The 60,948-nt window shown below is 40.9% G+C and overlaps 3 protein-coding genes across 3 annotated transcripts; 1 reads left to right on the top strand and 2 right to left on the bottom strand.

Moving 5' to 3' along the window:
• Positions 1-227: 227 nt before the first annotated feature.
• POLRMT (RNA polymerase mitochondrial) lies at positions 228-14,361 on the bottom strand. Its single transcript, XM_053465240.1, has 21 exons — positions 14,198-14,361; positions 13,814-13,909; positions 12,378-12,952; positions 11,977-12,107; positions 10,625-10,808; positions 9,931-10,080; positions 9,591-9,758; positions 9,043-9,213; positions 8,620-8,859; positions 7,125-7,910; positions 6,891-7,013; positions 6,634-6,756; positions 6,230-6,409; positions 5,751-5,837; positions 5,554-5,667; positions 2,253-2,305; positions 1,954-2,052; positions 1,483-1,555; positions 773-858; positions 609-673; positions 228-518 (listed from the first exon to the last, which is right to left on the bottom strand). Exons 1-21 carry the CDS (start codon positions 14,295-14,297, stop codon positions 469-471), a joined length of 3,654 nt encoding a protein of 1,217 aa, XP_053321215.1. The 5' UTR covers positions 14,298-14,361; the 3' UTR covers positions 228-468.
• Positions 14,362-22,815: 8,454 nt separating this feature from the next.
• Positions 22,816-27,103, top strand: FGF22 (fibroblast growth factor 22). The gene is made up of 4 exons (XM_053468542.1): positions 22,816-22,830; positions 23,182-23,317; positions 25,952-26,055; positions 26,837-27,103. The coding sequence occupies exons 1-4, from the start codon at positions 22,816-22,818 to the stop codon at positions 27,026-27,028; spliced, it is 447 nt and encodes a 148-aa protein (XP_053324517.1). The 3' UTR covers positions 27,029-27,103.
• A 281-nt stretch (positions 27,104-27,384) lies between these two features.
• RNF126 (ring finger protein 126) lies at positions 27,385-38,657 on the bottom strand. The gene is made up of 9 exons (XM_053465262.1): positions 38,551-38,657; positions 33,376-33,431; positions 32,883-32,940; positions 32,541-32,788; positions 31,863-31,931; positions 31,456-31,525; positions 30,867-30,960; positions 29,318-29,433; positions 27,385-28,138 (listed from the first exon to the last, which is right to left on the bottom strand). The coding sequence occupies exons 1-9, from the start codon at positions 38,623-38,625 to the stop codon at positions 27,983-27,985; spliced, it is 942 nt and encodes a 313-aa protein (XP_053321237.1). The 5' UTR covers positions 38,626-38,657; the 3' UTR covers positions 27,385-27,982.
• Positions 38,658-60,948: the final 22,291 nt, after the last annotated feature.

The following is a 60,948-nucleotide window of genomic DNA, read 5'->3' as shown; positions in this document are numbered from 1 at the left end:
TACATGCTTATTCTGGCACACATTCACCAAAACATTAAAACAAAAGGTAAAGGGGGGGGGTCAGCTCCAGTGAGCTTCAGCTGCCCAACGTACTTGGCTGACAAAATCCCAACGTACAAAAAGTGACAAAATCATGTGAAGAGGACCCACGACCCTTAGGGTAATCAGGCCTCTTCAAAATGAAGTTCCACATTCCCTAGCCACAAACAGACAAAGGGCATCTATCATACAAAACAAGATTAAACCTCAGTTTTATTTACAACAATGTACATGTAAGCTTCCCTGTCTTAACACATGTGATAATGGAGTTTATAGTCAAGGGAAAACTTCCACAGGAAGGATAGACTGACACGGACTCCAAACACATAACTGCCCAGAACCATTGGGTATGTATCTCGCCAACACAGCAGTTTGGGGTTTTCAATATAGAGGGTCTTCTCAGCACCGAAACCTGATGGGATGTTTGGCTCAACTGAAGAAATACGTTGATTCTTTAACCTGCTCCAAGTCAAAGTCTCCTGCACGTATGGGTGAGACAAATATAAATGAAGTAAAGGTGCATCATTACTCTATATTTACACACAGCAGGGAGTCACCCATTTACTTACCGGTCTCTGGTACTTTGCTGAAATGAAGGCTCATCCTGAGGCAGTCTGAGAGCTTAGTCTCTGAACTGACAACAATAACAAAACAGTAATTAATAAAGTCCTTCCCCCATGCACTAATCACTACATACCCTATGCCTAACCCACATCTTCCCTCCAGTACTCACTCTTGGCAGTATTTCTGAAGTAAGAAGGTTGACAAATTTTGCAGTATCGGCTGACTGTGCAGAGCCACAAACTGCTCCCGGCAAACCTATAAAAAAAGCACATATATGCATACTATATATGTTATACTACTACCACCGTGTGTTGGATACCCCATGCACATTTATTGCCACTGCTGGAACCGTTGCCTGCAGAGACTGTACCAGTATGAAGCATTACTGAGAATTGTTACTGTCACCTGCGCTGCTGGTTGGACCAACACAAAGCTATATGGGACCATTGTCTATATTCCTCTACAAGACCATAACTGATACCTACTGGAGGAAACACCAATTTAGTAGCACTCGTGCAGGCAAAGATGTACTGGGGATTTTGGTATTACTGCTTTTAGCCTCAATTAGGTTTTGTATTCTAATTGCAAATGCAAGTAGAAGTGGCCTGGTGATTACATATCTGTACAACTATCTAGTTTTGAGTTTGGCAAGTTTAATTACAGTTGACAGAATTTTTTTTATGAAAATTGAAAACTGTCTGTCCTAGTTGCTCAACATATTTTGACAGGAGCGATTCTAAGGAACACTAAAGAAACCCGGCAATCTATATAGCGAGTGAGCAATGAAATATTACTTGCAGTTTTACAACAAAAAAAGTAAGCTAATTTTATCACAACATATGAGGGCGAAAACATAAGATAACAGGAATACTTTCCTACCTTGTTCATGATGTCAACAGAGTCTGCATGGGTCCAGAAGCAGTCGTGAACGGACACAAAAGTGAGACCATGGCTACAGGAAGTGAGAGAGAGTTGTAGTAGCGGTAATTAGCCAAACCTAGCAAAAATAGCTAACTCCCACAATTTCCACAACAAACTAACGAAACAATGTCGAACCTAGGGGTCCAATTTAGACTAAGCCATCATAAACAAACTTGTCTTTCAGGGTTAACGCACGTAATTTGGAAACACAGAAAAATTTCAGTAGACTCGGTCAGGCTGACATTGAGTGTCCTAATAATACAATATGCAGAGCTGCTAGCTTGGACCACCAACAGTGTGTTCTTTGAGAATACGAATAAAGCATAATACAGAGGTGGTTAAAAGATAACTTTAACAAGAAGGAAAAGCTGGTATTAACCCACCTCAAAAAAGGGATATAGCAGTTAAGTACTAAGGTTTGGAACTTACCTATAGCAGTGCAAAGCAGTGAGCATCATGTGTGTGGAATCCAGAGAATGGATAAAATTGGGAGGAAATGCATTTTTTTGCTTCAAGGTGTCTGGACGCCTGTGGCAAGAGGACAAGAGGTCAGTTGGGACAATCAAACACAGGTTGTTGCAATGTGACAGCAGGGCACATAATACATGGGGGATATGATTCTTAGGAGGAGGGGGGACACTTCACAAGCACAGGGTGAGGAGAGAGAGTTGGTAGGGGTAGATAGAGGAAAAACAGTGGGGAAAGCGGGCATACAACAGAACACTCACTCGTTGGCATCGTGACTGCTCTGCAAGTTGACTATCTGCAAATTACTGGAGAACTGCGGAAAGAAATTACTGGAGATGCATCACATGCAGAAGACAATGACGTACATGGAAATAGGTGGTAATGACTTACGAATTACTGCTTCGTATACAAGAAGATAATTGTTTTAAAGGTTTCACTTTGAGCTCCATTAGAATACACTAATATGGTCATTTACCAAGTCCACTCCCCTGGGTAACGTTATTTTTGTTTAAATGATTAACATGAGCAGAGGGAGTGGATGGTTTTCAGGTTTTCCCATGGCTGTAGCCTCTGAATCCAGATCCAAATTCCCAATTAACGATAACCAAATGCAACTTACAAGAAACGATTGTAGAGGTCTATTAAACACATTCATACACGTGAAATCATTAATAAAATGCAGGTGTGCTGAACGGATGAAAAACACTGATACTCCAGACATTCTGGCTAGCAGACGAAAGGAAATCAATTAGCTCCTAATTATTCAGATAAAGAGAGCCACGCAAAAAGCCACAGGCTAACCTCTCCGTTCTCCATATCTGCTTCACAAGAACCTGCTAACAAATCTCGCGGTGATAAGAGGTGGAAAATCATTTTTATTACCTCTACCAAAAGCAAGTAGAATGCCAAGAATGTCATTATTTTTAAGAGGATATGTCCCTTTGAGTGAAAGATAAAGCCATAATATCTTTGTAGGTTAAGAGGATTAACTTGTGTAATCTCTTTTGTGATGCTATTGCTTGTTCGATGTTGGATTACAAAAAAAAAAAACAAAAAAAAAAACCCCGCTCCAAAAATAAAAATGTAGAAGCCACACGAAAATAGCAAAAATAATCTGCAGGTGGATTTTGCCGTCTTTTTGTCAAAAAGCTAGACTTCAAATGATTTGTAAAGAAATAAAAGAAATGTTTCAGCGGATGTCAGGGGGAATTTTGGCTGATGGTAAAGGCAATGAAGAGGGGATTTATAAAAACATCTGGATCATTTGTGCTCTGTTGCTAGTAATTGGTTTCGTTGCCCTCTTTCTTTTTACAGATTATGTAGGATTACACAGATGAGACAATTTATGCAAAGCGCACCTGTGATTGAATGGCCGATCAGTTAACGGTGGAGATCCATTCTCCATAGCGTGATCCCCAAGGATCTAGCACTCATGAGTCACTGTGTATTGATTTTATAGTACGAGCATGCACACCAGAATGTTTGCTATACATAATTCAGAGCATTAACACAAAAAACAAAACTGCTGTTTTGTTGTACAGAATGCCATTTCCATAAAAAAGGTAAAATTCGCATTTAAAAGCTTCTTTCTTCAGCCATCATATGCATTATGCATGTAACAGCTGAGAGGTCCCATTAAACTATTATCATGCCCCCCATGCACGGGGGGTATTCTGCGTACATGCACTGAAAACGCTCCCACTCATTTTAATGGGGTCCTGCCACTCGTTCAGATCATAGAAGAAGAAGGGAGCTGTACTTCTGTGGCTGCAGCTTCTTCCTTAAGTACCGTATATCCCGGCATATAAAACGACTTTTTAACCCGTGAAAATCTTCTCTATAGTCGGGGGTCGTCTTATACGCCGGGTACTAAAACTTACCGAGCTGGACTGGAGAATCACAAATCTCTAGGGGGGGGGCGAGCGGAGAAGCCGCCTCCCCTGGGCCGGCCTTCAGGGCCGCGCCGAGGTAGGTGCAAGATCGTGATCTCCTCAACTAGCCCTGATCAGCGGGCGCCTGATGAGCAGGGCTGGTTGGGGAGATCACGACCTCCCACTAACTAGCCCAACATTAGGGAGCTCGAGGTCTGGCAGGGTTAGGATACAGATCCCCCGCAGCGGTGCAGGGGACCTGCATCCTACTCTCCGATACGCTCAGACAGCCTCCCCTGCCGGCACTTTCCACGGGGGGAGTGCCGGCACGGGACGTTGTCTAAGCGCATCGCACAGACGTTGACCGGCAGCGGCGATGCGCGTAAACCCCCGCTGCCGGCACGTCTGCTCGGTGTGCTTTAACAGTCTCCCTTGCCGGGACTCCCCCCGTGGGAGACGTGCCGGCAGTGGAGGTTGTTTATGCTCGCCGGTGAACGTCCGCGCGGTAAGCTTTAACAATCCTCCTTACCAGTGCAGAACTGTATACAACTTCCGGTGCTGGAAGTGCCAGCACCGGAAGTTGTATACCGTTCTGCGTAGAATAGATGTCCCCTGCCGGCCCCGCAAGACACCCGGGAGTCTGCACTGGTAAGTCTAGGGGAGGGGGGCACATCTCGGGGGGGGGACACAGAGTGGCAGCATATATCAGGGGGGACACAGAGTGGCAGCATATCTCGGGGAGACACAGAGTGGCAGTATATCTCGGGGGGGGACAGAGTGGCAGCATATGTCAGGGGGGACACAGAGTGGCAGCATATCTCGGGGGGGGGGACACAGAGTGGCAGTGTGTGTAAAGCTAAGCAATATAAGTCCATATAGTGTGATGGAATCCCCAATAGGTTTGCCTTAAATAGGTAGTTTTGAATGGTAGTCACTGGGTATGCACTGAATTCTTGCTTTGGGAATCTGATTGTGTATGCCTTTTATACTGTTGTAGACAGCGGCTAGAAAAATCATGTATTGGAATTTTTTTGGGTGGCTGTGTTCCAGATAAATACTATCCTCCTCGACAAGGACATAGTAGCCTTATCAGCCATAATATCTATCCAGGGCAATTTAAGGTATGAGCAGCACAACATCCTGTACTTTCTGTATAATCAAAGTAGGCCTTATACAGAGTATTATATGTTAATAAGTATGGTTTGCAATAAGAATTCTATTGACAATTAAATTTTTCTTCATATTTCACAAATGTTCGTGTCGTATAATCAGGGTCGGATTGTGGATCATTAGGTGGCCCTGGCACTTTAAGACAAGTGGCCGCCAAGCACAGAATGGGGTTGAAGTGTGTGAGCTGAGCACTCCACCTACAGACTTTTCTGGTCTTTTGTAGGTTTCTTCAGTGCAGGATAGGAACAGATCTAGCTCATCTATGTGAATATTGATCATCTAGCCAAGAATTGTATATGCTTATGTTTGGTGTAAAGCAACAAACACTGCCCACTATACAGAGGAGAGCAAACAAAATGAAAAACACTTATGCGAATATGGATACGTCCTACTTCGAGGTATTTACAAACACATATTTAGATATCTCTATATATAGACAGGCGACTACAGTAATAAGACTGCTTCCACAGATAAAAATCCTTAAAACCGACAGGCCCTATTTGTTCATAGCCCCACTCACCATAGTGTGCTTGCTGCGGTGGTATGGCTGTATAATGGGTAGTCCTAGAGGTGTTTTCCACTCCACAGTGTACCCAGCCTTAGAGATCATACGTGCGCTTTCAGTCAGCCAGAGCTGAGGACAGAGCAATCGGTCAGAGGTGGAGAACAAATTAAAGGAACTTCCAGTAGGTATTGTCGAATTTCAAATGGCCTTACCTGGATCTCTCTAGTACCGGAGAACATCTCCTTCAGGCTGCTGAATACTTGTTTGACCAGGTAGTGAGAGGCATCCCATATAAAATCCTAAATAAAAAGTAAAGAGAGGGAAAGGGAGGTTAGAAATGTAATCTAGAAGGAAAAAAACCCATATGGCTGTATGGAACAGAGGCATAGATGAGCATACGTGGTAGAAGTTTGGATATATTTCTTTCCCTGTCCCTGCATTTACACGATTCAATGTATGTACTCTCGGCATGTATGACAAGTTCTCGGTTTATCACTTGTTAAAATGTACAGATTAATTTCATAAGATTGACAAGTAAAGCATGGCTGGCCCATAGGACAGCACAGGGAATGGACGGTGCATGCAATCTGTATAACTTGCACTAGATATTTCAGACAGGAACCTGGGCCCTTTATTACATGTGTGTATATAATGTCACTGAAAACTAAACATGCCTAGATCATAAAATTACCTGTGGGAAGGACTCCATTTCCCTTAGCCTTTTCTCAATCTGAAGCCTGCCTCCATATCGTGTCACGCCATATACAACCGTCATTACCGTCTGTTTCACCAGCTTCCTCCCAATGAAACCATCAAGAACTTGAGCAATTTTCACTCCTCTTCGAGCATCTCTCTTTCTGAATTCTTCCACCTGGGGCAGAAGGCAACATTCACAAGCGATCCTGCTGATTTTCCTCCTCTGCGCTATGTTTAAATCCAACACAATACATTGACCAGACATGCACAGGTGGATCAATACATGTCTGACTTTAGTTCAACTGTACATATTACATGAATGCCTGGCTATCAACAAAGAAAGTTGCTTCGTAGATCTCACACCACCAAAAAATACATAAATAAATAACACCCTCTTACTTGCTGGGCAACTCCACTGTAAACATCCTGAGGTGTGTCACAGGGCATCAGATTCACTGACTTTGCCCCTATCTCATCTCTTCCCAGAGCAGCATAATGCTGGAGACCGTTACAGGAGCCATCCTAAGAGAGTGCAATCACAGAGAAAGTAACATTACACACTCTAGTTTTCTATAGCCTCACAGCTAGACCCAGAGTTTCACCACCTTAAAGCCTAGATTTTATGTAAATGGTCACTGTTTTCTTTGGGACTTTACCTGGTGCACTGGGAAGTGGGAGATATACTGGGAAGGGTCTGGGGAACGTAACGCATTTGCAATCTCCATGCAGCAAGCAAGGGCCTGCCAAGGTTCATCTGCTTCCATCCACCACTTCTTACCCTGTGAGCAAATAGTGGATAGGAAAAATGAAGATCGGTTCAACAATAAAAGCACGTTTAAAGAAAAAAAAAAACACCAAAATAAAAAGGCTAGATATTCACAAACACTTACTGTGAGCGGCCTTTCAGCAGAGTCCAGTATGTCTTCCATGATGCTCTCTGCATATTCCTTCCTTTCCTTTATTGAGTTTTTCTTTTTTAGGCCAGTAAGATTAATGAGATGGATCTTCAGCCAGTCCAACCCTTTCGGTCCTAACGGCCTCCCCTCGGCAAACAGCAGCAGTGCCCGCATCACATCACCACCCAGATGGTTAAAATATGGAGGACATGGATATGTGCGCCCTCTGAAGTCCATGTTGTGAGGAAACCAAAAGATCTTATCTCTAAGGTGATTAGCAATTGACAGCTTGTAGAGCGAGTCCATCCGCAGGCTGTACATCTCTGAAGTTTTCTTACGGCATTTGGCCAAATCTCTTTGATAAGACATCTTGTCCCAAGAGTTAATGTTCAAAGAGACATGCAAAGGCATCTGTGGCGCCTCAGATAACGGTGGGGGGATATCTAGTTTTTCATTACCTTTGTCATTAAAAATAGACACAATAATATCCAGTAGCGGCTGATTGATGCGCCATGCACATATTCCGAGTTGGTTTAGAGAGTCCAGCACCGGGTTCAATTGTCCTGGTGGACTTTTCTCCAGAAGCAGTTGGTGCTGTATTGCTCCCTCCACACAGCGCATAAGCTTAGCAGGGCTAAGAAGATAAGCCCCAAAGCGAGGAGAGGTCCAGGGAACAGGTGGGCACTGCATAGGCATAATATAGGATTCAAAGGTAAGTTGTGTTTCCCCAGCTTCAGACAAGATCTGGCTGAAGATGGGGTGAGGTTTAATGAGACCAATCTGTGAAATACATGAAGAATATATCATGAAATGTCATAGAGAGAAGATAACGAAAATAGTTAAGACATGGCAACAAGTCAAGAAGAAACAAGGAGTCAAACATGGAAAAGAAAGACAGCATGAAAACAGACCTAGACTGACCTTGGCTGAACAAAAAGTAATTTCCCTAGTTTTAAGAGAAAATAGATAAAAAAATAAAATAATGATTGCATTTCTAATGAAGGAAGTTTACTCTTGGAGAGCTAGATTAGCAATCTCATCTATTGTAATTGTAATGTGTTAATCTCTTGTTAGTATGAGGACTGGTGTTTAAACCGCAGTGTAAAAGTCACTAACTTCATCCATTAGCATGCTTGTCAGTTTACACATGTAAGGTAGTTACCTGATTCAAATCACTATTATTGACAACAGCCAAAGTCAAGGAAACGGTACTTATGTATAAGCCTTATTCAGCGATAATCGATGTTGCTGGAGAGTTCAACATTTTAACTGACTACGCATTATCAAGGCCTACAGCAACTTACATTGGAAGGGCTTAATGCATAGCTAAATAGATGAATTTTCCTGAAATGAACTTTGTATTATACATGGCCAACTTTCTCAATATTGTAGGAGATGGTCACAGGGGTGGCACTTTATCATAAGACACGGTGTTTGCACTGACAGAAAAAGTGGCAATGAAAACACCAATACCCTAAAGTATACATACCTGACGAGTGCTCCGGAAAGAATACATGTGGTACAGCACTGGGATAAGCTTGGATTCACTGCGTGGGGAGAGCAAATTGCTAGGCAGCTTTATCTCTTGCACAATCAAATCCACAAGGTATGTACCCACTTGCACCAGCAAGGCATTGGGCCAAGAAGTTTCCAAATTAATAAGGTGCTGACTCCGACACCTATCCGCCTCCAACTGTTCCCACATTTCCCGAGGCAGAAGTCCAGAAACCTAGGTGCAGTTTGATTTAAAAAAAAAACCAAAAAAACCAACAAAACAAACAAACAAAAAACTATTTTAGACATCAGAAGACATATCAGATAAAGATAAAACATGTGATACAGGGCAAATAAAAAAAACATGCAACTAAAAGATCCCTTAGTGTTCCTAACCAGGCAAATCACATAGACTCACTTGTCCATCCTTGGCCAGAAGCTGGCAGTACTCTGTGTATATTTCTTGCATCTTCTCCATGTAGCGTCCCTGCAGTTTTCTGCGGATGGAGATTCTGTTAAAGATTTTATTCCCCAGTTCCCGAGACATTAAGAGAAATGATTCCCCAGTAGGTGGTATTCTGGTCAGAGACTGCAAAAATAAAAAAAATAAAAATAAAAAAAAAAAACAATAAAGTGAGAAAGATAGAACGAGTACAAGAAGCTGCTATTATAACATAAATGGTATGCTCTAGAAGCGCTGGCAGGAAACTCAAAGCTTAAATATGCAACAATATATGGAGATATAAATGATAAATGTTAACAAAAAAGTTACAAATATATATATATATATATATAAAAAACTAGTAAGGGGGCTTCCAATTGCTTCCCTAAACAGAGTAACCATATCAAGGAGGGTGTCTAAAATCAGAAAAGTAAAACTACTATAATTTGACTATTCATAATTAAGTAATCATCCTTGCATAGTAGCACATATCATATTATTTTATTCACAGTATATAGCCACACCTGCATCATGATCTGCACATACTGCTCATCATCCAGCAAACACAGATATGGGTACAGGTTTATTTTACGTATCTTCCTGCTGATCGCTTCCAGGTGTTTCTTTGAATCTCGGAAGGCTAGAAGCAGAGACTTTTCCCACTGAGAACGAAGAGTATCCAGCAAAGCCCTCTGAAAATTATGAAAAACACAAGTAAGAACCAGATTTCCAATAACAGAGCACCAATGGTTCCCACTGCTTCAGAACTCTAGCACATAAATAGATGTGAGCAGCCCAGTGAATTCATGCAATGTGGAACATATTCTGGATCTGGGGCATTGGATTGTTACTGGGTTAACTCACCGCTTCCTTCTTATCATCTGTCACAGGTTGGACAGCCTCCACAGAAGCTATCGTGACCGTGTCGCAACTCTCAGTTTCCAGCTGCCTGTCAAACCGATCACGCAAATCAGAAACCGTGAAGTCCAATTTGGGATACTGTGGATGTGGCTCCTTTATTTAGAGTGGAGAATAGTGTGGTAAATATATATATATATATATATATATATATATATATATATATATATATATATATATATTATAAGTAAATGTATTGCTTATTGTAACATAGTTACTTAGTATGTAGAACTGTAAGGTGCTTCATTTAGGAAAAGTGGTAGAGCTGGTTTCAGATACCATGATGCTTTATAGTCTCAGTAATGGGATATGAATAATTTATACTCAGAAGAGGATAACATGCACTGAAAAATCTTTAATAAACCACTGATTAGTTAATGGGCACATATGTGTTGTGATAACCATTAGCAGCAGCTTGGTGGTTAAAGGTTTGCAGTCCATTTAATTATAAAGATAGGCAAAGTAAGAATTATTTAGTTAAATGGGGAATGAATAATATTTTATCAGTCAGGAAATGCAATGCCTTACAGCCAAGCTACTACTTTGTGTACAGTACAAAACATAAAACTTGCCACCTATTTAATGGGTACAAGGCAGAGTGGAATTTGCGACGACAAACCAATTAGATCGTTTGGCTCACCTTTCTGTAAAATTCTTGCACAAGTGGGGACATACAAACAACTTTAGTAGGAGGGGGAGGTTGGAAGTCCTTGTGTACAGTGCGAATGGCTTTTAGAACCATATATTGTTCATCTCCCTCATAGGGAAAGTCCTTGAACAGCTGCTCTTTTGAGATTCCTGATGCTTCCATGCGCATCAAGCACCTGGAAAAAGAGAGTACTAAGAATGAGCATCACAGCCCAAAGGGATGAGAAGCAGACAATGCACTGCCCTAGACAGCTCCACCAAAAACACACACGTGTATGTGTGTATAATCATATATATATATATATATATATATATATATATATATATATATAATTTATTAAATATCTTTTTGGGGCCGAGAAGTGATTCTATCCCGAATAATTTTTAATGCACAAACCAGCCACGAAATATAAGTGAGAGAACAAATGGGGAGATGGTGTCAGTGGCATATGGTGGCAGTAGCCCGTGTGAAGTGTGTAGAGAATAGAGGCTTGCAAACACCTCTATAAGAACACCCCTGGCTCAGTGACAGTTTAGCTCCTGGCTGCTTGTTGAATAGTTTTTGTACAACAATAAAACAATGTACCCCTAAAACTTATATCTTGCTTAAGGATAAAAATGGCTCTCTTTAGAAACTATATTTATTTGACCTAACAGTCTAAAAACTCTAATGACTGGGAAAACACTAAATGAACACAATTCTCTCTAGAAAAAATGACATGTAGTAGTGTAGCTAGGAAAACCATCCCTAATATACATTCACCTCACTAACCCAGAAATAAACTAAAATAAGAGATCTAGGTCACAGATCAATTTGCGGTGATGTATAATTTATGATGGCTGGGGTGGGGTATTTTAGTTTATTTACCTTATTCCTATTGCCAACATATCTTAGATTTTTTGAAACTTTATTTTACTCTCTTAGTAAGGGAGGGATAGAGGAAGACTTAATACCATGATCACTTGCAAGTTCACATGTTACACATGAGTGCTTTGTTTTTATAGGGCTTCAGTTAACGAGAACGGAAATGATACTGTGAAGAGCTATGGGTTTAAGACATCATGTTTTGTCTTATGAGAATCATACTGGCTCTTTGTACAGTCAAGAACCAATGATAGTGGAGTGGGCAAATCCATGTATCATTTCATAGCTGGCAGGGATCAACAGAGATTAGTCCATGATAACTAAATGTGAAGCATCGTGAAGTAATGAACTATAAGCCATTGCTAATCAGCCTCTTATGATCTGTCGGATCACCGTAAGGCTCCGCTGTAACATCCAGCCAGCTATGTACCCTTTGTGGGGATAACGGGATACGTTAACACAAGCCTCGTGATCCTTACTTCTCGATTGTGCTTTTGGTAGAATCCTTGCGGCCCATGCACTCCAAAGTTGCCACGTAGGACCCAACATTTGGCTTCACATCAGCCTCCTCCAACATTACAAAGATTTGCCCGATATGATGCAAGGAGCTCTAAAGGCAGACATAACAAAAAAAAAAAACGGTTTACCGAAAGTTCTCTTCACTTCTTTTTACATAAAGACAAATAAAAATACACAAGGCTTTAAAAAAAATCCTCAATTTCTATAATTTTTCATTTGAATCCAAATACCCTCCCAACTGGTGCGACTGGCTTAGGTGACATGTATGCAACTGCCCACCAGTAACTGAAGATGAGTACAGCTCTCAATCCCATTTCACTTTTAAAGCCATAACACTTTGGTTAACCCCTCCATTTCTCACCTTTTTGGCCCAGGCCCTCATGAGAAGGTTGTACATAGCAGTGGTCAGCATAGTCCTCCTTGAATGATTCTGGTGATAATAATTCAGGCACTGTTGAGCTCTGTCCAAATCCCCCAGGAAAATGCAGGTCTCCAAATAGCAAAGGATGCTCATCTGAACTCCTCCATATCTGTTCCCATCCTTATCCTCCAGTAACAGTTTACTTACATGAGGATCCTCTACTTCTGTTGGGGCAACAATGGGTACCTGGATGTTATTTTTATGTTCAAGCGTTTTCTTTGACTTTTTGCTAGGTGTCTTTGGTGGCTTTGGCGGCTTTGGCACTGGTGCCTGCTGAGACGTCTCATCAGGATGAGAAACAGTTTTCACTGTTTTGCCATTCAGACGTTCTTTTCTTTGATGCATTTTCACCTGCTCATTCTTCAGCTTTTCCATCCAGCGTTTGGGTGTTTCAACAGGTTTTTTCTTTTCTGCCTTCTCTTTGCCTTTCATTTGGACAGTTGCTGCTGAACTCCTATGTTCTAACATTGAAGCGGTCTCTTCTGCCTGCAACTGCTGTACCCGGTGCTCGAGAACTGAAAACCCCAAAAGAAAAGAAAAGGGAATATTAAATGATCTGGTGAAGTGTATGGTTTAAAAGGCAAAGATCAGACCAACATCACATGATTCTCCAGAAATTAGTTAATATCGTGAACGTTTTAACCAACAACCAAATGGGAAAAAAACATGCTATTTAGTAACGCATTCCTTAAAACCCACCACTGCCAGTGTGACCCATTATAATACAAAGGAAAGATCTGATTCCTACTCGATCCCTACGTTCTTCCCATGGGCTAAGGCTCACCTCCTCAGTTATCACCTCTTCCCGTCTACAAGATTTCACTTGAGCTGCCCCATATCTCTGGAATCTACTCCCAAGGAACCTTCAGCATTCACCCTCCCTCCCGACATTCAAGAAACATCTAAAAACCCACTTCTTCAGAGAAGCCACACCATCTTAGCTGCTAGAACTTCCTTGTCATTAATACAACCACCACACTACCTCTCACCCTTTCTCTGTGCCTTATGTTTGTCACCCAATTTCCCTCAAGATTGTAAGCTTGCGAGCAGGGCTCTCTCCACCTAACGGTTTGTCATAGTCTGTCAATTCTTGTCTTGTCATATCCCTAGAATTTATGTATTGTATTAAGTACTGCGTAAACTGTTGGGGCTATATAAATAAAAGATGATAATAATCTGATTGATAGTACTGACTCCCCAATCATGATAGCTCTGTCTCATGGCATCATAAATACAGTTGATCATAGGATGCGGTATTCTGATATTAAAGTCAAAAGGATATGTTAAGTAAAGACGAACATAAAAGTGGCCATCTCCATTACAATATCACACTATAATGATTTACTGCAAGTAAATGCCTAGTGAACATTACTTACCTTCAAGGAGCTCTATTTTGCAGTTGGTAAAGGCAGCAGCCTTGTCCTTTGGCCTGGCAGAGGATGTCCATCTGTAAACGTTCCCCAGCAGGCATCCTGAAGGGTAACAAACGACTGGTCAGAACTAACTGGGACAATTATTGGGCCATGATAGCTCTAAGAGGTTTTCCATAACACACTGGAGGGTAGACACAGCATGTCTGAGAATGGACCCCACAGAGGGTATTTATAGCTGTGCAACCCCCTCCGGAGTTAGAAATGTTAGTATAATGTGGGATGCATCTGCAATAGTTTCCCCCTGCCTTACTGTGTCATTACATCTCAGGGGTGACTGGAGTTGGGAAGGTCAGGGGCTCACGTGTTTACACCCACTTCCACACTCACCTCTGGCAGGACCCCGCCTGCACAGGAGACACGGCCCGTTCCCGGATACATACTGCTCCCGAAATATTCGGGACAGAACACTCAGCCTCAGCACAGACATTCCTCTTGATCTTGGTGCCCTATGCTTTCCTAAACTGCGGCCATCATCTCGAACAACGTGCCCCAACCGGAACCTTACATTACAGCAAAGCATTGTGGGGAGTGTAGTTCCAGTGATAGGTCGAACACATTGACAGAAAGGAAAAAGAACTACGGCTTCCTCACTTCCTGATCAGACAGGTTGTCGGGGAATGTAGTTTCTTTTACATTTCTATTTATTATTGAGAGGACACGCTATGTTGAGGGTATGTAACTGGCCTTTTAGTGCTAAATGTTACTCATCTAAAAAGTGCTTCTTAACAAGTCTGAAGAATAGTAAACAAAACATTGTCTGGAAGTAAAACAAGTGTTAGTGCTTCTTGACTGGACTGTACAAAACACAGTTGTGTCCTGGAGTATTCCAAATTCCATGTTGTGGGCGACATATCATTTTTTTCACGGTTTTCAGTGAAAAAAGTGGAAAAGATCACTTACTTTTGTAAGGCCACAGTGAACCCCAGGCTTCTTTTGGGGACACACACAATTTGGATATGTGACTCCGTTCCTTTGTCAAAGAGAGTCTTGAAAAGAAGAAAGTGCAACGTGTGAGGAGGGGATAAGAAGGTGTTATAAGGACCTAACCAAAGGGTTTCAAGGTGCAATCAGTGTTCGTACTATGACAGCCACTAGTGAGAGCTTGTGTGCCCCTCACCATCATACTTGGGAAATGTATGACTCTGGCTAGCAGTAGGGCTAGTATCTCACACAATGAACTGGACCACCCAAACAGCCTCCCTGTGGCATCTTTTCTCGCAAACAGCTTGCCTGTGGGATGCTATCACACACACATATTCATTCACTCATTCACAGATACTCATTTATTCCCTCATTCACAGATATTCATTCATTTCTTCATTCATTCACTCGTTCATACACCCTCTCCACCCCCTTGCCTAAACTGCAGATGTGCCACTCGCTGCTTACCTCTGGGTTGCTCGTACACTGTGTGAACAACTTCTCTTTTACTGCCCAGATGAAACAGGAATGCAGCAAGGTCACGGGACGTAACTTGATTCTGCTGAGTTCCTGCATCCACTGGGCAGTAAAAGAGAAGTTGCTTGCACAGTGGGGGTCGCCCGGGTCCCCTAGAGTGATGGGCGCATTTGCAACCCCCATGACCGCCGTTGCTGCGGGCTCAAGGGGCAGTTGCTATGGGCACCCCAGGAATGACGGCCAAAGGTAGCTGACCCCTTTGCCCCGCGTTAAAAGTGGCCCTGGATATGCAGAAGCATTAAGATTTTCCTTCACTGGACCTAGCCCAAATGCTAATTTCAATAATTAAGTGGTGTGTCCCAATACTTTTGTCCATATAGCGGTGCTCAAAGTAAAGTCCATATATGACATCATATCCAACACGGTGCTGACTGGCAGACGTGCAAAGAGGTGAGGGAAGAAATGTGTTTGTATGAATATGAAGGGGTGTGCAATTGGAAGGGTATGAAGATGATGAGGAAATAATACTGGGTGGGTATGGAGATAATGAGAAGTTATGCTAAGGGTCATGAAGAAGGAAGGGGATGATTGTGAAGCAATAGGGGATGGAAATTTTGGTGGTTGGGGGTCAATGATTGTGCTGGGGGCTGTAAATGAATTACGATTCAAATGCTGTCATCCTGTGTCATGATACCATATAAAGAGATATATCAAGGACAATGACTTAGTTATTTTTTCAGTTACTGTCCACGCGAAACATGGACAGTTGTCTATCCTATTTTAACCAACTTAAATGAGGGGTATGGTTTAGTATAGCTGCAAACCTACATGTTTATTGTACATAAATGTTAAAATAAAACCAAGATATGAAACATATCATATAGTATAATAAACGTTTCCTCATCAGTACTCTATCCTAACAAATATCTAATGTCCTCTTAGTTTTTCAGATCATTTATTGAAATCTGTGGATAATCCCCAAAATGGTAATACTTCTATAAACCCTGTAAAGTAGAAGAAAGCATCTTTATCCACTCTCTAAACCTTAATGCTATCTTTATTTTACGGATTTAGCATACTGCACAAAATTACATTCTATATTTAGTTTACACTAACAGTGCTCTTATAGGCATGGACACTATCTTTTAAGTTCCGATCAAGTCATAAACAAGTGCTTCTAATTTCAATGTCTGTACCTGTATAGAGGGAGTTATGATTGTCCAAATGTTGTAGAAGTGGAGCCAGACAATAGCCATAGTTGCCTAACGTCCCAACAAATAGGCTTATGTCCTGACTCTTGGGAATGCGAGAGCTGGAATTTGATTTGCATAACAGCCCTGCTAGCTTTGTCTGTGGTCCCCTTCCATATGAGTTCTGTGGCTGTCTCTTGTATGAATAAAATAGAAAAGAACTGTAAAAAGAAACACTGGTATCATACTGTGTAGCCAAGAATTGACAAATAAGGGTTGCTATTTTCGCCATTGTTTCCTAGACACATCTTATTGTTACATGTTGTTGACCACAACCCATAATATGCTTTCCTGGGTTACGGAGGATGTACAAACCTGATTAAATAATTTATTCCAATCCCACATAAAGTAAGGCAGCATAAATAGTGAACATCAACATGTAAAGATTAAAACCTATTGCCACTGTGGTGTGACACACATATATAAAATGAAAGAGGCCCCTTGGGACAGTGTTGCCTCAGAGGCCACCTGAATTTGATCTGTCCCTGTCAGTATTATATCATGTGCACGTTTTGCCTTAAACTAGGTACCAATAAATAGCTCAACTTGTTCCCTTAGTGCAGACTGTTAAGTTGTCACCATACCGGGGAACTCTCCGGGTTTGACCCGGAGATTCCTGGGTGAGCGCTGCTCCTCGCCCATTTTTCCCATTAAATGGGGGTGTTTCCCACTGCCGTCAGTGGGAACGCCCCCGACGTCAGTGGGAACGCCCCCGACGTCAGTGGGAACTACCCCAAAGTCACCAAGACCGCCCACCGACTTCGCCTGCTGACGTCAGTGGGCAGTCCTGGCCGCGTCCCGCAAGGGAAGGCTCCGGGTAGCCGGAGCTGAGAAGATCCCACGTATGGTTGTCACTTAAATATAACTATAGCGAAAAATGTGTCCCAACTTCCAGCACATATACATGCAGACACACACAGCCATACCATTATGACCACCTGCCTAATATAGTGTAGGTTCCCCTTTTTCTCCAAAACAGCCCTGACCTGTCGAGGCATGGACTCCACTAGGTGCACTATGGTATCTGGCACTAAGATGTTAGCCACAGATCCATTAAGTTCTGTAAGTCGCGAGGTGGGGCCTCCATAGATTGGACTTTTTTGTCCGGTACATCCCACAGATGCTCGATTGGATTGAGATCTGGGGAATTTGGAGGTCAAGTTAACACTTGGGACTCATTGTTGTGTTCCTCAAGCCATTCTTAAACTATTTTTTCTTTGTGGCAGGGTGCATTATCCTGCTGAAAGAGGCCAATGCCATCAGAGAATACCGTGTCCATGAAAGGGTTACATGGTCTGCAACAATGCTTAGGTATGGGGTAGTATCATCCATATGAACAGTGTCGTCAGCAGGGGGGGCAGAGGGGGCCATGCCCCCCCTACATCATGCTGTGCCCCCCCAAATGAAACACCTTTTTTTTTTGCGCAGCCAGAGGAGAGAGAGACGCCGAGCGGGTGCTCAGGAATAAGTGCTCAGGAATAAGGCAATATAAGTATAAGCAGGGTGTTTAAGCATTGGGGATGAGGATGGTGCAGGCAGGGTGTTTATGGGACAAACTGGGCTGTTTGGGGACAAAGATGACACGTGTATGTAATTTGGGTGCTGGTCAGGTTCTGGTCGGGTTCTATGTGGGCAGTGTGGATGCCAGGGCTGGCTTTGGGGTGTGTAACCTGGGATCTAATGCTGAGTTTTTATGTGAATTCCAATTGATCTATAGCTGCCAAGCTGGGTTTTTGTGTTATTCTGTAGATCCATATCTGTTATGCTATGTTTCCATACATTATTTATGTTTACCTGCAAATACAGGATTTGATCTTATTCAGTTGATCAATACCTGGAGTGCTGTTTCCGTGTGTTGTTTATTGGATCTATACCTTCAATGCTGAGTTTACATGTGATTTCCAGTTTATCTATACCTACAATGCTCGGCTTGTGTGATGTGCTGTTTCCATGTGTTGTTTATTTGATCTATACCTGAACTACAGGGAGTAAATAAAGGGTGTGGTTTAGTGAATGAGGGGACAAAGGGACTCTAGGGATGATTACTTGGGGAGAGGACCTCTCAATGTCACGGTGCACTCAGAAGGAGGGAAGACTCTCACAGTCTTCCCCTGATCTGCAGTCAGTGTGGCAAATATATAATTTTATTGGTGTGGTAACGGAGGGAGTAATTGCATGCTAGGGAGCGTTGAGCGGGGCCCAAGAAAATGCTTGGGTAGGGTCCAATTTTTTCACTATAAAATATATTGGCTCAAGGGTCTAATTAAATATATATATATATATATATATATATATATATATATATATATATGATATATATATATATATATATATATATGATATATATATATATATATATAGATATGATATATATATATATAGAAAGATATACCGTATTTGCTCGATTATAAGACGAGGTTTTTTTCAGAGCAAATGCTCTGAAAAATACCCCTCGTCTTCTAATCGGGGTCGTCTTCTAATCAGACCTCAAATAGAGGTCTGATTAGGAGACTAAGATCCAGATCCCCCGCACCGCTGCAGGGGACCTGGATCCTCCTGTCTCACCCGACCCCCCCCCATCATACACACACTTACCGGTGCTTCCTGCTGTGTTGCCGGGGCAGCGGGTTGACGTCTACGCGATCCGCGTAGACAACGTCCGCTGCAGCCGGAAGGAGGTGTGGCTAGCAGCGGGGGTTGTCTGCGTCCGTCGCATAGACCTTCCCCGACTGTCAGAGATTAGAGTTCACCGCACCGGTGCCGCACCGGTGCGGGGAACTCTGATCTCTGACAGCCGGGGAAAGTATACGCGACGGACGCATACAAACCCCCGCTGCTAGCCACACCTCCTTCCGGCTGCAGCAGAAGGCGAAGTCAACCCGCTGCCCCGGCTGGAAGCACCGGTAAGAGAGCGGGGAGAGCGGGGGAAGGGGGGAGAGCGGGGGAAGGGGGGGGAGAGCGGGGGAAGGGGGGGGAGAGCGGGGGAAGGGGGGAGAACGGGGGAAGGGGGGAGAGCGGGGGAAGGGGGGGAGAGCGGGGGGTGAGAGCGGGGGGTGAGAGAGAGAGTGTGTGTGTGTGTGTGTGTGTGTGTGTGTGTTAGTTAAATGGGGGTATAGGGTGTGTGTGTGTTAAATGTGGGCATAGGGCATTTCTGGAGTGGCGTTTAATAGAGCACTCTGCCTCCTGAAATGCCTTATACCTCCCTATATGCCACTCTGCCCCATAATATGCCTTTTAACCCCCTAAATGGCAGAGTGGCATATAGGGGTATAAGGCATTTCTGGAGGCAGAGTGCTCTATACAATGCCTTTTAACTCCCTTAATGCCACTCTGCCTCCTGAAATGCCTTATACCTCCCTATATACCACTCTGCCCCATAATATGCATTTTAACCCCCTAAATGCCAGAATGGGATATAGGGGTATAAGGCATTTCTGGAGGCAGAGTGGCACATAGGGGGTCAAAAGGCATACCATGGGGCACAGTGGCATATAGAGGGTTAAAAGGCATATCATGGGCCACAGTGCCATATTGGAGTGGCAAGCCTGGGGGCAGATGTGCGTAACTGGGGGACAGGTTGGAAAATACAAGAAATAAAAACAAAAAAAATCTTTTTCTCAATCATAGCTTTTATTAAAAAAAATAGTTTTCCCTTTTTTTTCCTTTGGGGTCGTCTTATATTCAGGCTTTTTCTTTTTTTCCTAAGTTAATATTCAGATTTTGGGGGGTCGTCTTATAATCAGGGTCGTCTTATAATCGAGCAAATACGGTATATATTGGGAGCAGGGGCCAATATTTATATATATTGGCAGCAGGGTATAATATATATCGGCAGCAGGGTCTAATATTAAAGAATGAAAAATAACTGCCAGTTCAGCTGTTATTTTGAAATCACATTTCAATCAAAGTCTTTCCTTCAAAGAGATAAGTATATATTATGTATGTCTAACGTTACATATACACTATATATATATATATATACCGTATTTGCTCGATTATAACACAAGGTTTTTTTCAGAGCAAATGCTCTGAAAAATACCCCTCGTCTTGTAATCGGAGTCGTCTTCTAATCAGACCTCAAATGAGGTCTGACTATTAGACTAAGATCCAGATCCCCCGCATCGCTGCAGGGGACCTGGATCCTCCTGTGCGGTAACCTCAGCTGCTGCCGGCGTCTATCACCGAGCGGCGGCGAAAGTGCCGGCAGCAGCCGAGGTTGCATACACACGTACCTTCCTGCTCCCGGGATAGCCTGCCCACTGCGGGGAAGCAGAGCCGGTTGGGGAGATTGCTGCAGGACCGGGACCCGGCGGCACTGTGCCGTCCCAAAGCAGATCCGGTAGACCTCTTTAATTTTCGGGGCCTAGCGGGGTCACACAGCGTCATGCGGAAATCCTGTGGGAGCTGCAGCAAGCTCCTGCTGATGCATCACGGTGAGTGAAGTGCCTGAGTATATTAGTGTCAGGGTGGGTAGGGAAGTGTCTGGGTGGGAAGTGTCTCAGTGGGTAGGTAAGTGCCTCAGTGGGTCTATTAGTGTCTGGGTATGTAAGTGTCCCCCTATATGCCACTCTGTCCCATGATATGCCTTTTAACCCCCTATATGCCAGAGTGGCATATAGGGGGTTAAAAGGCATAACATGGGGCAGAGTGGCATATAGGAGGGTATAAGGCATGCCTGGGGGCAGATGTGCATAACTGGCGGCAGATGTGCATAACGGGGGGCAGGTTGGTAAATAAAAGGAAATTAAAAACAAAAACAAAAAATAGACATGAATTATTATTTACTAGTAAAACTTTTTTCCTATAGGGTCGTCTTATAATCAGACTTTTTCTTTTTTTCCTAAATTAATATTCAGATTTTGGGGGGTCGTCTTATAATCGAGCAAATACGGTATATATATATATATATATATATATAGTGTATATGTAGCATTTTATAAATTTGAAACATTGCCCAAAGCAGCACATTGCCTCATTGCCTCTGCTGGCTTGCCTCCTTCACATAGTACATCCTGATGCCATGTGTTCTCCAGGTAAGTGACACACACACACCTGGCCATCCATGTGATGTAAAAGAAAACGTGATTCATCAGACCAGGCCACCTTCTTTCATTGCTCTGTGGTCCAGTTCTTTTGTAGGCTCATTCGGAAGTGGAAAGGGGTCAGCATGGCCACACTGACTGGTCTGCGGCCATGTAGCCCCGTACGCAACAAACTGCGATGCACTGTGTGTTCTGACACCTTTCTATCAGAACCAGCATTACCTTTTTTTGCGATTTGAGCTACAGTAGCTCGTATGTTGGATTGCCCCCTCCCCCCTAAGTGCATCAATGAGCCTTGGCCGCCGTCGACCCTGTCACCGGTTCACCGCGTTCGCTTCCTTGGACCACTTTTAATAGGTTCTGACCGTTGCAGACTGGGACCACAAAAGCTGCAGTTTTACAGATGCTCTGACCCAATCATCTAGCCATCATAATTTGGCTCTTGTCAAAGTCACTCAGATCCTTTTCGCTTGCCCATTTTTTCTGCTTCTAACACATCAACTTTGAGGACGAAATGTTCACTTGCTGCCTAATATATTCCACCCACTGACAGGTGCAGTGATAACAAGATTATCGGTGGTATTCATTTCACCTGTGTGCATATATAAAAAAAGAAATTGCAACGATCATTACTAAGCTATTTTTGTTCTTGTTGGTAACTTTATATAAGCAGATAGGACAAAACCAAAGGTGAAAAATGCAAAATACGATAAAAAAAATCTAATCATTGATCATTTCCCACAAATTCAGTTGCCATTAGACATCTAATATTTTAGGAATAGTGCAAGATTAACTTTTGGAAGATTCAGTATTATAGTACCAAGTAGCTGCAAAATCAAAGAGTAAACCGCTGTGAAAAAAAGTAGCAACTGGGGGAGTATCACGCCTGCAAATAAACTAGTTGTGGTATAAAGGCTTTGCAAATAGTTCCAGGAATTTTTTCCAGCTCACACCTGTAATTACACTCTAATTTCCTGTGCAACAGACAACTCATAGTATAAACATGTCTTCTGTCTCTTGACACCCTGCGCAAGATGGCAGGAATGTAGCATATCAGGATGAGTTGTTTATCCCTTGAGTGATTCACATTAAGATTTATACCTGCCTGTGTGATCCAAGAAATAGGATGTGAGAAGGAAATCAAGGTGAAGATATGATGGGATAGGAAGGAATGGAATACAGCCTAAACAACATAGATCTTGATTTGAGCAGGAGAACTGAAGCATGAACAGCAAACAACGCTGGTTATTGTGTGATGAACATTGACAATGTAAGTCAAACGTTTGTAATTTATATAGTTTCTCTATGTCTGATGGGCAATGGGAAATATATTGTATATTGTACTAGTAGCTCATTCTTTAGAAAGAAGTTCATAAATGTTTCACATGTGTGTCTAGGAAATGTGGGTCTCCTAGGGCAATTGAAAAACAAAATGGAACATAACTGTAATAAGGGTGGATACATTGGTAATTACAAGGTGGCAATGTTGGACTTATGAAAGTTTTTTTCTGCCCACAAGGCATAGGATGAAATGTGGTCCTTGCTCGCTACCCCCTCTCTCTGGCCAACCCCATGTGCCTTGCTGTTCCTCACTACTTCATTGTTTTGTCCTACTGGACAGCAGAGCCAGCCTGTTTACAACTACAAACACCTGGAAGGAGATGTCAGATGGAGACGTTTCTATTCTGCTACCCACTACTTTCTGACCATTGATCAATCAGGCCATGTGAAGGGAACACGGAGGTTCTGCTCCGACAGTGAGTACATTTGGCAAAATATCATTGTTTTGCAATGTGACACACGCCTAGTCATCTGTGAAACTAAGGGCATATAAAACACAATGGCAGACACTCCAACCATCATATACACTTATGACAAACGAGAGATCCCTTTACATTTCTATAATTTGCGTTTGAAAAATGCATATTCATGGAGTACTTTCAATTATGCAAGACCAATGACCAATCTACGATTACTTTCTTCGCTTAAAGGTGTTGCTGTAATGCCTCGATGTCGAGGCATTCAGCAACACCAAGATCAGCTCAAGGGGCCATTTCTGTTCCCTCCCCGGGGCATCAACGATGCCTCGATAGCGAGGCATTCAGCAACACCGAACACCCACCCCAGGACGTTCTGTGACCGCTCTGATGTAATCTTTATCCAGAACACATGGATGCCGAGGAGTTAAGATTCTGTCTACTTATTTATTTCCCTAAAAAGACCACCAAAATCTTCAGCACCAGGCCCATGATGCTCTCAACCTGCCCAAAAAATTCTAAGAAATATTTTTTTTACCTCATGGACAAAATGTGAGAAATAACATATATCATACAATTACTTCATAAACATGTGTCAAATACACTGCATATATAGTTTGAAGAAAATATGCTTATAAAATTTTTTTTTTTTACCATTTGCCATTTCATTTTTTAAAAAAACTGGTCACCTTATGGTAAGGTATTATTTTTAATTAAAACCACTTACCTTTAGTGAGCAAAATTTGGAGTGTACATGTGCCATCTAGTGTATAAGGACAGCATATACTCAACGGGAACAGACTGAAAATCACTGGTTAAAGTTTATTGGTGCACAGTAAAAATTCACCTTGCAAATGTGCCCATTTAGCCCCAGTAGCATTTGTGAGGTCAGGCACAGGTGTTTGACAAGGTAGCTTGCCTCGCAATCAGCATTCAAATTAATCCCAAGCGTGTTCAATGGGGTTAAGATCAGGGCTCTGTGCAGGCCACTTGAGCTCAGCCATACCAAACTTGTCAAACCATATCTTTATGGACATTGCTTTGCGCTTGGGGCAGTCATGTCAAAAAAGGAAAGGCCCTTCACCAAAAAGGTGCCTCAAAACTGTCTAAAAAGCATAAAATTGTCTAAAAACCACTTTGTATGCTGCGTTAGCATTACCCATCACTGGAACAAAGGGCCCAGACCAAACCACAAAAAACAGTACAGACCATTATCATTCCTCCGTCAAACCGTACACTAAGCACCATGCATTTCAGTATGTATCGTTCTTCTATTTATCAGATTTGTCCATTAGGCTTCCAGTTAGTGGAGCATGATTCATCACTACAGAGATTTGTGTTTCCATGTTTCCACTTCTCCCGAGGCCAGTGGTGGTGTTCTTTACTGCTTGTGTGCAGCATCTCAGCCATGAAAACCCTTTTCATGAAGCTCTTGATGCACAGTGCTAAAAACTAACTTATAGCAAAGGTGGCATCCTATGACATTTTTTACTGCCAATGCGCTTTATTTTACACACCCATTGGTGGTGAATGTGGACTGAATGCAGGGCCAAACCAAGTGAGCTCCTCCTACAAGATGTGCCGTGCAGCTCCCGTTTAATGCATAAATCAATTGGTGAGCTTTCTAAGGTCCTCTTGTTGATTAGTCAAATTATCTTTTGTCATAAGAAATTCTGGTTGTACACTTAAATATGATATCCAAAGCAAACTAGTATCTAGTGTATGTTAACTCTTCATTATTATATTGGATGTACACTGCATATCAAAAAAAGGCAAAAGTACCGCACTCTCTGGCAGTATGTAAGTTCATGAGCAGGGCTCTTATAAACCATCACCATCTTGCTTGGAACATTGTGAGTTTACAGCCTATCTTTACCGCATTTTCCTACAATCAGGTTAGTTAACTCTTGTTGTATCTGTATGTGCAAATGTATCTTTGTTATGTATTTATAATCTTCCCCATATTTAATACTCATTTGTAGAATGAGTTCCACTTTAAAGGTTTTTTTCCCCCTTTGCCTTTTGTAACAATTTCTTCTGAGCGGTTTAGGATCTGTTGCTTGGCAACACATATCAAAGGGATCTGGTATGCATCTTCGCTCTCCCCTTCCAATACTTTAAACTGAAATGACAGCTCTGAGAAAGGAAAGGCTGCAAGACCCGCTCGTTATGCCTACATATTTCCACCAGCTACACTAACACACTAAGCTAGTAAAACTTCAGGCAACTGCATTTGTCTCCTATATAAAAAGCATTCTAAATAGTGCCTTAAATAATGCTGTAAAAGCACTTCCTGTTTCATAATAATTTTGGAGGTGCAGGATTCTGCTCAAGTATGCCAAAAGATAGCAGAGAAAAGAAGGACAAATGCAACAAGTTCACCGACCATAGGTAAATGCGTAACACAAAAAAACAAAAAAAAAAAAGTAAAAATAAAAACATTGTAAAAAGCCGCTCAAAGCTCAGTGTTTAGACATTTCCCATCTCTAAAGTCTGTTTACTACAAATTTAGTAACCCAGTAATATGTAGTGGTACATACATCTGTGTTTCAATAACGCTTGTGAAAATGGCTAATCCCCCAAAGTTACGCAAAATATATGGATGTCTGCTCACAACTCCCTTTGTACTTCTAGGTATATTCCAAATCTATTCAGTGAGTGTGGGGATAGTTGCAATATATGCTGCTGACAGTGGGCTGTATTTAGCCATGGACAAGCAAGGAAAAGTATATGGTGCGGTACGTATATATCACCTTGGAGTCTGTATTTAGTGTTTTAGAATACTCAGAAGCAGAGGTAGGGGAAAATGGGTGTGATTAATTAAAAAAAAGTGATTATGGTCTGCAATTACTAAATGTGGTCTTTCCACCAGAACCAATGAAATAGTCCTACAGACTAGAGATTTTTTTTTCAAAGAACCCCTTCTCCCATAATATCCATTATGCTAAAACAGGTATAAATGATAAGGGACGAGCAAACAGAACTCTCACCCATGCATTGCATCCCTATAAGTTGCAAGAAAATGAAAAGACTGTTTCTCATAGCAAAGCCTTGCTTTGTATGGGACCTACTTATAGAAAGGTCTGAGACACAATAGCCTACCATACCATCCCCTACAATTAAACTTACAAAACAAGCAGGACTGCGAAACAAACGTTCAACGGTGGGTGGTCTGATCTCTGACGTTTACAATAACCTAAAAGACTTGTGGTTCCAGGAAAGAAAGACGTGGGGGACCAATATATTTGCTGCAGCGAGCAGAGCCGCTGTTAGAAGAGGATGTAGAGGTTTTGCAGCGGGAGTATATGATAACAGATTCATTAAGTGTTAAAATCCTCAAGCGTTGACAAGATTTGGCAGAAGCGTCTGGAAAGGAATTAAACAAGCAGCAAAAGTAGTAGTTCGTCAATTCACTCAGAATAGACAGACACTCAGAACGTCAATGTCGTTTAACACATTAGGTTTCTTCTTTTACAGTAACCCTGTTTGTTGTTTTTTTTTTCTTTATTGTCTCCACAGAAGGACTATGGTCCAAACTGCCAATTCCAAGAGCGTATTGAGGAGAATGGATACAATACCTATGCTTCAGTAAAATGGCATTACCATAAACATTCAATGTATCTGGCAATCAGTCTCAAAGGCCAGGCAAGAAGGGGGAGACGGACTCGTTATACTCAACCATCAACACATTTCATACCCTTGTCTGTGTGATTCCGTAGAAGAGGACACAACCATCTTGCCGCTTTTCTTTGTTACTTGATATAACCATATACTTTTTTTCACTTGGTACTAGAGAACTCACATCATGAGGGGATAATGCTTATGCAAGCATAAAACCCTTCTCTCTTATTTTACCTTTCTGATGCATTTTATGAGTTCATGCACATTTAATGTCTAAAATCCCCTGCTTATCTCACTTTTACCATCAAAACATTCCCCGGATTGTTCCACTGTGGAGGTAAAATAAGACACTAATGGCACGAGGGGGGGGGGAACATGTCGACTAGAAAATTTTGCATTTCATAAATAAAGCTCCTAGAAGTGATGGTGGGTGAAATGTGCTAAAGCAATAATAAAAAGAAGGTTTTATAGCACAGGGACATGTTATATGACAAGTGGTTCACATTTTTCTTATGGGCCATGCAACATAAGTCTAGTGTAGTTGTTACTTCAGTGGTATAGGGACAGTTATAGATTCCAACTGCAGAACCACACCAACCCGTGTGACCCAAAAAAAAAAAAAAGGTTCACAAGACAAGCAATATGCAGTAGCTGCTCGCATCACGAGCAAATCAACCATAGATGTTTAATTTAAAGATTAAAAATGTCAACGCATTAAAAATAAAAAAAAGGAGTCACCACACTTCCATTTTTTTTTTTAAAACTGTGCCACCCATTTTTTCTTAAAAAAAAACAAAATATATATATATTAATAGCTTCACACCCACAAAGTCTCTTCTCATATTGATGTCCTCATATTTTTTGGGTGGCATGAATGTCACAAATACATTTGGTTCCCAGCTGCTACCCATTGGGCAGGAGACAACCAGAGGCTGCAACGTGTCCTACAGGAGGACCCACATGCAGGGCTTCACGTCTGCTCTGAAGGTAAGAGGTAAATGACCAGTATAAACTCGGCAGCTGCTCCCCACCACAACTTTAGGCTCATGAGTTATTGGCAGAGTTATTTTCATCAATAGGGGAGGAGGAGGAAGAAGAAGAGGCTGAAGATAAGGAGAAATTCATGTCTGACAGTCCAGGAGGGTTTGTTGCTGTATTCTGGCCACTCAGGCTTTTCCGACACACAGGACATGTATCATGCTGCAGAGAAGAAGACATGAGGAGTTTGTAGCAGGTCACAACAAGACTAAAAAAATGTGTTTGCCTAAGCCAGTTCAGTACTATTGGGTTGGTGTGGAGCAAAAGCTGCTTTTGTAAATTTGATATTTCTACTGGAAAGGGTACAAGATATTTTGAGGTTGTACTATCCTTTTCTTTTTATTTAAAATATTTTTCAACTTTTCTTCCACTGTTGAGCAGAGCAACATGAATTGACATTGATGTAACAGAAACATCTGTGTGATGGCCCTATAAATAAAAACTTAAATTTCTTGATCATAGTAATTCAGAGTCTCTAGTAGGTTGATCCTTCTTGCAATGTGAGAACCGACACTGCAAGACGCTAACATTTGAATAGAAAGGTTTTGTATACTATAACTCATTCAATAGCCTTTACTTCTAAATGTCCCATATAAAAAAAAAGCTAGCCAAAGGTTGGCTCTCTCAGCCCGCCAGACCTAATCTCCAATGATTTTGAGCTCACCCGGCTGGTCAGCCTAAAAGGAGAACTATAGGCGATATAGTTCTACAGTTGTTGATTACAACATTGGACTGCAGAAACAAGGCACATATAAGACGATCTATCTATACCATGTTGTCCATACAGCATTCTGCTTTTTGATGTTGGTTGCAAAATGTTATTGTGGGTGAGATTACACCATTCACAGATTTATGCTGGAAGGACAGGTGCTATGAAATACAGTTAATAGAACCTATGGACTTTTCAGGCAGGGAAAGGTAATTTGAATATCCTAGATGCAATAACATATAAAAGGTGACTTTCTTTTTGAGCTGTTATACACACTCTACGGATCTATTATAGGGTTATAGCATTCAATGGCACTGCAGAGAATATCGATTGTGTTAACATATTCCATATTTATCTCTGCTGTCAACAATTACATAGAAATAACAGCTACATTTTACCAACGTATAAGATTCCTTTTTCTTAATGCACTTTGTTACAGCACGGTATGTCATCTGTCGTTCCATATTGGTCACGTTAACACCAGAAAAATCAGTGGGAATGCTGTACAGAATAAACCAGGAAGTAGCCTACAATGATCATAGTTTATAGTTTTGTAGCATAAAACAAACTAAACTAAAAAGACAAAAAAATGGTCAGTTATATTAAGAATAATGCGTTGGCATCTTACTGACCTGTTCCAACCAAGGGATGATGCAGTCGTTGTGAAATAAGTGATTGCATGGAAGCTGACGCACATTTTCACCTACTGTGTAATCCTCTTTACAAACAGGACACTCTAGACCAGAACCTACAAACAAAGAAAAACGGAGAACCGGTAGTAATGTAGATATCTAAAAGTTACCATAACTATTGCCTACATAAGATGGAAGTGTTTTCACATTTGACCTGGAACTCACTATATGCGATCTACTATATTACCAGAGGTGGCAAGGACCTAGTAGTAGAGTGGAATATGGCACATAATATTTAAATACTCAATAAAAATGCATGTAAATTGTATATGGGTTACTTTAATTAATCAGTTCTGTAACTTCTTTTAGTAATAACTGCTTTTAATAGGCCCATGGGAGGAGCAAATGTTCTAGAATGTTCTAGACCAATACACCTACCATAATTACCACAGATAATAAAAACATTGGTATTTAATAGCACGACTACATACTTTTCAGCAGATATTATTTAAATCAACAGATGGGCACGTACTGCTTCTCGTATTAAGCACACAACTTTTCACCGCTGGCTGTCAAGACAGCTCAACGCTGCACTCCACCTAACTACAGGTCTCTTTTTAGCACCAATCCAGCTGTGAAATATTTGAATGTGGAAGAGTTCAGGACATAAAATGCTCTGCACTTGGTGAGAGAACATAGAGGCATGTGAGGTACTATGTCTAGATTTCACCAGACATATTTTAAACAATGTAAAAAAATAGCTGTACATTTTAACCTCTATAAGGAACCAGGCATTCGAGTGGTTTGGGGACAATTGTTGGTGAAACCACAAATATTATACATATTTACGTTATGTAGGTTCACATTGCTACGTTTAATAGAAGAAAAAAAGTAAAATTTTAACCAATTGTACTAAAGGCATGTACTTAATTGAGTTTAGGTCACACCCACTAACAGTATATAAAATCATGCAAAAAAACCATGTCATCTCCATAGACAACCATTGGCAGTAGGATGGATTGTACTGAAGAGCTTAAGGACTTTAGTATGCCATCTTTGCCACAAGGCCAGTTTGTGAAACTTCTGCCTTGCTAGATCAGCCCTGGTCCACAGTAAGTGCTAAAACTGCAAAGCAGAAGTATCTAAGAGTAACAACAGCTCAGCCACAAAGTGGTAGACCATGAACACTCACAGAGCGCGACTGCTGAGTGCTAGAGTACTACAGAGTTCCAAATTGATCACTATGCATAGTGCCAAGCGTCTGCTGGAATGTCCCACACCTAAGCCTAAATATGCATCCGCTCCCACTATACTGCGTCACAATAAAGCTACGTAAAGCTTTCAAAACTGTTATATTTTTTTTATTTTTAAACACTTAATTAGCTTAACTGTCCAAAGAGTTTTTCTTTCCATATAAAACCTTAGATGCGTTTATATATATATTCCGCATAAAAAAAGACCAAAACAAAGACATTTAAGGGGTAAAGTACTTCCCTTAGTGATTTAAAGAAAAAACACTTTATGCAGTGCCAAATAAAACCTCACTTACCCACATGCTCCTGTGTTATCTGAACAGTGGGGAGAGCCTGGATTTTCTCATTGTCAGCAGGAGGGGGACCCGTGTTTTCAAACTGGTTAAGTAACTGGTGGGGAGAGACCAAAGTTAAGTGGGGTTGGGGGCTGGGGAAAAAAAAAAGAACGCGGTAGAGAGCAATTAGGAAATTATGTATATAAAAGTTGGGCTGACTAAAATGGAATTTGCAGCGAGATGAAAACACCGATTGTGTTAACTATGAACAACCAACATGCCACTGCTTGGATGGGAAATTCACCAAGGTCCATTATCAGCCTGAGATCCTGGCAAGCCTCATTAAAAGCTTCTGCAAGTTGCTCACATTCACTTTATTAAATTTAGCCCACCGATAGAGAGGTGACCAGTAGGGGAACTGCCAATGATGCTGAAACACAAGATGGCAGGCCACTACAGGTTGTTAGATGAGACAATCCAATTTCAGTAAAGGTTATTTACAGGGTTCATGTCTACAAATATTATGGCACCAGATAGTTAGAAGACATGGAGGCCAAACTATCAGCCCAGTGACTGTATTGTGTGTGATTTTACGAGAAGGATCACATACCTGGGTGATTATTGTATCCAGGCCGTTTGCTCCCCAAGCATAATCCATTGGATTGGAATGAAGCACACCCCTACATAGAAAGAAAATTAAATCTTAGCCACAGGTAAAGAGATGCTAACTCTCGATTTAGTATTTGTTTCAGCTACTCAAACATTCAGCAAGCAACTTAACACACTCTTGCAGTATAATTTACTATACAATAAAGTGTGACTAGCCTTCAATCTGTATTATGTGAAGTGAACACACATTACAGAATGCCTGGATACGCTATTTGTTCAAACATAGAACATTCCAGTTTAAAGCACATGCATTTTGCACTACGCGCATGATATGAAGTTATTCTTGTATGGTGAAGACACGTGGCTCTATTGACAATAATGCAGAATTGATAAACTGCAAAATCATACCATGGTCCTAGTCCCAAATTTGGCATAGCTGTGGGGGCAATTATTCCATTCACCAGCTGCTGAATGATCCTGGAAAGAAGGAAAGCACATATGTAACTAGAAAGAACTATAAATAAGTCATGTCAATGGCTGTGCTACAGGTTTTCAAATGCAGAAGATGAAAAAAGTCCCATTATTTTGATAGCACAAAATAGCCAAGAATACCGCATTGCAAAAGAGCAGCTGACTAAACATTACATATCACCATCTAGTATTTAAGTTACTATACAATATTTAACCCCTTAATGACAAAGCCCGTACATGTACGGGCTCAAAATGCATTGTTTGCAATGGGTTTAGGGACCGCCCATTGTCCTTAAGGGGTTAAAAGGATGGCTAACTCCAGTAACCTGCACATGTACATTTCTGTTTACAAACTAGCCTGTTGCATATTAAAAACAGACATTTTCACAAAATTCCAAGTTGCTATCTGCTAATATTTCAAAATGCAACATATGCCAAGACTGTTCATGAAAGTGAACTACCTGACTGAGCAGCTGAAAATGACATGTAAAAGCTAGATTTGCAATTATCGAGATCATGCCATGTAAATCACAAAACCCCAGCAGATAACAGAACAGAAGTCACTGACAATTGTGAGTGAAAGAAGCACAACACGTCTATATCACTTCAACTTACCCTTCTAGCGTGGGCACACCTTCATGCCTTCCTGCAGTCCGTCTTGTGCTCAGTCTGGCCCGTGGCTGCCTGGCACCATATCTCTGTCGAGATTGTTGCTCTCTTCTGCTCTCCCCTTCACGAGTCTCCTCACTTGGACCACTGGTGCCAAAAATGGGGAAGTCCAGGCCTTCATTGAAAATTCCAAAGGTGACTTGGCCATAGCCTGGGTGTAAGGTGAACTGGGTAGGGTCCAGACCTTCTAGGCCCTTTAAGGGAGGAATGTAATGTGAAAATCAGACATCAGAAAGCTCGCGGATTAAAGAAAGCAATTAGTCTGATCCCTCAGTTTCACAACCTTACCTCAAACGGATGTCTGTTTTGCTCTGTGCTAGAAGATCCACTATTGTTCTCTGTGTTCCTACAGGAAACACACATGAAATGTATTGAATGATATCTAAGCTAAAGGAATACAAGCAATATTACAAAGGGAAGGGGGGGATATAAAGGAAGAACAAAACATTTATGTAGTGCAATGGTCTTCTAAAGTCTGATCCAATCTGCAGCACCTCCACTTCCCACCGAAAGATGCTGGTGTGTACAAACAATGCAAGACATCTGCTCTAGATAGGAAGAATGCTGCTGAGTGGTTGGTGATGATGTGGCAACTTCTCATTAGCATCAATCACTGTGAGCTGGTGAACACCCAAAGATGAAAGTGGTCACTTCAGGCTATTCTCCAATACAATTACTTTACAATCACCAAACATTTCTCCTGAAATAGCCTTTTAAGACAAACTATTTTAGTTATATTTCTGATCAAGCATTACCTGATGGACTTTACAAAGACACGTACCTTGTTTCAGGAAGTTCTTCTATAAAGCCTGACTCACATCTAGGGCACGTATACTCCTACAGAGAACATTACCAAAAACAAAATTAGAACACTTGCAAGGAAGGATGAATGGAATCATTATTCCATTTGGAACAAAAACTACTCAGTTCTTCCAAATGTAACTATTTTCGTGGTCTTGCGCAGATCTATAGCACGTAAATGTCTAATAGTTCACTAAACAGTGATTGCTCTGTTCATAACATATTTTTACATAGTAACATAGTAATTTAACCTGAAAAAAAACGACAAGTCCAACCTTGCTCTGGATCCAGAAAGGCAAAAAGTCCCCATTGAAGAAATTTCCAATTGTGCCTCAAAAACGGGGAAAATGCCTTCTGCTCAAATACATTTAGAGTAAGGGGCCAAATTTGTGATAGCATGATTGGAATAATTGAGTATATTGGTAAAACTGTATACACATTATTGCCAGATATTTAAAGAGGGAGCAAAGGAGGCCAAATCAGCTGAACGCTGCCATTGACAGAAATAATGGACAATTTCTAGAAACCCCATTAATGCATAGAGGACAAAGGTGGGTCAGGTGCCCAACACCAAACATAAAAGAGATGCTGTGAAATCCTCAGAAATTCTCAAATTACATTTAACGGCACATAAAATGAGTAGTGTGGTTTAACCCTTTAAGGACCAAGGCTATTTTATGCATTTAACACATTATCAAATAAACATTTATAGGCCCCTGAGAGAAATACTATATTTTATACTACAAAAACAATACCAAGCATGACCTGACCTTCTGTCTTCATTTAAAGGAGCACAGTTGTTTTGCTGTTTTGGAACTTTATAACATTTACATAATCGCTAATATGTTAAGCCCCCATTAGACGGAACTGCAAAAGCTGCTGGAGCAATATTAATTAGAAACACACAACTCTCAGGAAGCTTTGTCACATTTTACTAGTATATACTTTTACTGGCCATTTTATCAGGTACACCTGTTCAATTGCTTGTTAACACAAATAGCTAATCAGCCAATCACATGGCAGCAACTCAATGCATTCAGGCATGTAGACGTGGTCAAGACAACTTGCTGAAGTTCAAACCGAGCATCAGAACAGGGAAGAAAGGGGATTTAATTGACTTTGAACGTGGCGTGGTTGTTGGTGCCAGAAGGACTGGTCTGAGTATTTCAGAAACTGCTGATCTCCTGGGATTCTCACGCACAATCATCTCTAAGGTTTACAGAGAACGGTCCGAAAAAGAGAAGCGGCAGTTGTGTGGACGAAAATGTCTTGTTGAGGTCAGAGATCAGAGGAGAATGGGCTCGAGATGACAGAAAGGCAACAGTAACTCAAATAACCACTTGTTACAACCAAGGTATGCAGAATACCATCTCTGAAAGCACAATACATCAAACCTTGAAGCAGATGGGCTACAGCAGCAAAAGACCACACCGGGTGCCACCCCTATCAGCTAAGAACAGGAAACCGAGGCTACAATTCGCACAGGCTCACCAAAATTGGACAATAGAAGACTGGAAGAACATTTCCTGGTCTGATGAGTCTTGATTCCAGTTGCGACATTTAGATGGCAGGGTCAGACTTTGGCGTAAACAACATGAAAGCATGGATCCATCCTGTCTTGTATCAACGGTTCAGGATGGTGGTGGTCATTTTCTTGGCACACTTTGGGCCCCTTATTACCAATTGAGCATCGTTTAAATGTGACAGCTTACATGAGTATTGTTGCTGACCATGTCCATCCCTTTTTGAATACAGTGTACCCATCTTCTGATGGCTACTTTCAACATCATGTCACAAAGCTCACATTATCTCAGACTGGTTTCATGAACATGACAATGAGTTCACCGTACTCCAATGGCCTCCACAGTCACCAGATCTCAATCCAATAGAGCACCTTTGGGATGTGGTGGAATGGAATGTGCAGCCAACAAGCAATCATGTCCATATGCACCAAAGTCTCTGAGGAATGTTTCCAGCACCTTGTATAAAGTATGCCAGGAAGAATAAAGGCAGTTCTGAGGACAAAAGGGGTCCAACCCAGTACTAGCAAGGTGTACCTAATAAAAGTGGCCAGTGAGTGTATATCTTGAACCCCTAAGTGGTACTGGGTTTTATTCATTAAAAGGAGAGTTATGCGTCAGTGTCCTCACTATACATCATGAAGAGCCAACCTCTAACAGTCTTTAAAAAAATAAATATACTTGAAAAATAAAATACCCGAGGTAGAATTTGTAGCTGCCCTTCTCCTCCATGGTCTGACAATGATTGCATTGATAGGCCATCACAAAAATGTAAATGGATCACACAGCTATCATATACATTAAAATAGCATTGGATTGCTCAGCAAGACTTCATCCCTACACATTGAATTATGCAGAGCCAGAAGAATAGTGCGGCCCCTTGTTACAATTAGTTAAACGAGTCAGTTAAAACCACAACTCTTAACGAACAAACCCCAAAGTGTGTGTATGTGTGTGGGGGGTCTAGCTCTGGCACATTTAAGAGGCACTTCTGAAGGCAAACAGAAATGTGTTAAGTTTCTATTTATAGTGATACCATCTGTATGGTATGCTATGGTATATTTCATTCAAAAGAATTTCTTCATAAACCTGTCCGTCACAAAGCAGCAGAAAACTGAATCAAAAATGTTTTTAACACTAATATTTACTGTAAAAACACTTTCTGAAGAAACCCACCAATCCATGTCTACCTAAACATTAAATACACGAGATGGCATAACCTGACCGCTAAACACACAAGGATGAATTATTTGCCACTGCAGCAACACTACCCTACTACCATATTACATAAAATGATAGCGAATAGCAGAGTAAAAAAAAAAACACAACTCGCGCATCCATTTTATGTAGTATATGTGAAACATGCCTTTAAGATTTTACCTAAAGGCTTACTGGAAAAAACTACTAGTATAATGTGCATGTGTTGACAAAGTTGCTTAGAGACTGCAGCCTTAAGCAAATTGCAGGCGTGCTTAAATCTCACTTTACTGAGGGTATTACATGTCTAAGGGTTTTTTCATATTTTTTAGCTATGCTCAAAGTTTCCTAGCTTTTAGTAGTTGGCATGCTCGTAAATCTTACGTTTTTGCGCAAATTTTTATTGTTACAAATGTAAACCTGCACCATGACTAAGACTGGTGGCGAAAAGGGTGAAATATACTTTCTTCATGCTGAACTGATTTTATGTATTTCTGAGTAAAGATAAATATTTTTACTTTATTGTATCTCAATACATCAACGAGAACGAGGCGTGTTGGTAACACACTTGCTCCTCTTTGCATGCAGACATTTGACATTAGGGAATGTCGTTGGCAGTTCCAGTCGGGCATAAATTAAGGCTGCTGTTTACTTATATGTGGCGGATTAATCCAGATGAATGATCCTGTTGGAATACATGCAGGTTAATAAGACCATATTGCTATGTTTTAATATAATACAATTATAAATGCAAATCAATGAGGTTTGCGTCTTTAGCTGAGATTTTATTCTGTAATTTGAAGTTTGAACTACTTTGTTCAGTTTGTTGTTCCATTAAATAAGAACGTTTGGACCATATATATTTATGTACAAGGCGTTAGAGTGGTGTGTGTGTATGTAAATGTGTCTGGTGTTAGAGTGGTTCTGTATGTATAAGTATGATGTAAGTACGAATGTACATTATGTGCAAGGTGTTAGAGTGATCGTGTGAATGCATGTGTAGGGTGTTAAAGCACATATGTCTAAATGTAGAGCTGCACCTGACCATCACACCCCACATCATAATTCAAAGTCCCTCAACCACCAAAACATCCATCCCTACCATCACCACCCCCATCATTATTTTATTTCCCCATCATCTCCATACCCTTCCCTTACCTCCCCTTCATGTTCATACAAACAATTTTCACCCCTTACCTCCCCAACCCCAGTCCGGCAGTCTGCGGCGCAGTCTTCCTCTGCCCATCAGCCAGTCGCTGCCAGATGCACAGAGGAGTACAGCACGGCAGACTCAGAGGCCGAGGCCAGTGAGGTGAGAAATATATTAGTAACCCTTTGTAAGTGCATAAGTTTCCTTTTGCACTAGTTGCACAATGTGTGTGCGCCTGCACAGCTTAGAGGAAACATGAGGTGTGACACCCTTTTTCATTTATACTATACTCAGTAAAGGGTTACACATTCTTTCCAAGGACAGATAGGGCTTTCTTTTGATACAACCTTTAGATCAGGCATGTCCAAAGTCCAGCCCGTGGGCCAATTGCGGCCCGCGTTCCGGACTGATAAGGCCCCACAAATAAGTTGCCCAATTAAATTTCCATTTAATTTCAATGGTTCAAAGAATGTCAGGCAAAATGGTCGGCCCTCGCACACGTTCACTTAATCAAATCTGGCACTCTTCGAAAAAAGTTTGGACATGCCTGCTTTAGATGTACAGTCCAACATTATGTAAGAAGACCTCAGCTCTAGAAAAAGCAAATTAGTTAACTGAGAAAAGGACTTGTATTATGTTTCCTTAACTCAATTTAAATTAAATGAAATCCACTGTGGTTCACAAACACATCTGCAGTCCTCGTTACAGAAATACCTCCAGAAAGGATGGACTACCAGCTAAAATTGTTAAAAATAGTTGTAACAATGTGGTACAAGCAAAACCTTCAGTGTCAGTGTCAGTGTGTGTGTGTGTGTGTGTGTTGGGGAGGGATGTTAAAACAGAAATATGAATCACACATCAGTGCTGTTCTGTCTCTACTGTTTAACACTCGTACGTTACGTATAGAGTTCACCTTCATTAAAGCACAATTTAAACATTACACTACCGAATGAGTCAATGGCATAATTGTTCTTTAGGACAATGTGGGACAATCTCGAATGACCACGTATGCAAGTAGAAACCTCTAGGACAGCCAGTTTTACTGCCTGTGAATGAAACACAAGCATTTTGCCATATCCTGGCGGCAATCTCATATGAGACGTGTCATTCTTTCCGCGGGTGGCATAAATACTCCCGGTTTTACGATCGGTGTATCCTGTGCCAAACACCGGGGCACGAAACCAGACATAGTCTTATACGAGTCATGCACTCAGGACAACGAGGCTACCCCTTTTCCTTTCAATATACAAAATTCGCCGTCTACCTCGAAAATATTCCTATATCTTACCGGGAGTCGGGGGCTAATCTCGGCTGAACAGTTGTGACAGAAATACCGCCCGGGTTCCGGTAAAGCCTCCGCCATTTTCCGCTACCAGGGAGATGACGCTCGCCGACGTCACCACGCTGCGACAAAAAGGAAGGGGAGTGATATGGGTCAAACCGCTCTGTGTTGCTTGGTGTTAAATGGTCGTAGTGTGCTAGTCATTTTAAATGAACAGGTCGGTTGTGGAGGTTGTATTGCTCATTCAATCAGATTTTAAACTGATTGTGAGTATAAGATGGACGCAGGAGACGAGCGCTTGCCTTAGCAACGTATGGTTAGAGGCGGTGTTTGTGACACCTGATACTGAGTGCAGACGGGTAGAAATAAAAATAAAATGTGCACATGCATAACCTGCACTCTTTTTAACGGGGCACGCGCGGTTTTCCTGTGATACTCGGCCCCACTGATGAGAGCTGCGGGTCTTGTAGTAAATCTCTCTCCTCCCTCCAAACCTAAATAAAGTTACATATTTTTTTTTTACTTTGCATCGGCAATGCATATTTAGAAGAAACTGAAAAAATTGCATTTTTCCAAGAATTTATTTTCTATATTAAATGGTTTATGTATAAAATGTTTATAATAATAATACTTGTCCTCTAAAAACACAATATATAATTTGTGGGGATGCACTGAATGGGTTGGTAGGAAATCATAATTGAATAAAGATGGGAATCGACCTGGTTGGTTTTTGCAAAGCATTGTAAAATAATGGTGGGGTTAATCACATCCTTAAAGAAATCTTACCAATTCAATTATGTATTATGCAGGGCTATGCAGAATAAGTTTAGGTTGGTCCAGCTTAACACATGTCTAAATCAGCATATTGAAATATCCACCTCTATTCGGAGGCTTAAATTAATTTATCTCACCTCATTGAATACTATAGACTGAAATACAACATTTTTAGTTAAAAAAACAAATGATTTATCTCACATAATTGGATATAACCCGATATCTCAGTTTATTTCCAACGTTGGTAATGAGAAATATTACTTTAATCAGTAACCCAATATTTCCTGTTGCTTTTCTTCTGCATGAGAGAAAATTCAAAGCCTGCCATTGTGATTTCTTATGCAAACTTTTCAACAGTTTAAAATGGGCACCGGATTATATCCGTTCCATTTGTTACTGACAGAGAAAGGGGTTTTGCAGGACCTCTGCAAAAACCATTTCCAAAGATTCATCGTAACTTTTGTACAAATCATATTTTAAGAGCTGTTGATACCTGGATAAGGAAACATAGTGGAAAAACCGACAACATTAAAGTTTTGAAAGACCACATAACCCAGATGATCGACAGTGAATATCTTTCTATGTTTCACACCCGTTACAATTTATTTAGGTGCAGTGGAGCAAAGACTTTAGAAACTATTTTATTTTTAGAAACAACTAAAGAATTGCATCTCCAAACATTCTGCAAAATTTGTAACATCCAAATTTGCTGTATTTGAAAATGATGGAAATGCAACTAACAACATTAGCGAAGGTTTAAACAAAGTTCTGAATGGAAAGAAGTGCCTGTTGATGTCCCTGTGCTTGCTATGTTTTACATGCAGTGCTATTATCTGCATGAATTTAAAAGAGCAAACTGTGGACCTGGCACCAGTAAAAGGGATGGAGAATGGAAAACATTACCGAATGAGTCAAAGATCTTTGGCAAAACATTGTCTAGAATCTAATGGCATATCTCTATGTCCATATTCCTCTATCTTTGTTGTGCTCAGTATTAATGGTACACACGCACATGCCGTAAAGCACAGGGCTGTGTTATCACATCATAGCCGCTCAACTGTCAATTGGATGTAACAGATAAACAAACTGTCAATGCTTTGCAAAAAGAAATGTGGATAATCAAAAAGATCTGGAAGAAAGAAGGCAAGGAAAGGAGATTATGATATCGAGCCTGCACCAGATTCCATTCTTTGCTGCTTGTCTGAAATAGGATTGTCACACGAAAGAAATACCGAAAAGGAGTCTGAGTTTGATATTTACATCAAATCCTTGGACCAACTGCCTAAACCCTCCACACCAAGAAAAGAAGGGCATGAAATGAATAAACTCGTTGCATGGGATGACCTGCCACCAACAGATTCAGATAACAGATTGATAGAAGCAATGCAAGAAAATATTTTGAAAAAACTGGATCCTGGACAATGGCTTTGTGATGAAGCAATTGAAGAAGTCATAAGTAACTTCATCTGCCAGAGAAATCTTACAGAAAAGATTTTCATGTGCCCTACCTACATTTACCAAAGTTTGGTGCGAGGAAGAGCAGACATTTTCTACAGCTTCTTGGGGGAAAATGTCACCTTAAACAAAGATATTTTGTTGGTTCCTTTTAACACTGATTCCTGGGATTCTGGACAGTACTGGTGCCATGGTGTAGTCCTTTTTAATACCAGGGAAGTGAAAGTCATAGATTCCATGAAGGAAAAAGAAAGAGCAAAAGTAAATTGTGACATATTATTGTCTATTGCAGCTGCTTGTTACCAGCTAGCAAACATGTTTTATCAGAGATGAGTGGATGGTATACATGTGTGAGGACTCAATTCAACAAAATAACAGTTTTGACTGTGGTTGTCTATACTATTCTGAATGCTCACTCTGTCATTTTTGGGAAACAACACCATGAGTCACCATGTCCGGAAATGGATTGCTGTTAACATAGTACAACACAGAGTGCAAATGTAAAACACAGAGCAGGAGAAAATGAAGCCATGGTTCATATAGTAAAAAGCACAAAGCCCTTCTGAAAATGAACATGAATGTCACTGTCCTTGAAAAACCATTGGTTTCATATCTGTCATCTCTTCTCCAAAACGAGAGTAGCAGATGGTCCACATGTGCAGAGGATGCATGTCCAGGAATTTTTTCTCCCTCTGATTGCATGGTTTTATGCTGCCTCTGCCTCAAATGGTATCATGCAGCATGCCTCTTACAAAGCACCTCCATACTGCCAACATATTACAAGTGTCACTCATATGTCAGATGGTTTTCTCTGAAAAAAAAACAGTTTGATTTTTCTCCCATTATATCCTATGAGCCTTCACCTGTCAATCAATAGAAAACAGCATCCCACATCATCTGAGTTTTAGATCCTCCTGTGTGTATTAGGGGGGTTATGTGTGCCAAAGATGATATATAGATGATATATAGATGATATGTCAGATGGTTCTCCCATTATATCCTATGGGCATTCACTCAATACTGCCATTCACCTGTCATTCCATAGAAAACAGCTATAATTTCACTTAATATGAGTTTTAGAACCTGTAGCTATACTAGGGGAGTATATATGACTAAGATTTAGATGATATGTCAGAGGGTTTTGTCTGAGAATCAAGTTTGATTTTTCTCCCATTATATCCCATGAGCATTCACTCATACTCTCATTCACCTGTCATTCCATAGAAAACAGATATAATCCCACTTAATTTAAGTTTTTGGACCTGTGTGTGTACTAGAGGAGTATATGTGCCAAATATCTAAATGATATGTCTTAAGCTTTTATTTAAAAACCAATTAGTCTCTTCCCTTCCATTATAGTCTATGGGCATTCCTCCCCATTAAAGTCTATGGACATTCCATTTTTTCATTAGTATGTCCCGTGATAATACGTTGTTGCACACAAGCAGATTTAAAAATAATGTGTTAGGTCACCAAATACTGGGCCAACATCCCTATGGCATATGATCAGCTAGGCCGCATATAGGAAGGATTGCCTTGGTGCACTTATGTGCTTCAGCTGCACCCATACAACCTAGCATGAACCTGCTAAGATACAGCATGGCAGGCACCGATGAGACTCTAGCCATCTTAATGTACAATTTGTGGGAAGATGTATTAATTAACCAAATTGATTCCCAAAATTCTACCATCGTCCAATAAGATTGTGGTTGGTAGGTATTTTTCTTGTGCTGCATGTTGTTCTTATGCATACACAGGTTTTTAATGGAAAAAAGTGACAGGCATTTATAGGAACAAATAGTCTCCATAAAACAAACCCGTTGTAATGTGATAAACTCCTACAGAAATTTAAAATCAAGAGCGCTGCTTTATGACTATTAAAAGGGACGCTTCATTGAAAAATGTCAACTTGAGCAGAAAACACAGTGCGTTATGCAGTGATGTAGGTTAGCGTTGACAAAAAAAAAATAACACATGCAAATGGATAATATTTAGCTGTCTGCGAAAAAAAAGTATGCTTAGTAAGGCTAAATAAAACCATTTAAATAAAGTGAGATTTATTTGCCATAATAATAGACATTTTTCTCTTTTGAATTTTGGTGAGCTTTGCGCCAAGGCAAAAAGTAAATGCAAAATAAAAACCCAAATGGTAATAGTTACTGTTAACGTGCTTTCGCACAATGTATGTAACAAATAGTAAGGGGGTCTATAAAGATGCACTTAGTCTGTTATGTGCACCTATTTACAACCGTGTTATATGGTATGGTATCAAAATAATATTAAGACATATGGGCCAAAAGGAAAACTGGGCCCTTCTCTTTGCTAGTTTGCAATCTATAAGAAACTTGAGGCAGATTGAGAGAGAAGGTAAGGGGCTGCTTAAGCAAATATTTAGGTCTCAAAGGTGTGGACAACTTCAGGTGGTTGTAATTAGCAGTATATATATTTTATGAACAAGTGGGGTTTTAGGGAGTGTTAAAAGTTTAAATGGGTAGGGGTACACAGGATGGTAAAAAGAGATACAGGAATCTCACTCACTAGCAAGGAATGGAAGAAAATGTTTATCCTAACACAAAAGCGCTCCATCTACACGCAGTATCAGGGATCAGCGTACAAGTTGCTGACTAGGTGGCATAGGGTTGTGAGTGAATTGCACCGTATATTTAACTTAGTTTTCCCTATTTGTTGGAGATGCTTACAGGCCCCTGGGACATACCTCCACTTCTTGTGGTCATGCCCTAAGCTACAAAACATCTGGACCTTAGTCCTAGACACGGTCAGAGCAGTGCGAGATCCAAAACTTCAAACCACCCCAGCAATATCCCACAGGCAAAAGGTACCTATAAAAGGTCACTTACAATTAACATGCTCAGTACAGCCAAAGCTATAGTACCTAAGACGTGGAAGCAAATTGTGTTGCCTACGTTTGAGGAATGAGGCTGAGGCTGTCCAGCACAGGAGTGTCTCACGCACACGCAGCATTAGGTAGGGGGCTGCAGCATGAACAAAGGTTGGTTTCCTTGGACAGACTTCCATAAACCTAGCCGATGCTCAGAAATGTTGTGAATCCCATCAGCAGCGGCTCCCAAAAGGCCTTAAGGTCAAGCAGGTACTTGTTTAAGGTTGCTTTAGTATGTGGGGAGCAACCTTTTGTCTTTACGTTAAGTTTGTTAACAACAGCTTTTGGTTAAATATTACTGGATACACAGCCAGTGTGTGTTCAGCAAAGTGCTCTCATTAGAACAAAGAACTCTTACCTTAAAATCTGATTTTTTTTTACACTTTACGCTGTGAGATGTAACTTGTAATTCATATTTTAATTGATGCACACGGTATTGAAAATGAATACAAATATTTTAAGCCAAAACAAAAAAAAAAAAAAAAAAATGACATGAATACAAAAAAGACTTTTACAAAGCCATTAGCATTTTAAGTAATGACTGCATGAAATTAATAAGCAAATAACTACTATTGTTCTGTTTTCAGCAGGGCTGACCATCATACTAAAGCCATCCACAGTAGGTTGTAATGAATGCTAATAATATCCAGTACTGTGCAAATGTTTTAGGCAAGGGTAAAAATGCCTTAAAGTAAGAATGCTTTCAGAAATAGACATGTTAATAGTTTATTCATTTCACAAAATGTAAACGGTGAACAAAAGAAAAATCTAAATCAAGTCAATATTTGGTGTGACTACAAATCAGATAACAATTTCAAATCAATCAACATATGTGACAGGTTTGAGTCACTGCCTACTTGTCTGTCAGATTGATCAATGGTCGTTGAACTAAAAAGTCACTGACCACCACACAGTGTTTTTTTGTTAAAAATAATAAAAAAATATAATTTTATTTAATGTGTGGGTTTGGTGCGCTTGTTATATGACCTTGTTCTATCTCACGCTGTCGCTCTGTCTGTTGTTCACAGGAGTGACAGGCAGCCAGGAATTTCATTATTGTACAAATTTCATTATTTTACCCTGAAAAAAAAATCTAAAGAAACGATATCGATTGCCAGAGCAACTGGGTTAATACTTGGTACCAGAAGGAGACAACAAAGGTTTCCCTTATGTCCAAGAGGACCCAGAGGTCAACCAGAATGGAGATGTATTTGGGCCTCGCCCCCTTCTTCCTTCTTGGGCTCCTCATCTTTTTTAGACACAATGAGGTGAAAAGATAACAACCCACCAGAGCATGGGGAACAACTACCCAAGAACTAATCCATAATATCTCAAGTAGGATTTTCAATGACTTGGAAACAAAAGTACTCAGTAAAGGTACATCTTGTCCCAATCCTCCCTGTAAAATGGTATGGATTTGAGTCAAAGTTGCATCTGGTTTTTAGATCAATAAGCATTTTTCTACAGATAAATCTCAGAATGGGCAGCTAGCAGTAAATGAATGTCCCCCTACCTTCTCCGCCAACTGCTTCAATATCATGGCACTGACATTTTTGTCAAAAAAGAAGGCGGAAGGGAAAGAACGAGGAGATGAAGAAGAAGCTGAGTTGCGAGACATAGAAGTGGTAAGTGGAGAAGGTAGGAAGACATTCAGAGACCGTGAGAGTGGGGGTGAATGAGCCTATGAATTTAGAAAATTCTGAGCTTTTTGCTTCATTTGCATTCGGGGGAGTCTCGCTTTGTTTTCGGAGACTTGTACAAATTGACAAAATACACAAAGTCTATTAGATATATCTATGAATTTATGCCCCTTGGGAATGAATTGGCATATCGATTGCTGTATTAGTAATCATGAATTATAATTATGAGGATTTTGACATGAATTATTGAAGGGGGTGATTATGCTATGATTAATGAATTATTTAGGGGTCATTTGACATGTAGCGCTTGCGATTAGGCAGTAAAATATTTTCTAATAAGCAAGAGAGCAGTCCGTGCTCTTGTACGATTATCATAAGGGTTGAAAATCAATTCACAAGTCAGTTATTTTCACAGTGTTTACTTGAGATCTCCCTAGTTGTCTAAAAGGTAGTTGTCACGGTCCCTGGTCCCATCGCCGGCGAGCAGGTATCCACTTGCAGACAACGGGTACCCAAGACTCTGGCTCGAGTCTCTACCACCGGTGGTCAGAAGTTCTGCCGCGAGCACAGGAGTCAGAAGGATGGGTCAGATGAGGATACTTCTCTGTCGCTGAAAGCTCCGGCTGCTAGAGAGCGGGCGGCGCGGCTATGCTGAGACTTTGATGGACAGCTGGATGTGTGGCCATGACGTAGGAGGCAGGGTCTAGAACATTTAAAAATCTGGAAATGCTTCTCTCTGGCACCCTGTTGTGGTCCATTACCGTGTATTGTTGCCTGTACTGCTGATCTCTGATGTTTTGACCCTTGGCTTGCTTGACGACTCTCTCTTCTTAGCGAATCTGCACCTTTGCCTAGATTTCTCGTGTACCAGTCCTGCTCGTCTGACTACCCGCTTAGTGTTTTGATCTCTGGCTTGTACAACTACCCGCTTTGTGTATCGACCCAGCATCCTGTTCGTGTTAACCCCTACCGTGTTGACTCCCTGTGTGTCTGAAGCTGACCTTACCGTGCTGCTTGACTCAGTACCTATATTACCTGCCTGCACTATGCCTCCTTGCTGTTGGGATCATCTAAATCTGGGACTATCATAACTAAGGGCCCCTCTCTTGGTAGTGGTATTCTGGGCAGAAGAACTTCCGCGGTGAGTGTGGGTGGACGTGACAGTAGTGTAGGCACTGACCTATAGCAGGAAACAAATTAAGAGCCTGTAGTAAGAAGCTAAATAGAAATGTTGCCTTATCTATGTCAAGTCTGAAAAATTCAGCATGTAGCTAACAAAATTTCCTTTGATGTGGAATTCCAAACTGTTTAAGGAATTTGTCGAAGTCATTGCCTTGGAATGGTGAAACATCTGTCTTTGTCTTCACTGGGCTGGCTCTAAAAAGCATATAAAAATGTTATCCAAAGCTGGAACAAAAGTGGTGGCATTTGATATAGACATGATTTAAGGTATATAATAATGTATTTTTTTCCAGCAAAGTGTATTAAGTGTAAGGTTCTAATTTAACCTAATATTCCTTACATATTTAGGGAATGGGATTTTATGAATGGCCTTTTTTAAACCTTGCTGATAAAATCGAAAAAAGGACATATTTGGATTTATAAAGGACTTATTTGGTATCAGTTATGTGTCAAGTCTGGATAAATCCCAGGTGCTATGGTGCTATGTCAGCTACAAATGTGACAGCTGACTCCAATCTGTAATAGATAATTTATGTGGAAACCTGTTGATGTAAACCTTACTTGGATTGTAAGAGAGTAGGTTTACTTAAAAACATCTGCCTAAATCCTGTTACAAACTTGGCATGCATGTATCAATAATTGTATTGTGTGGGTGTACAGCTTTCATTTATGAATTAATGCATGACATTATCATCATCGTTTCCTCTTTTGTTAATAGTACCAATATATTAATTGAGCGCAACAAAGAATTCTGTTCAGACTTACTGTTATGGATGAGAAAACTAGAAAGCCCATCACTAAAATTTGCATTATGTGTGACTGGATTCAGGTTTCCCTTGAGTTGGGCCAATTGGCTCTGCAATAGGTTACGAAAAATAGTAAACAATTAATAATTCTATTTATGACATCAATATTAATATTGGGACTTATACTTATGCAATACAATAGTAAGTGCTTATACTGTAGTTAACATTGGCTGTTTGGTAGCAAGTATTAGGATGTATAGCCTTAGTTCCAACTAAATAACTACTAATCATAGAAACTACCAGAGGACCTAAAAAAACAAAGCCAGAACTTACCATCTGTGTCTATTATTTTAGTTATAGGATACAAAAGAGGTAGAGAATGGGCAAAATGGCTACACAATTCACTGCAGGATATAACAGGCATTCAGCCTATGCAATAATGTGTAATTTTCTGTAATTAACATATATATAGTATAGTATTAGTACAGGTTTGATCCCCTAGTTAGAAGAAATCTAGAACAACATGGTTATAATTATTAGGGCTGCAACAACTAATTGAAAAAATCGATAATAATCGATAATGAAAATCGTTGCCAACGAATTTCATTATCGATTAGTTGAATCGATTTTTATCCATTATAAGATGAGGGGGTGCTATGAAAAATATCCCTCGTTTTATAATCCGTTTTATTCAGTGTGACTCACAGCATTTACTACTTACCGGTCCCTCCCTGCAGTCACTCTGATGATTGGCCCTGCCCATTTCCTATAGCGTCCACATGGCTCAGCAACTCAGCTAATTGTTAGGGGCTGCTGAAAGTTAGGGGAGGTGGGGCTTAATTTAGGGGCAGTTATGGTTGATGGGGTGTTTAGGGTTAATTTAGGGGCAGTTATGGTTGATGGGGTCGTTAGGGTTAATTTAGGGGCAGTTAAGGTTGATGGGGTCTTTAGGATTAATTTAATGATGAGGACTGAGGGTTAATTTAATTAATTTAATAAGGTTAACTTAAAGTGCTGTTAGCGGTAAAGGGGGGCAAACTAAGGGGAATCTAAATCCTGGGGGCAGTGAAGATTAATCCTGTATTTATAAAAGTATTGTGTCAGTGTGCTGTGATCAAGTCTGTGAATCTATAAGACATATCTGGGGAGGAAGGAATGACATATCTGTGGGTATAAGGCATACTGAGGTATAAGGCATATCAGGGGGCACAGTGGCATATCAGGGTGGTATAAGGCATATAGAGTATATAAGGCATATTGTGGGGAGGGCAGAATGGTATATCTGGGAGGCAGTGTAGCATATGTGGGGTATGTGACATATCTGGGAGGCAGTGTGGCAAGCCTGGGCTCAGATGTGCATAACTGGGGGGCAGGTTGGGAAATAAAAACAAGAAATGCATTTCTATCAAAGTTTTTTTAATTCTGCCATTTTTAACATCCAGTTATTTTAAATAAATGAAAAATTTACATTTATTTTTTTATCCGATTAATCGACCAACTAATACATTAAAAATAGATGCATCAGAAACTATTACCACAAAATGTGGTTTTCCGTTTACTGGTCCACTTTAATATTTATCAGTGGCCACAAGGTGTCTCTAGTGTAGCTGATAAATAGTTGCAGGAATCATAGTTACCAGTAGAGAGGCAAACACATAACAGTAAACATGTCATGAACCAAGGTCAGGCATTTACAAAGTCTTTAATATTTTCCATGTACATATTGTGTATTGGGACTGATTAAACTCATTCAGAACCAAATATACACACAATGCATTACTTGAAAATGTATTTGTTAATGCATTATTAATATATAACCACAAGTATGTGGCTCCTCAGTCTTTCAGCAGGGGTGAAGTATTGGTTCACATTTGCCAACACTCTTCTTAATCCACGAGTGTTGGTTAACATATCCCCAATGAATATAAACCTTAATAGAAATATGTACAATTCCATTGGCTGGCACCCAATCACACATTTGTTTTTTTTAACCAATATTTTATTAAACCAAACGTCTGGCTTGGCCCAGCTAGATAAGAATAGAAGAACAAGAGCTTGACATGTTTATGATTTTTATTTTATTATGCAGGTAACTTTTGGCTCTGTTTATGATCATTCAATTGTCCAATTGTGCATGTGTGAAGTGACACTAAAAAGGGACAATCCATTAAGCCATTAAACTAAAACACCAAGGGTAGCATGGCTAAGGATCAAAACAAGTGATATCCAGGCCATACAGTAAATCCTTATTATTATTATTATTATTTATTGTTTTATACAGCCCAAATTAAATTCCATAGCGCTGTCCAATGGGTGGACAAGACATAATAAGTAGTATGTAACATAACAATTTGACTTACAGGTGAGGAGGACCCTGCTCAAACATGTTTACAATCTAGAGTCCACATACACAGTGTAAAGGCATAGAAAAAAAGAGCAATGGGTTAAGAAAAAATAATACTTTTTCTATGACATAAATTAAACAAGTTAGGGCTCCTGACCAGCGCAGTATTTCTTTTTAATAGATAGTTATTTTGGACAATATATTTTAGAATTAGATTATTACACGTGCTATCAGTGGGGTTTTTAGTCTAAGAGGTGACCCAGAACAGTGCTGCAACCACTCCATAGTCACTAACTTCTCTGCTAAGCTCTGAGATCTGATGTCATATGCATGCTACAGAGGTTGTGTAAATAGCCTGATTTACAAGGGAGATATCCCATGGAATCGGGAGCGTAACTAGGTATGTGTGAAGGGTTGAACTTGATGGACTGAAGTCAACCTACTATACTATAACTAGAAACCACAGGGCCCTGGTGCGAAAAATAACCCCGGGCCCCCCAACTTCAACAGCTGGTCTGTGCCATCATTGCCCCTTGACCCCCCTTCCAACATATGTAAACACACTTACACACTTTGTAATATCCTTTTAGTATTCCATATTGGTAGCAACAGAATCAAGGAGGAGTGAGTATTCAACAATGTTGATTGTAATAGTTATGCAATATAATGATACTTGATTGGCAAGCAGGTTCAGTAACAGACTCTGTTAATACAGAGGTAATAGAGCTTATAGAAGAAAAGGTTGTGAGCCCATGGTAGAGTTGTTGTACCTGTGGATAACAATGGGGGTAGCTGTGTCTCAAAAGGGCTGTAGTGCAGTATTGCGAGTGACTCGGAAAGTAGCTAGGAGGCGGAACAAACAGAGCAGTCGGCTGGAGATCCAATGGAGTTTTAAACACTCTTTAATGAGAAGGGGTGAACGGCGTAACGAGGGACCAAATCAGCAGGCAATCAAATAAACATGAGGAAAAGCTAAGCGGTCTATAACGGAGAATCCGTCAGTGCGGTACACAATCAGCAGAACAGGAGAGTAAACAGGGATGAAGTCCAGACGTCTGTAAACGGGGAATCAGTCAGGGCAGTACAATAAGCGATAGGCAATAAGGAAATCCTTATAACAGTCCAGGTCAGTAACGGAGAGGATGATGCAGGGTGCTTCGTTCAGGACAAGGAGACGGTTAAGCAGAAAAGTCTCCAGGCAATTGCAGCTCCGGTCTGAGCGGTGGGGCCCTTCTTTGGATCACCTGTACGATTGTTAGGACGATCAAAGTGCCCAGAATCACTCTCAAATTAGGTTTAAATAGGGAGTTGTGATGCACCGACCAGGGACCTCAGGTTGTCCCTCTCCCCCAAGAATGACTCCTCTCTTCAGGACAATAACCCACCACAATCTGTAGGCAATATCCCCCAGCAAAGTAAAAGGAAATTGCTATCCAGTACCCAAATAACCAGGCGAGAACAAGGAAGGCTAATACCTGCGTCTTGGTACAAGGGGTCGGCCAATTCGCAACTGCCTATACCGTACCCATCTCCGGCTTCTGCAGTCTACTGCCCGCCCGATATCCGAGGTACTGAACCTCGGACATCCCTATGTTACACTTTTCTGGCTTTAAAGTTAGCCCCACTGCCATAATGCGGGCTAACACATGAGTGGAATGGGGTGATGAAGGCCGACTTCGGAATTGTATCTGCCAGTACCCCTTGCATCGGTCGTGGGTGGACAGGAACTTACCCCGAGACATGCAGTCCAATAACTTATCTACTCGGGGCATGGGGTAAGCCTCAGTCACAGTCCGGTCATTGAGCCTTTGGTAGTCCACATCTTTCTTAAGCACTAGGACTACCAGAGAAGCCCAAGGACTCTCGGACGGCATCTGCCTAATCTCCCCTAACATCCCTTCCCGTACAGCCTCAGGTACGCCGCTTGGATTAGTAAGTGTGTGAGAGTGATGGGTGTTCTTCAGATACCATTTTAATCGTTTCATCTAATTTACTTTACTATTTGTCCTGAGTTTAGAAATACCCAATCTTTTCATGTTTTTTTGTAAGTTATAGGGCAAAAAGTACCGTATTTGCTCGATTATAAGACAAGGTTTTTTTTTTTGCTCTGAAAAATACCCCTCGTCTTCTAATCGGGGTCGTCTTCTAATCAGACCTCAAATAGAGGTCTGATTAGGAGACTAAGATCCAGATCCCCCGCACCGCTGCAGGGGACCTGGATCCTCCTGTCTCCCCCCCCCCCATACACACACTTACCGGTGCTTCCTGCTGTGTTGCCGGGGCAGCGGGGTGAAGTCTACGCGATCCGCGTAGACAACGTCCGCTGCAGCCGGAAGGAGGTGTGGCTAGCAGCGGGGGTTGTCTGCGTCCGTCGCGTAGACCTTCCCCGACTGTCAGAGACCAGAGTTCCCCGCACCGGTGCGTGGAACTCTGATCTCTGACCTCTGACAGCCGGGGAAAGTATACGTGACGGACGCATACAAACCCCCGCTGCCAACTCCACCTCCTTGCGGCTGCAGCGGAAGGCGACGTCAACCCGCTGCCCCGGCTGGAAGCACCGGTAAGAGAGGGGAGAGAGGGGGGAGAGAGAGGGAAGGGGGGGAGAGAGAGAGAGAGAGTGTGTGTGTGTGTTAAATGGGGGTATAGGGTGTGTGTGTGTTAAATGGGGGCATAGGGCATTTCTGGAGTGGCGTTAAGGGGGCATTTAATAGAGCACTCTGCCTCCTGAAATGCCTTATACCTCCCTATATGCCACTCTGCCCCATAATATGCCTTTTAACCCCCTAAATGCCAGAGTGGCATATAGGGGTATAAGGCATTTCTGGAGGCAGAGTGCTCTATACAATGCCTTTTAACTCCCTTAATGCCACTCTGCCTCCTGGAATGCCTTATACCTCCCTATATGCCACTCTGCCCCATAATATGCATTTTAACCCCCTAAATGCCAGAATGGGATATAGGGGTATAAGGCATTTCTGGAGGCAGAGTGGCACATAGGGGGTCAAAAGGCATACCATGGGGCACAGTGGCATATAGAGGGTTAAAAGGCATATCATGGGCCACAGTGCCATATTGGGGTGGCAAGCCTGGGGGCAGATGTGCGTAACTGGGGGACAGGTTGGACAATACAAGAAATAAAAACAAAAAAAATATTTTTCTCAATCATAGCTTTTATTAAAAAAATAGTTTACATGAATTAACATTTACTGGTAAAACTTTTTTCCTTTGGGGTCGTCTTATATTCAGGCTTTTTTCTTTTTTTCCTAAGTTAATATTCAGATTTTGGGGGGTCGTCTTATAATCAGGGTCATCTTATAATCGAGCAAATACGGTATAAGTATTTTTTCAAAACCATTTTTCCCCAAATCTGGTCATTCTGCCCCCATTTGCCATCTTTGAAGCTGGTCAGTTCAATTTACACCAATTAAACCCTATATTTAAAAAAAAAAACTAAACACCCCAGGGTATTTCAAATTCTATTTTAACTCTTTCCATGCACTAATTCTACCACCAGCCTTTGTCAAACTTTGTGGTAGTATTTTTTTTTCCACACATTTTACTTCAGGTATAAATTTATAGCTCATGGTAAATGTCACTTCCAAACAACACCCCGATATACACTCACTGGCCACTTTCTTAGGCACACCTTGCTAGTACCGGGTTGGACCCCCTTTTGCCTTCAGAACTGTTATCATTCTTTGTGACACTTTCTAAAAGGTGCTGGAAACATTCCTCTGGGATTTTGGTGCATATGGACATGATGGCATCACGCAGTTGCTGCAGATTTCTCAGCTGCACATGCATTAATCGAATCTCCCTTTCCACCACATCCCAAAGGTGCGCTATTGGATGGAGATCTGGTGACAGTGGAGGGCATTGGAGTACAGTGAATTCATTGTCATATTCAAGAAACCAGTTTGAGATGATGTGAGCTTTGTGACATGGTGCATTATCCTGCTGGAAGTAGCCATCAGAAGATGGGTACACTGGTCATAAAGGGATGGACATGGACAGCAACAATACTCAAGTAGGCTGTCATGTTTAAACGATGCTCAATTGGTACTAAGGGGCCCAAAGTGTGCCAAGAAAATGTCCCCCCCACCATTACACCACCACCCTGCTACAAGGCAGGATGGATGCCTAAATGCATTGAGTTGCTGCCGTGCGAGTGGCTGATTAGCTATTTGAACAACCAATTGAACAGGTGTACCTAATAAACTAGCCAGTGAGTGTATGTTTAGGAACATCTCCTGAATACAATGATACCACCCATGCATGGGGTTGTTTGGAAACTAAAAGGCCACATTTAGGAGGTGTGCATTTTTCAAATTGGAATTTTGACATGTGGTCATCCTGCCCCCATGTGTTTGGGACATTTTTGAACCTGGCCAATTCAAGTTACCCCATCAAATCATATATTATCGAAAACTAGACACCCCATGGACATTTAAAATGCCAGTAGTTTTACTCTTTCCAATGCGAGAATTTTAGTGAAGGTCAATTGTCGTGAAGGCATTTAATAGCCTTCACGACAGGGGCTGGCTGTGGGCTGAATAATAAGCTGGTCCAAAGAAGAGTAGTTGTGGTAGTAGTTGCTGTTTATTAGCCTTCAGCTGTGTAACTCTGGCAGTGAGCACAAAAGCATTCAGACCATAACAATCTCTCAGATTGGGACAGTTCTTGTAGGAGAATAGAATAAAAACAGTAAATCCTGTATTTGAATGTACAGGATGAAAACTGCCAAAATGAAGGAGATTGTTTGCTTCTATCAGTAGGTTTCACATGTCTTAAGTCTAGGATCAACCATTTTCACCAGTATGCCGAAGACAAGAGTTATGGGGTGCTTAGTATACATGAACTCAAATTCTTTCTGATTAATGAATGTGGATAGGCAATTTCAATTAATCTCTATTAGTTGGCGCTGTAATTGAAATATCAGGTTCTCCGAAAGGGGAATATAGTTGTCCCCAACCGCTTACTGGGTCAAAGTCTCATGTACGTAATAACGTTTATCCATAATGTTTGTCCACCCTTGTCTGTTGGTTTCATTACTATCTGGGGGTCCTGTCCTAGGCTTTCTATGATCTGATGTGCCTCTCTAATTGTTGGTATTAGAATATATGTTTTTTTGTATTTTTCTGATATCAAATAATCTCTTAAAATCATGTTTTACCAGGCTGGTAAAACTTTCTACCAAGTGATTAGTACTAGGGGGAATAAAACGCCTTTTGGGTTTTATCCCTGTCTGTAAGGAAGGGTCTTCAGAATCCTGTTTCATAGTGTACCATTTGTCAGGTACCATGTAAGCAGTTTTTACATGTTAGCAGATTTTACAGGTTCAATCTCTGTTTCTCAGTCTGTAAAAAAAAGTTTAGTCGATTAGGCGATATAGATCAACATCAAGTTTATGCCATTCTACTGTCAGTTGTGAAAAACAAAGCAAGAATTCAGCACTTGCCCATGTAATACCATTAAAAAACAGCTATCTATATAAATATTGGGGATTTTATCATACTATATGGACATACAGTGCCCTCCACAAATATTGGTGCCCTTGGTAAATATGAGCAAAGAATTCTATGAAAAAATGCCTTTATTGTTTAACCTTTTGATATTTTCTTCAAACAATACACAAAAATACTCTGCTCTCTTGGATATCAAACAATTGCAGACACAACAGAGGTTTATCCTGCTGTCTGGGGACGTTTTCCACAGTCTGCCTTAGCAGAGTCTGCAAGGAAAAATTGGTTCGTAGACATTTAAGCCAGGAAAATATTTGCCAAAGAGGGCTCCAATTAGGAGCTACAATGTTATTCTATGCATTTGTTTTGGGGTGTTTATGTTAAAATAAAAAAACAAAGTTCACAGGAATATTGCTGTTCCTGAGTCTTATTGGCTTATACAGCCATGCTTTATGAGCATACAAGGTTTTTCATCGGAAAAATGTTTACATTATAATCAGGGTATACAGCAACTTGATGTTTCTGTCCCACCTGGGGACTTTTATCATGAAAACCAAACATGACAAACCATTGAGCATTAGAAAAGTATTCACACACTAATAACATGTGAAACCACATAAATTATGCCATCAACCCCTGAAGTGCAATGTATAAAAAGGGCATGCGTACCTGGAACCATAGTAATAGCCATACACAAACTTAATTAAAGTTTAATTACACTTAATTAAAACAACATACCAAATATTCAGTTAAGCATACATATTGTACGCTACATGACCAAATTATGCGGACACCTGACCATCACACCTATATGATCTTGTTGACATTCCATTGAAAAACTATGCGTCCACTGTTCTAGGAAGGCTTTCTGTTGGAATTTGTGCTCATTCAGCCAAAAGAGCTTTTTTGTGAGGTCAGTCACCGATCTTGGACGAGAAGGCTTGGCCTGCAACCGGCATTCTAATTCAGTGTGGTTAAGGTCAGGGCAGTAGCGTACCTAGGGGGGGGGCGGTACGCACCGGGTGCCGCTCATCAGGGGGGTGCCAACTTGCCGGCACCCCTCCAGAGACGGACAGTAATGTCCGCCGCTGGAGGATCAGGCTCGCAAGGGAGCGGTATCTGAGGATCTCCCTTGAACCCGGTTTAAAATCACTCAAGGGAGCCAGAGGTCTGTTAAAGACCTCCGATACCGCTCCCTTGCGATCCACGCGGCAACAGCTGCTGTGCGCCGGGGTTTGTTGTCAGATCCCGGCGCACAACACTGAATCAGCGCCCACCGTCGTCCGTGCCCTCTGAACCGGAAGAAGACAGATGAACTGAAGAAGAGGAGCGAAGAGGAGGAAAAGGAGCTGTAAGGAGAAAAGAGGAAATGTAGGAAAGCATTCAGTGAGAGTGACAGTGAGAGTGGACTAGTGTATGTGTGGATTGGTATATGTGTGGATTGGTGTATGTGTGGATTGGTATATGTGTGGATTGGTAAGTGTGTGAGAGTGATGGGTGTTATGCTGTACCATTTCCAATGTATTTTTCATTATATAATTATGCTCTAAAGTACATCATAACTCCAATCACTCTATACTGTTCCATACAGTGGCAGAGCTGGGAGACAGAGACCTTGCACCCCCACGACAGGACTCCTGAAAGGTAAGTGAACTTCAAAGAGGGAGAGGGTAGATAGTTAGGAGGGGGTAGATAGGGAGAAGGGAGTGAGACGGGGGATAGGGGGTAGATAGGGAGAAGGGAGTGAGAAGGAGTAGATAGGGCAATCATAGTTCTATCATGCCAAGTCTGCGAGTACATCCTGGAATCTGGGTATGCCTGGGCATGATAGGAATGTGATTGCTGTTAACAATTATCTATCTATCTATCTATCTATCTATCTATCTATATATATATATTGTTATTTAATTGTTTTGTCCTATTTTGGTGTGTTACTTACTTTAAATAAAAGTGTTAGATTTTTTTTATGGTGGGGGGGTCATATTCGGTTTCGGCCAGGTAAATGCTGCATTTACCATGAAGTGGTAGGCCTACACCACATCAATGTTTGGCTTAGTATATAGTGATAGGAGTTATGCTGCACTATTGTCAATGTCTGGCTCAATGTATAGTGATAGGGATTACGCTGTACCACCGTCAATGTGTGCCTCAGTATATAGTGATAGGTGTTATGCTGTGCAACCGTCAATGTCTGCCTCAGTATATAGTGATAGGTGTTATGCTGTACCACCGTCAATGTCTGCCTCAGTATATAATGATAACAGTAATGCTGTACCACCTTCAGTGTCTGCGCCGATATATAACGGTAGAAGCTATGCAGTTTTAAAGTGTGTCTGTGGGGGGGGGTGCCACATATAGGATCCGCCCCAGATGCCAAATACTCTAGGTACGCCCCTGGGTCAGGGACTCTGTGCAAGCCACTGGGGTCCCTCCACACGAAACTCATCCGATTTATGTACCTTGCTTTATGCCAAGGGGCACAGATATCCTAGAACAGGAAAGGGCCTGCACCAAATCTGTGCTACAGAATTGGAATAATACAGCTGTGTAAAATGTCTTTGTGTGCTGTAGCTGTTAACATTACCCTCCACTGGAACTAAAGGACCTAGTCCAAAACAAGAAAAACAGCACAGAGCGTTATCAGACCATTGTCTCACCTCAACCAAACCCAGATTCGTCCAGATATTGAAGCATGATTCATCACTCCAGAGAACACATTTACTTTGCTCCAGAGTCCAGTGTCACCATGCTTGTGCTGATGTTGCTTACAGAGGCAGTTTAGTAGTGTAGTGAGTGACAGAGGACAGACAATTTTTACGCTATACAGGATAAAGGACTTGACAGCTGCACTTTGTGAGTGTGCATGGTCTAAAGGTTTGTGACTGATCTGTTGTTACTCCTAAATGCTTCCACTTCACAATAATAGTGTCAGGGCTCACCAGCTCTCTCTGGCGATGCTAACACAGCCCCACAATGTCAGAAGCCTTCATGATGCCCCTCCTTCTGCAGGTCTTCCAAGGTAGAGAGCCCACTTTACAATTACCTGACCTCTTCTGAAGTCCTGTCACCACTGTAGGCTGCATTTAGGCCTACCAAGCAGTACCTGACCTCCTGATTGCACTTATACACTATAATCAACCCTTTGCTGGCCTTGGTTGACCTAGTTTAAGGCCTGACGCGTGCATACCAGACGTCTTCTTAAAGGGACAGTAGGTGGCAATCCCAGATGATTGGAATTAGGCTTATCATGACGTCAGAGGGGGTACCCCTCCCTCCTTCCGATAAATCTGTGTCCTTTTGTATACACAGTGCTCAGATGTACTGTGCTTTCTGTGTATACATTTCAGTGGTTATCTGCTTTTGTCTTCTTGAAATTTGACCCTTTACTTGCCTAATTGTTTATGGACCTACACTACATGAACCATCCTCTGCTAGTCTTGACTTCGCCTATCCCTCATCCCTACCAGTATCTCACTTCTGACTCTTCCACGTCTCCAGCCTTGCATACTGGGCTCCATCTACTAAACCCGACACAATCTATATCAAAAATAGTAATAATTTCACAAATGAAAATATATAATTGATAATAATAAAATAATATGTGATACATGTGAAAATCTGGAGGAAGTCCTCTTCAAAAGTGAAATCCAAATAAAATAAAAGGGGGTACTCGCAAAGGGAGCTCTGTATAGGACTCAGAGCAACAGATCTTCAACTCAACAAGCAGATGCAACTTGGTGTGGCTGTATTCCAAATCAGCAACAATGTATCAATTCTTCTGTGAAGAAATGTATCTCATGATGCAGGAGAAAAAAAGAGAACACAAAGACGCCCACTGGTGAAGTACGTCTACATAGGTATGTAACTTATTGAAAACACAATCGAGTGACTACTTCCGTACAATACTCCAAGCCACAGATGTAGATCATAAAAAATGAGGTGCGAAAAAAAACGTACTGATAAAACACAAAAAAAATGCTACTCAGAGACGGAACAAATAGAATAAATAAAAGCCTGGTATCCTCCTAAAAGACATGGCCACCCAACAGATTTTGCTGATTGACATCTTCCTCAGGGGCAAAAAACAGGAATCAGAACATCACTTCTCATACTTATAAACAGGTCTTATTTAAAGTGACCTTGACTACATAAAATGCCCAAATAATGAATATACTCATCATTGAAACATAATTGTAGCATAATACTTACATGTCACAAATATCACATAAATATAAATTTAACATATTTGTGCCCATAGTGCAATTATATCCTCCACATGTAAAAATAGAACTATAACAACACCAACAAACACACACTATATCTTATAATACATATTCATCAAATGTAATTAATTGACATTCCTTATGAGAGAATGTAGAAAAAATATATAAACTGTAATAAATAAATTCCTTCATATGAAATAATCATACAAAAATATATCAATTCTCTAAAAACGTTGGAAAATCATGATACGTAAATTTCCAAAATTTCAAAATCACTATTCAAGTTGTCAAACATCAAAGATTTAAAATAAAAATCCATCTGGTGTTTAAAAGGCACAATCTCTTAACCCTATCTTCTCTCTTCCAACCAGGTATAATGTTATCTATGCCTATAAAAAAAAAAAAAGCAGTCTTGGTACTGAGTGTTTGTCTGATCTATGTTCAATTAAATTCAAATGTTCACTTCTTCTGTCCTCTGGAGGTCTACTAGTTTGTCCAATGCACTGTAATCCACAACCGTATTTGATTAGATACACAACCCACAGTGTTTCACTTTATAAGTAGTGTTAGTTACTGTAAAGTAAAATGTGTTCTGACTGCATGACTTACATATACCACACTTGGAAAAGCCCAAAGCATTGGACTTCAACCAGCTATTAGGCTTCCCCAAATTTTCTTTTAAGACACTACGGGCTAAAAAAAACTGCCTATCTCTCTCTAGTTTTTTTTTAAAAAACAACCTTGTTTGAGATCACTGCACATAAAATAGGATCTTGTTGAGGCACTCCCCAGTTCCTCCCTAAAATTATCTTAATAATATTACTATGCGAGTTGAAATTAGTAATGAAATGATAATTACTGATTATGAGTAGTATCTGTTTTTTGCTTATCTGCCAACAAGGGACTACGATCTAAAAGTCTCACCTTAGGTTCGGCATGTAGTAATAAGAATCGAAAAACAATGTCCACAGAATACCAAATAATCAAGTCAATTTTACAATTTTAAGTATTTCACAATGTCATATATAACAATTAATAATGTATCATATAAATGAAGTATATAAAACCATATATGCCACTTTATATAACATAGCAATTAGTCCTAACATAGTAAAGTTTGCACATGCCTAACCGCAATCGCTTGTAGTTGTGGCAGCACTACAAGATTTCTGAATGAAAAACAAGTCTTTTGGCTTGTCTGGTTGGTGTATTGCAGAGGTAATAATGCCTCTGCTAACTCAAAAATAGGACATCAAAAGTTAACTATGTATATAACTTCATATTGTTACAAATCTGGGTGCATCATTCAGCCATTGGATAATAAGGAAAGAGAACACACTAATAATTTTGATCATAGATAAATGGTTTTTTTTATGTTATAACCATGGTATACAGTGCCTCAACATTTCGGTCTCACTTTTTATTCACACTTTTATTCAGAAACATAATCGGAAACAAAATCTGCTTTAAAATATAGCTATCAATTGGCCAAAAAAGTAAATTAGAGCAAAAGCTTTTTCCTCAAGTGCATATAAACTGGTGGGATCATGCCACTGAAATGTTTTATTTGTTATCAAATATAGATGTATTTGCACTTATGAAGGTGAGGATCAAAAGGAATAGTGATGAAACATCAGGTCTTTTCCTGGCTATAATCACCATTGGAAAGAGATGAGAGG

Source organism: Spea bombifrons, chromosome 1, assembly GCF_027358695.1.
Source record: "Spea bombifrons isolate aSpeBom1 chromosome 1, aSpeBom1.2.pri, whole genome shotgun sequence".
NCBI lineage: Eukaryota > Metazoa > Chordata > Amphibia > Anura > Pelobatidae > Spea > Spea bombifrons.
Note: the sequence above shows the minus strand (reverse complement) of the source record. Positions and strands in the feature narration are given on the sequence as shown.

What these genes read in the sequence shown, in the direction of transcription:
- FGF22 (XM_053468542.1), top strand. An exon ending in ACGGAGGTTCTGCTCCGACA is followed by an intron (nt 23,318 to 25,951) that starts GTGAGTACATTT and finishes TTGTACTTCTAG; the next exon opens with GTATATTCCAAATCTATTCA. An exon ending in AAGGAAAAGTATATGGTGCG is followed by an intron (nt 26,056 to 26,836) that starts GTACGTATATAT and finishes TTGTCTCCACAG; the next exon opens with AAGGACTATGGTCCAAACTG.
- RNF126 (XM_053465262.1), bottom strand. Translation starts at nt 38,625, where the DNA reads ATGGCGGAGGCTTTACCGGAACCCGGGCGGTATTTCTGTCACAACTGT. An exon ending in GATAACACAGGAGCATGTGG is followed by an intron (nt 29,434 to 30,866) that starts GTAAGTGAGGTT and finishes CTTTGTTTGTAG; the next exon opens with GTTCTGGTCTAGAGTGTCCT. An exon ending in TCATCCCTTGGTTGGAACAG is followed by an intron (nt 28,139 to 29,317) that starts GTCAGTAAGATG and finishes TCTTCTCTGCAG; the next exon opens with CATGATACATGTCCTGTGTG.
- POLRMT (XM_053465240.1), bottom strand. Translation starts at nt 14,297, where the DNA reads ATGTCTGTGCTGAGGCTGAGTGTTCTGTCCCGAATATTTCGGGAGCAG. An exon ending in CTGCTGAAAGGCCGCTCACA is followed by an intron (nt 7,014 to 7,124) that starts GTAAGTGTTTGT and finishes ATTTGCTCACAG; the next exon opens with GGTAAGAAGTGGTGGATGGA. An exon ending in CCCACTTCCCAGTGCACCAG is followed by an intron (nt 6,757 to 6,890) that starts GTAAAGTCCCAA and finishes GCACTCTCTTAG; the next exon opens with GATGGCTCCTGTAACGGTCT.